The 72,089-nt window shown below is 40.6% G+C and overlaps 2 protein-coding genes across 2 annotated transcripts; one reads left to right on the top strand and one right to left on the bottom strand.

Annotated features, from left to right (window-relative positions):
• Positions 1-20,833: 20,833 nt before the first annotated feature.
• On the top strand, positions 20,834-23,097 carry LOC308697301 (cholecystokinin-like; the record flags this gene model as incomplete). The annotated part of the gene is made up of 2 exons (XM_081376484.1): positions 20,834-21,083; positions 22,970-23,097. The coding sequence occupies 2 exons, from the start codon at positions 20,834-20,836 to the stop codon at positions 23,095-23,097; spliced, it is 378 nt and encodes a 125-aa protein (XP_081232610.1).
• A 25,849-nt stretch (positions 23,098-48,946) lies between these two features.
• Positions 48,947-64,923, bottom strand: trak1b (trafficking protein, kinesin binding 1b). Its single transcript, XM_081375757.1, has 14 exons — positions 64,846-64,923; positions 64,357-64,473; positions 63,981-64,078; positions 63,596-63,704; positions 63,302-63,380; positions 63,085-63,215; positions 62,898-62,972; positions 62,660-62,797; positions 61,695-61,771; positions 61,363-61,572; positions 59,708-59,961; positions 58,528-58,815; positions 51,153-51,255; positions 48,947-51,078 (listed from the first exon to the last, which is right to left on the bottom strand). Exons 1-14 carry the CDS (start codon positions 64,894-64,896, stop codon positions 50,301-50,303), a joined length of 2,508 nt encoding a protein of 835 aa, XP_081231883.1. The 5' UTR covers positions 64,897-64,923; the 3' UTR covers positions 48,947-50,300.
• Between the last annotated feature and the right edge of the window lie 7,166 nt (positions 64,924-72,089).

Below are 72,089 nucleotides of genomic sequence, written 5' to 3'. Positions count from 1 at the left end.
AATTTGTCCAAACTTATGTACTGTGTAAGTAAAAATATACTAAATTTAAAATTAAATGTTTTATAAATAAAAAGGTTAGGAATCATATTTGTTTCAAGTGTGTTTTATTGGGGGTGGGGGGGCCTCCAACATGAATTTTGCCTAGGGCCTCCAAATGTCTAGATCCGGCCCTGATTACAAGTAACATGCATTACATAAGATTACTTTTTGATGTTATGAGTAAAGAAACATTACAATAACGCGCATTACATAATCAGATTAATTTTTGATGTTATGAGTAAGGAAACGCATTACAAGTAACATGCATTACACAATCAGATTACTTTTTGATGTTATGAGTAAAAAAAACATTACAATAACGTGCATCACGAAATCAGATTACTTTTTGATCTAACAAGTAAAGTAATGCATTACAAGTGCCATACATTACGTAATCACATGACTTTTTTCGATGTCAATGAAAATTACTCTCTAATAATACAAATACATTTATTTACAGTAAAAAAGTCACTGCAGATTAAGTTTAAGTTTTAAGTTTCAAAAACAATATTCACATTATAATTGTGAATTGTAGCTGAAATATAGCAATTGATGCATGACGTCCACTACAGTGGACATGTGATTAAGCAGAGTTTTCTCTCAATCTAAAATCAAAACCTGGAAAATTTTACTGTGATATGACTCATTAGATATGGCTTGATGCTGCAATATTTTTTTTACCTACAAGAGTCTCCTAGGATAGTAGGAATGGGTGGATATTCCGGAGCAACTTGGCATGTCTGACTGACCCTTGGCCATCTTGATTTGGAGGGGGAAAAAATCGAAACACAACGGCTTGCCACTTGATTGCAATGTATAGGATGATGCACCAGGGTCCAATGAAGAGGCTGATGTGCAACTTTGCCATAAAAACCCGTGCAAATTCAAGAAAATTATTTTTTGAATAGCTGTCCACTGTAGTGACCACTATGCGTGTAAGGGTTAAAGCTAAGAATGTAAAGAAACCTTAGACATTTTTTTAATAGTTATTTTCCAGCACATTAGGGCCCTAAAAAGCATTATTTATTGTATTCATTCTTTCAATTTTACATCTTACATAGCTTATGGATATACAATTAAAATAGCTGGAGCAATTGCTTTGCGGTCAGGTGCCCTTTAAAAAAAAACAAAAAAAAACTGCTAAAAAACAAGATGGGTTTAGCAGGGGGAGTCGGATTTTTACAGCATTAAAATATGGACTGGTGAAATCACACTCCCCTCTCCAGCACAGGTGTATAAGGTCATAGACTCACCACACTACTGCCCCTGTCACATCTTGGTTTAGTGATTGTGTGGTGACAAAACATTTGATTGTAACTGCATTAAGATGGGTTTTCCAGGGGGAGTCGGATTTTCACAGCATTAAAATACGGACTGGTGAAATCACACTCCCCTCTCCAGCACAGGTGTATAAGGTCATAGACTCACCACACTACTGCCCCTGTCACATCTTGGTTTAGTGATTGTGTGGTGACAAAAGCATTTGATTGTAACTTCATTAAGATGGGTTTTCCAGGGGGAGTCGGATTTTCACAGCATTAAAATACAGACTGGTGAAATCACACTCCCCTCTCCAGCACAGGTGTATAAGGTCATAGACTCACCACACTACTGCCCCTGTCACATCTTGGTTTAGTGATTGTGTGGTGACAAAAGCATTTGATTGTAACTGCATTAAAATGGGTTTTCCAGGGGGAGTCGGATTTTCACAGCATTAAAATACAGACTGGTGAAATCACACTCCCCTCTCCAGCACAGGTGTATAAGGTCATAGACTCACCACACTACTGCCCCTGTCACATCTTGGTTTAGTGATTGTGTGGTGACAAAAGCATTTGATTGTAACTGCATTAAGATGGGTTTTCCAGGGGGAGTCGGATTTTCACAGCATTAAAATACGGACTGGTGAAATCACACTCCCCTCTCCAGCACAGGTGTATAAGGTCATAGACTCACCACACTACTGCCCCTGTCACATCTTGGTTTAGTGATTGTGTGGTGACAAAAGCATTTGATTGTAACTGCATTAAAATGGGTTTTCCAGGGGGAGTCGGATTTTCACAGCATTAAAATACGGACTGGTGAAATCACACTCCCCTCTCCAGCACAGGTGTATAAGGTCATAGACTCACCACACTACTGCCCCTGTCACATCTTGGTTTAGTGATTGTGTGGTGACAAAAGCATTTGATTGTAACTGCATTAAGATGGGTTTTCCAGGGGGAGTCGGATTTTCACAGCATTAAAATACGGACTGGTGAAATCACACTCCCCTCTCCAGCACAGGTGTATAAGGTCATAGACTCACCACACTACTGCCCCTGTCACATCTTGGTTTAGTGATTGTGTGGTGACAAAAGCATTTGATTGTAACTTCATTAAGATGGGTTTTCCACGGGGAGTCGGATTTTCACAGCATTAAAATATGGACTGGTAAAATCACACTCCCCTCTCCAGCACAGGTGGATAAGGTCATAGACTCACCACACTACTGCCCCTGTCACATCTTGGTTTAGTGATTGTGTGGTGACAAAAGCATTTGATTGTAACTTCATTAAGATGGGTTTTCCAGGGGGAGTCGGATTTTCACAGCATTAAAATATGGACTGGTGAAATCACACTCCCCTCTCCAGCACAGGTGTATAAGGTCATAGACTCACCACACTACTGCCCCTGTCACATCTTGGTTTAGTGATTGTGTGGTGACAAAAGCATTTGATTGTAACTTCATTAAGATGGGTTTTCCACGGGGAGTCGGATTTTCACAGCATTAAAATATGGACTGGTAAAATCACACTCCCCTCTCCAGCACAGGTGGATAAGGTCATAGACTCACCACACTACTGCCCCTGTCACATCTTGGTTTAGTGATTGTGTGGTGACAAAAGCATTTGATTGTAACTTCATTAAGATGGGTTTTCCAGGGGGAGTCGGATTTTCACAGCATTAAAATATGGACTGGTGAAATCACACTCCCCTCTCCAGCACAGGTGTATAAGGTCATAGACTCACCACACTACTGCCCCTGTCACATCATGGTTTAGTGATTGTGTGGTGACAAAAGCATTTGATTGTAACTTCATTAAGATGGGTTTTCCACGAGGAGTCGGATTTTCACAGCATTAAAATATGGACTGGTGAAATCACACTCCCCTCTCCAGCACAGGTGTATAAGGTCATAGACTCACCACACTACTGCCCCTGTCACATCTTGGTTTAGTGATTGTGTGGTGACAAAAGCATTTGATTGTAACTTCATTAAGATGGGTTTTCCACGGGGAGTCGGATTTTCACAGCATTAAAATATGGACTGGTGAAATCACACTCCCCTCTCCAGCACAGGTGTATAAGGTCATAGACTCACCACACTACTGCCCCTGTCACATCTTGGTTTAGTGATTGTGTGGTGACAAAAGCATTTGATTGTAACTTCATTAAGATGGGTTTTCCACGGGGAGTCGGATTTTCACAGCATTAAAATATGGACTGGTGAAATCACACTCCCCTCTCCAGCACAGGTGGACAAGATCATAGACTCACCACACTACTGCCCCTGTCACATCTTGGTTTAGTGATTGTGTGGTGACAAAAGCATTTGATTGTAACTGCATTAAGATGGGTTTTCCAGGGGGAGTCGGATTTTCACAGCATTAAAATACGGACTGGTGAAATCACACTCCCCTCTCCAGCACAGGTGTATAAGGTCATAGACTCACCACACTACTGCCCCTGTCACATCTTGGTTTAGTGATTGTGTGGTGACAAAAGCATTTGATTGTAACTTCATTAAGGCGAGACACTACAGGTGAATAGGGTAAAATTTTAAAATAATAGATATCACCATGAAATTTGGTGGTTTGGTGCCAACACGATTTCGTGAGAGGGTCGTTTCCCTGCGCCTTCAGGTCGGGGATAGGTCTCTCACTGTCGTGTGTGCCTACGGGCCAAACGGCAGTGCAGAGTACCCAGCCTTCTTGGAGTCTCTGGGAGGGGCGCTGGAAAGTGCTCCAACTGGGGACTCCATCGTTCTACTGGGGGACTTCAATGCCCACGTGGGCAGGGACAGTGACACCTGGAGGGGCGTGATTGGGAGGAACGGCCCCCCTGATCTGAACCCGAGCGGTGTTCAGTTATTGGACTTCTGTGCTAGTTACAGTTTGTTCAGAGGTGGACTCGTCCATCACCCAAGCTGAAGTTACCGAGGTAGTCAAGAAACTCCTCAGTGGCAAGGCACCGGGGGTGGATGAGATCCGTCCCTGAGTACCTCAAGTCTCTGGATGTTGTGGGACTGTCTTGGCTGACACGCCTCTGCAGCATCGCATGGCGGTCGGGGACAGTGCCTCTGGGATGGCAGATCGGGGTGGTGGTCCCTCTTTTTAAGAAGGGGGACCGGAGGGTGTGTTCCAACTACAGGGGGATCACACTTCTCAGCCTCCATGAGAAAGTCTATGCCAGGGTACTGGAGAGGAGAATACGGCCGATAGTAGAACCTCAGATCCAGGAGGAACAGTGTGGTTTTCGTCCAGGCCATGGAACACTGGACCAGCTCTATACCCTCTCCAGGGTGCTGGAGGGTTCATGGGAGTTTGCCCAACCAGTCCACATGTGCTTTGTGGATTTGGAGAAGGCATTCGACTGTGTCCCTTGCGGCGGCCTGTGGAGGGTGCTCCGGGAGTATGGGGTCCGGGGTCCTTTGCTAAGGGCTGTCTGGTCCCTGTACGACCGAAGCAAGAGCTTGGTTCGCATTGCCGGCAGTAAGTCAGACTTGTTCCCAGTCCATGTTGGACTCCCGCAGGGCTGCCCTTTGTCGCTGGTTCTGTTCATAATTTTTATGGACAGAATTTCTAGGCGCAGCCAGGGGCCAGAGGGTGTCAGGTTTGGTGCCAACACGATTTCGTCTCTGCTCTTTGCGGATGATGTTGTTGTGTTGGCCTCATCAATCCAGGACCTTCAGCATGCACTGGGATGGTTTGCAGCTGAGTGTGAAGCGGCTGGGATGAGAATCAGCACCTCCAAATCCGAGGCCATGGTCCTCAGTCGGAAAAGGGTGGCTTTCCCACTTCAGGTTGGTGGAGAGTTCCTGCCTCAAGTGGAGGAGTTTAAGTATCTTGGGGTTTTGTTCACGAGTGAGGGAAGGATGGAACGGGAGATTGACAGACGGATCGGTGCAGCTTCTGCAGTAATGCGGTCGCTGTACCGGTCTGTCTTGGTGAAGAGCTGAGCCACAAGGCGAAGCTCTCGATTTACCGGTCAATCTACGTTCCTACTCTCACCTATGGTCATGAGCTGTGGGTCATGAAAGGACAAGATCCCGGATACAGGCGGCCGAAGTGAGCTTTCTCCGCAGGGTGGCTGGGCGATCCCTTAGAGATAGGGTGAGAATCTCGGTCACTCGGGAGGAGCTCAGAGTAGAGCCGCTGCTCCTCCACATCGAGAGGGGTCAGCTGAGGTGGCTCGGGCATCTGTTCCGGATGCCTCCTGGACGCCTTCCCGGGAAGGTGTTCCGGGCGCGTCCCACTGGGAGGAGACACCGGGGAAGACCTAGGACACACTGGAGATGTCTCCCGGCTAGCCTGGGAACGCCTCGGTGTTCCCCCGGAAGAGCTGGAGGAAGTGTCTAGGGAGAGGGAAGTCTGGGCATCTCTGCTTAGACTGCTGCCTCCGCGACCCAGCCCCAGATAAGCGAAAGAAGATGGATGGATGGATGGATGGATGGATGGATGGATGGATGGATGGATGCACTATGGCATGGTGTTGCCCTCAGGCAACAAACCACATGTTTGGACCTCACACCGCCCCTTTAATATTTAATATTTTTTTTATATATAATATCACCTGACATGTCTGTTCAATGAAATGAGGGGCTGAAGTAGGTGTGACCTTTTTTGGGGGGGTGGAGCTGTGCTTTAATGCAGCAAAACCACATGCTACAGAGTGCCACCAATTAGTAAGATAAATATCCCTTTTTAACATGTTTAAGTTAAAATATTGTTTTATTAAAAAAATATATGCATGTGCATCAGTATGTAAAGAAGTATGTTTGATTGTTTAAATATTTATTTTGTTTTTATTTATATACTAAAACTGTGTTTTTTTGTCCGTTGCCTCAGGGCAACACTGTGCTATGAGGGTACTAAAACTCACAAGGTTTCCACATAGGTGGAATAGGGAAAACAAGCATTAGAAGGTTTATTTTGACAAACATCAATCACAAATGGTTTCAACCTATCACAAACATCAAATAATCAACAAAAACAACTATTACTACTAATTACAACTAACACCCCCCATAACACTTTATGTATAAATGTTCATATTCATATGAACATTTACACCAAACACTACACATACACATACATATGGGGGGTGTTAGTTGTAATTAGTAGTAATAGTTGTTTTTGCTGATTATTTGATGTTTGTGATTGGTTAAAACCATTTGTGATTGATATTTGTCAAAATAAATCATTTGCTAATGCATATATTGCTTGTTTTCCCTATTCCACTTATGTAGAAAACCTTTGAGTTTTAGTACCCTCGTAGCACAGTGTTGCCCTGAGGCAACAAACCCATATGTGGTTCAGGGGTGGAGGGGGGGCACATTTTATGATGGATATGTTATCAAGGACCCCCAAGCTCCCAAAAAATGGGGTGAAAGATTTTTTTTCCCAAAAAACAAAAAGTCATGCCATAGAGGGTTAAGATAGGTTTTCCAGGGGGAGTCGGATTTTCTCAGCATTAAAATACAGACTGGTGAAATCAGTTGATTGTAACTCATTTTGTGTGAGTGTATACTGTACATGTTACTACATCCAAATAAAATGTATTTAATAATTTTATGATTATATTTTTTAATATCCAATGTATTTTTTATTTTAAAATATTTTAATAATTCATATAATATAATAATTTAATAAAAATTACAATATATGTATATAGTTTTACTTAGAAATTAGTTTTATGATCTGTTATATTAATATATTAATATAATAAACATAACTTAATAATAATTAAAAAATACGGTTTTACTTGGAAATTGGTTTTATGATAAATATTATATTTATTATATTAGTATTATGATAGATATTTTTTGGGTTGAGCAAGACGGGAAAAAACACACTGCGCAAAAAAGCAGTTACAATCAAATGCTTTTGTCACAACACAATCACTAAACCAAGATGTGACAGGGGCAGTAGTGTGGTGAGTCTATGGGCCCTATCTTGCACCCAGCGCAATTGACTTTGTACACCGACGCATGTATCATTCCTATTTTGCACCCGCGCAAAGCGCGCTTTTCCCTCCACAGAAGCACGTCGCTAAACTGGGGAATGAACTTGCGCTCCCTGGGCGGTTCAGCGCAAAAAAGGAGGCGTGTTCTGGCGCAAACGTTCCTTCATGCTATTTTGCAGGTTTAGAAAACAATTGCGCTACTAACCAGGAAAAAATAGTTTAAAGTCAGTGGCGCATTGCGCATGTTATTCATAAGCTATTTTAAGGGCGCATGCTTGGCCATAATCAATGTAGCGTGTGCACAACGCGAATGCACTTTGATTCTCTCATCTACACAGAAGCAGGAGTTTTCATTTTTGCAAATCATACATTAAAATACATTATTACGATAGATAGATAGATAGATAGATAGATAGATAGATAGATAGATAGATAGATAGATAGATAGATAGATAGATAGATAGATAGATAGATAGATAGATAGATAGATAGATAGATAGATAGACAATTTATTATAAAAGCATCCATCTAGCTTACACATTTAGCCAAATTATCATACGCCTTTTTAACCGAAGTTAATTTGGGTGGGTTTCTCCATCCCCAACGTCCCTGACGAGAGTGTTGCTCTCCTTGGCTGTGAACCGCTCCTCGCGCGCGCCTGGCAAATCCGCCGTTATAATAGGAATCCGCTTTAGAACAAGTGCGCCTGCTCTTAAAGGGAATGTGAGATGACGCTCTGATTGGTTTATTTCACGTTACGCCCAAACCACACCTATGAATAATGAAGCTACTTCAGACCAACCCATTTTAGATTTGCGCCTGGCGCAAGAGTCATTTATCCCGCCGGGAAAATAGCAACAGCGCCAAGACCCGCCCACAAAGTTACTTGCGCTTTTACACTTGCGTTTCAGATCGTTAAAATAGGGCCCTATGACCTTATACACCTGTGCTGGAGAGGGGAGTGTGATTTCACCAGTCCGTATTTTAATGCTGTAAAAATCCGACTCCCCCTGCTAAACACATCTTGTTTTTTAGCAGTTTTTTTTTATTTTAAAAAAGGGCACCTGACCGCAAAGCAATTGCTCCAGCTATTTTAATTGTATATCCATAAGCTATATGTAAGATGTAAAATTGAAAGAATGAATAAAATAAATAATGCTTTTTGGGGCCCTAATGTGCTGGAAAATAACTATTAAAAAATGTTTAAGGTTTCTTTACATTCTTAGCTTTAAGTGTCAATTATCACTAATAATTTGTTTTATTTCTATTTTAAGACGCTATTAAGCAAAAAACAAACAAACAAAAAGACAGGTATTTGCCTCATATATCTACAATATGTATTTGATGAACTCTTAAAGCCTATCTTTGTGAAAAAAAGGTTAAATATTATTATTTTTAATGACATTCATGTGCAATGGGGAGAGTAATACAATATTTTACTATGAACCACAGCATGTTTAACACACAAACGATAAGTTCAGTTAAATTAAGTGAAATTAACAGTTTTGTTTTGATAGCTGGAGCTTTATTCCTTACCCGTCGAAGTTTATAGTTTGAATCGATCTGCCATGTTTTTTTTGTTTTTTTTTTTGTGTTTGTTTTTTTGCATCTTTCACTTTCTGTTAATTTATTTAAGTGTAGACAAAGCTTCCATGCAGGATCTGGGTGCTTGTTGTGTGAAAAATCGATAAACGGATATATGGCAAGGAAGTGCATTTAAACTCGCTTGCGCGTGCACGCGAAGGGGAGTGCGATTTGTCCGGGGAGTCGGATTTCGGTACAACACCGGCAAACACAAACTAATCTGGGCCACAGCTCAGCTGTTTATCTGGCCCACATCTGTGCCAAAGGTAATTTGCTGACTTTAATCTTGAGTACCTATAGAGTAGTATTGCATCCTTCATATCTCAAAGTCTTTAGTTTTATTATATTTATAAAAGAAAGATAGGCTGTACCGAGTCTTTCCGGAAAAAAACGAGCGTCTGGAGGCGGGCCGTGTGGGCGAAGCTAAAGCTATGCTAACCGAGCTAACAACACACAGACATGAAGCAGTTTTACTCACCACCTGCGACCGCGAACCTTTATCATTGTGACTGCTCCATCCTTAAGCATTAGACGATCTGCAAATCCGTCGATCTGGGCTTTGTTTATAAAATAATCATCGTCGAAATGCAGGGAACAAACAGTCTTGCACAAAAACAAACAGTCTCTGAAAAAAACAAACTCCATCCACTGGTCCCTTAGCGCTGGGTTCTTTAGGAATCTGTGCAGGGTTGTCTTGCCCTGGCAACCAAAAACCCACTTTTTTGGTGACATTGACTTCCAGAAGCTGAGCAGAGCGCTTTGATGAGGTAACATACTGCTTTCGCTCTCTTCTCTCTCTGTCTGGTCTACGAGTGCGCTACGAGTGAGAAGTGCCCTTAGGACCCATATAAGGACCCCCCCCCCCCCCCCCCCTTTAAATTGTTTATAAATATTGATTAGAATATTGATATAAAACAGATATGTTTCTAATTCTGCGTATCTGAATTTTTGTGTAGGCTAGTCCACTGGTAGTTTATAGAAATTTACTCTGATTCTACTTTACTCTTTACCATTGATTGACTGAATTTTCCAGCTATCCATGGTTTCATTTTTAGGGCACTATATGACACTTATTCTAGTACAGAATCTCCGGATCAAAACACAAGAGAAGCTGAAACAAGTGATAGAAGATTGCTCACGCAAATGTAATACCATGCTTTTGATTGATAGCTTCGTGACCTGGAAGTGAAGACGTCAGTGGTGTGTTTATGTGTGGATGTGAGCGTCTGTAATCGCAGCTTTCTATTTCATTTCAGTGATAAGTTATGTTTGTTTTTTAATTTTATCTGTATTTACCTGCTGCTACTACTTAGTTACTACTACTTACTACTACTCACAAGAGATCTATTCAGTCTATTCAGGTGTAATTGCACATTAAAGTACTGTCTGTATATAATACTTAAAATATTGTACTGTCCAATGTTTTCGGAGAATATTTGTTTATTTCTGATGATTATTTTGCATGTTAGGCTCTGATTAGGTTCAGCTGTTACAATTTAAAGAGAATATTAGCAAACGTGTGTGATATATTCAGCCGTCAAGAAAGTCAAACTTCAACCAGGTAATCAAGGTTGGCAACCATGGCCATCACCACTACTCATTGTTAGCATGATATACGTTTACACCATCAAAATTAATGATCACTTAAATAAGAGGAATTTAAACTATATGAAAATTACAGTCGTGGCCTGCTGTCAGATACAGACCTCAAAGGGCATTTCATTACATGTCACACAAAGAATGTTCTTATTGCCATTTTTTTTAAATTGATAATTATATTTAGTTATTTCATTTAATTAACATTTTCATTTAATTTAAATATATTTTAACAATCATCAACCGTTTCAATCGTGACTTATACAACCAGTTAAATTCATGTAATTGAAAATATGAATTCAAATAAATGTACATTCTTTATTGTCACTAAAGCATATACACAAGTATCAGAGTGAAGGTCTTGAATGCAATTATGTTGTGACCGGAAAGACCAGAATCCACAAAACATTAACTGCATAATATACATGTAATGCACAGTATTCTCATGATATACATTACTATACAAAATGCACAATTACAAATACAGAATACATTTTAAAAATTCATATACATTTTAAATGTTGCAATGATTCTTTGAGCAGTTCCTGTTGCAGTACAAGTAACAAAGCAGTGACTGGACACAAGCAGTAAGAGGATAGTCCACCCAAAACATGAGCATTCTCTCATTTACTCTCCTTCATGCCATCCCAGATGTAAATGACTTTCTTCTTCATATAAACATAGACAAAGAGTTTTAAGGAAATAATCCATCTCTGTGAGTCCATATAATACAAGTGGATTGTAACCCATGTACGTAAGATTTTTAATAGTTAAAACAGTTTACATTATTATTATTTTATCTAGCCTATTGTTTGACTTCAGAAGGCATTGATTCATCCACTGAGGTCGCATGGATTACCGTCACGCTCACTGTGTGCGGTTTTTAAAGCGTCTTTAGGACTCGCAGAGATGGATTACTTTCCTTACAATCTTAATTCGTGTTTATCTGTAGAAAGAAAGTCAAATGCATCTGGGACAGCTTGAGGGTGAGTAAAATAAGAGAGAATTGTATTTTTGGGTGAACTATCCCCTCAACATTCATATGCTATTGGTATGCTAATCCAAGATAAGCATAGTTTAATAAGAATAAAGTGAAACCTCTTGTGTACTTGTGAACTATGTTTGTTTTAATCTAGAGGAAATTGAAATATTTTTATATTAAAATAAATCAGGTGTCTGAAGATCAAGATCCCAGTCATTCAAAGGCGATGTGTCTGAGCAAAGTAAGATTATTGTCTGAAAGGGACAGTGGATCTCTGGTACTATCACTCCATCCTCTGTGTCAGCATCACAATTTTGTTTATGGAAAAGCTGCTCCACTCCCTGGAAAATGAGAGAAGAAATGTATTATAATCTAACAATACAAACTGCTTTGAACTCCCCATACAGTAACAATTTGCAGACTTAAAATATTTATTATATATTTAAGGGATTTTACAGTACTAAATATTTACCTCGGAGTCAAGCAGCATTTATCATCTGTAATACTGTTGTGTAACCAGTAGATGGCTGTATTGCCCTATATATAAACATATGGATGTGTATTCCCTAGTTGCTGGATGTTTTCAGTCATAATTACTTGCATGTATTAAGTTTTTAATGTGGACATATATTTATTATTAAAGACTATTAAAGATTTAACATTTGTCAAAGAAATGTTCATTTGAAGTGCACTTTTTTTCATTATTATTAGTCAAATATGGACACAGAAAAAGCAATTTGTTACTCATACTAGATACATATAATAGCTTTATCAGTCATCTTTATCACACAAAAGTAATCAGAATAAATACTGCAACCAGGGCGACACTTCAAAATAATTGAGTGTTTACATATTACGAACAGAGACGTGGTCTGTGGTCAAGTCGTGTCTCTCCTCTTTCAAAAACTCTGCATCGCAAATTAATCAGCAATTGAGAAATTCAGGTTTAAATAGCTTCATTGGCATGGTAAAAAAAAAAGGCTTTACATTGCCAAAGTTGAATCAGGCAGTGATTGACAGCGCTCCGGTCCTATGGCATCAGCTATTGACTGATACGGTACAGATACTGTACAGTACTCTAGCTCAATGTTGTTTGGGGTGGCTGGGGGGAAATATGATCTAATCGAAGCAAATATGATCTAATCGAAGACTGTAACCGAATGTAGATAAACAAGTCATGTAATGATTGGGCTAACAGTTAAATCAAGACAACACAGCTCAGCTGTATAATGTTATGGGCTCTCACTGCAGCTCTTAAATGCCTCTCCACCTGAAAAAAGCCAGTACTGTATTATAAATAGTATTAGTATAGTATATAAAAAAAAAAAAAAAAAAATCAGACTTACCACGAGTAGGCTAACGTTATCCAGTATCCTCCTGATATAGCGACGATGACTAATGATAAATATCATTCGTCTGTACTATTCCTTCTGTAAGAGATCATCTCAACAATATAGTGTAGCAGCAAATAAATACAGATATAAACTTAATATCACTAAAATGAAATAGAAAGCTGCGATTACAGACGCTCACATCCACACATAAACACACCACTGCCGTCTTTACTTCCAGGTCACGAAGCTATCAATCAAAAGCTCAGTAACCAATGAGAACACACTGCTACTAGCCCCGCCCCCACGAGAGAAATGTGTCAGAACGGCGAATGAAAACTCTGGGAGCGCAAACGAAAACTTCAGAAGTGTAAATGAAAACTCTGGAAGCGCATTTGTAAGTTCAGATCAGCGATTGAAATATGAGAAATAGTTAGCAAAACATGCAATGTATTACAAACGAAGTCAAACAATTTGCCTGCGATTTATTCTTTTTCAGTTTTAGAGATAATTTATTTAGTTTCAATTTATATTTTCATTAGTTTCTTGAAAAGCTACGTTCATTTTTATTGGCACAAGAATAGCTCCATACTTGCCATGGTCCATAATGTTTGAACGAAACAACAACAACAGCGTGCAAATAGACATTGCAAACTACACAATTGTCCATGTCTGTCGCTTTGGTTACTATCAGACGGCTCTGGTTGCTATGGTAGCACGAGCGGAAACCAGGGACAACGCGGATATGACGCCACTGACGGCGACAAAACAGAAATAAAGAAACGGGACGTGTCTTTGAATTAAATTACAAATTTCTCCTGGTTTGAAAGTTTTTGGAAACAGTCGGGATAATGTAAGTACACAACTAAAAAAATATATATATAACATAGATATAGTGATTTTTGCTATTTTTAAAGCAAAAAAGTTACATATTGTGCCTTTAAGGGTTTTCCTGTTAGAACGGTGTTGTGTTAGCAGCCCCTAAGTTAATAATTAATGATCTTCGCAACGGAAGTGAATCAATCAATCAAAACTAACTTTAGCTGGACAATAACTTTATCCTAGAGCTGTATATATGACCTGTTTCATATGGAGTATGGGATATGGAATAGAAAGACAATGTTTGTTTTTTGTTTTTTCAGTGTTATGAGAACATTACAAGAACATTCTTCAAGGACAAATTACATTGTAAGGACGTTCCATGAACGTTGTACTCAGAACATTTTATGATAACTTTATGATAACATTCAGCAAATAACAACATTATAAGAATAACATTACGAGAATGTTATTCAATGAACATTTTCTCTCAACATTACAAAAACATTCATCAAGTGCAAATCACATCTTAATGACCTTCCATGAACATTAACTTTTAAAGAACATTAGTAAAAACTATGGAAATGTTCCCAGTTTGCTGGGATGAAGTATCATTATGATCAAGGAATCTGCAGGGTCCCTTGAATAAAATTATAATTTTTTTCATTCAAATCACAGTGGTATAAAGGTGACAGAGACTTGCATAAAAACATGCATTCATTAGTTGTGAATTATTTAGTGTTTACCAAAGGACATATGGTTTATCACTGTGACATCTGGCAGTGTGTGTTTTTTATTGTCACACTGTTCTATTTTTTACCTTGATTCTTCAGCTACTTGACAGTTGCTGTAGATGAATGTGGCACATCCCTAAGTAAAGGGATCAATTCCCAGCGATCACACAAATTTATCTATACCACAAATGCAATGTACAGTTTTGGATAAAAGCATCTGCAAAATGAATATCTTTCTTTTTGTTTATTGATATCTCCAGAGTCCTTTGCATTCACTTAAAATCATAAAGTGCCAATCAATAGCTTGAGGAGCATTTCTTTCCTGGGATATCAAAGGGCTTGTCATAAACTAAAGCCAAAAACCTTTTCATTTGACATTATGGTCCTTTTCATTTTCATTATGACATTATTTGCTAATTGCTAATGCTAGTCAGAAGTAGATGGTATTGATGGAGGGACTTTCCCTACAGAGTATTTGAGTGGACAGATTTATTGAGAGTGCAGTAGTCACCAATATTTTGGTCAATTTCTGTAAGGAATGACTGTACATGTTAAATCTGATCAGCTAGAAGTTAATTTAACATTTAAGAGTGCACTCCACTACACTATCCATGTTCTTAAAGTTAACAGATATGAGCTACAATTATTTATTTATTTATTTTCTCATAAAGTCTTGCACAAGACACAAGTCTGCCAGTTTTGCTTGGTCTCCTCTAATTCCAGCTAACATCTGGAAGTAACATGGACATTTTACTGGACTGTCTTTTCTGGACTGAAATGTTGTAATTAAGTCTCATTAACTGACATGCCCCCAGCATGTAATTATAGACAGAGAGATGGGCAGCAGCAAAAAGAGAAACAGCTTTAAATTACTCATTCATGTGTGCAGAGAAAAGTTTAACCGTCTTGTAAGAAGCATAGATTTACATAGGTCATCCTCAATTACTCTGGAATGATTTTTGGTAATGGCGCTGGGTTCATTTCTTTCCAGAAGAATGTGAGGTGAGCACAATTATATCTGCCATTTAACCTCCTAGCCCTCGATTTAGATTTGACCCTGTCATGACAGACACCAATCAGAATAAAACATGATGAGCATCAGAGACAGGATTTCTGCAAGGACTGCGAGTAATTGTTTCAACCAAGACCATTTGGAGTGAGATTGAAGTAATGAGTTGCAGAGCAGTTGATTCGACATGACTGATCATGGCAAAACTTTTTGCCAAGTTTTTTTTTTTTTTTTGACATTTATTTATTTGTTCAAATATACAGTAAAAACTGTAATATTAGGAAATATTATTACAATTTGAAATAACTTTTCTATTTTAATATTTTTGTAATGTTATATGTAATTCAGTGATTTTTTTTTATCAACTATTACTCTAATTTTCAGTGTCTTGGGTCTTTCAGAAATCATTCTAATATGCTGATTTGGTACTCAATAAACTTTCCTTATTGTTATGTTGAAAAAAGTTTTGCTGCTTAACATTTTTGTGATACTGTAATACTTTTTTGGGAATCTTTGATGAATAGAAAGTTCAGAATTTATTTTAAACAGAAATAATTTGTTAATTATAAATGTGTCATTTAGATTAGTTTCAAAACATTTGATCTTGATATTTGGTAAATAAAATTAACTTTTTAAAAACTTTTTAATGGTATGCTTGCAGTCAAATTGGATGACTACATCTCAAGATCACTCTTGTAAAGTCTTTAAAAGTAGTTCACTTTAAAATGAAAATTATCCCATGATTTACTCACTCTCAAGCTATCCTAAATGTATTTGACTTGCAATAGTTAATAAAAATATCCTGGCTCTTCCAAGCTTGATAATGGCAGTGAATTGCAACCAACAGTTTAAAGCTCAAAAAAGTGAATCCATCCATCATAAACGAACTCCACAAGGCTCCGGGGGGTTAATAAAGGCCTTTTGAAGCAAAGCAATGAGTTTGTGTAAGAAAAATATTCAGTTAGTTCATTATACTTATTTTAAAGGATAACGTTTATTTTGTGGCTTAAATTTCATGTTACTCAGACTGACATGTTTGGATCGTCAGCTTTTGCAAATTCGTAGACTTTTGAAAATCAAGTTATTTTTTACCAGGAAAGGAATGGTTTTGATTGCACAAGTTCTTTTATTGTCTCAAATAACAAACAATATTTTATTTAAACCCATGAAAATGCAGATCCTGTTGAAAATAATAGTGAAAAGTCACTTTTTAAAAAGTGATTTTTTTTTTTTTTAACCCTTAGCAGATTTCAACTCATATATATGTAAGGTGATGAAAGTTTAAAGTGCACTGTGGACTAAAGGTCAGTAGTCTTGATGCACATAGATTGCTATAATAATCGTCTCATGAAACACAGGTTGCGAGTGTTGCTCATGTGTGCACAGGTTGCTTCACACCTGGAGTAAAGAAGTCAAGCAAATTGAAGTGCAGGTTGCCTTCACACTACAACGGGCTAAAATCACACAAACACCTCCCACACGCAAGCCAATCAATTCTCATGCTTCACAGCACCTCCCACACAAGTGTTCCCACACCAACCACGCAAATGTTGCACCCTGATAACCATGAGAGGGAGAGATTAATGGAGAGAAAGCGAAAGAATGAAGGAGAGACAGGTGGACAGACACAGTTATATTTATTCACAGCTGTTTTCTGTGAAAAACAAATTAAAGTACCCCATGTGAACTTAAATTGTCACTTAAAGGTGCTATATGTAGTTTTTCTACTAAAATGAATCCTTTTTTTATTGTCTGTGTGTGAAGGGGTTGTAATCTCATATTAAAATGATCCACTTTGCGGGTTTTGCTATTACCTCGGAAAGCAAGTATTCTTATTTTTATGTGAAGGTGTCGGGTCGGATTTACCGCAAAATCCAGTGACGTGACCTGCATGTGACAAGTTGACGAGCCTCTCGCCTCGTCAACTGACTTTGCACTCAACAGCAACGACACTGCAACTTAACATGTCTGATAACACTAAGAAACGACCTGCTCCCAGCAACAACACAGTCTCCAACACAAACTCCACATACTGATAAAAAACAAAAACAAAAGTTTTTTTCTGCTGAAGCTCGTAAGCAAGGCCAGACGTGAATCGGATCAACTTCAGACGAAAACACGGATCAACATCGGCAGGGCATTTGAATCATGGAGAAACCTTATCTACAAACCTAGAATGTACATTTCCTGAAGAAAATGTGAAGTGGTGCTTGCAGTGGCAAAATTCGGCACGGTTGCTAGGGTTCCATACTTATCATGGTACGAGCATGATAAAAGCTGATAAAAGTAGCCTATTATTGTAACGTTGCAGTGGGAGTTTACCTGAGTTTCCAGCATGTTGTGTGATGCTTTCTCTGGTGTGTTGCGTCTCAGTCTGGCCGGTACCCAGAGTGCTCGCGAGTCGCTCATGAGTTCGAGCACGCGCATGAGCACTCGCTTGTAAACTTATTGGTTGCAATCTGAAACATCACCGTCAGAGGCCGCTGAAAACTACTTATAGCCCATTTAAAAAAAGATGTCAAATATAAAAAAGATACACAAAGTTCAGGGCTCAACCATAAGGACTGCCCAATGGCCCAGGGCAAGCTTAAACGTCGCTCATGCAGGACAGTTCAGTCAATGTCACTTGCCTGATCGGGCCAATGCTGCATCACGAAAGCTTATCATTTGCATTGATTTACTGACAATGCACAAATTAATAAACACAGACGTAGCCAGATCACTTCTATAATGACCAACGCAATCTTCCAAGAATAGTGCAAATTAGCATCTGATTTAAGAAAAGGTTTTTTTGGGGGGTAAATAATGGTGCAAATACTAGTAAATTGACTAGCGCAAACCTAAGTAAATCACCTTGCATGATTCATTTAAATACTCTCCTCCCATAAATTTTGCATCTGAAAGGGAAACTCCTACAAATGCATAAGATCAGCCGCAAAAATAACCCTGTCCACGCCTTTTCACTGTGTCTTAAATCCAGTAAATCCAGACAATAGATTTGTAGCGCCAAAAGAGGGTTTGCACTGGCGGAAGCTGTTAGAAAATCTGGCTCATAGTCTGTTATATCTTGAGTGAACATATGTTTATCAATGTTAATCAAAAAACAAAGGACAAAGAAAAAAACTGCTCTTGACTGAATAACTTTTATAACTTTAATAATGATTAATCTATATTTAATTTATATAGTGAAGACTATGCAGTGCTATTTTACATTTGATTAATAATTTTCTCGACCTGAAAATTACTGTTAGACTTACCTGAAAAACATGGTGTCACAACCATATTTATTAAGGTTATGGGTCAAAATAAAAAACAATGAAGTTAATAACTAGGCCAATTTTATTCATTACTTTTTTGTGGTGGCGTCAGTGAAAACTTTGGCAGGGCAAGTAAAAAAATTTAACCACTGGCCTGAAGAAAAAAATCCTCAGTGTTGAGCTCTGCACAACAAAAGGTTAGGCAAGAATAAGATGAATGACAGGTGAGATGTATTGCGCAAGGTTTTTTTTTATTTTCAGGCTATTTGGCCACACTTCTTTTTAATGTAAGTATATTACTGGGGCTATCAAGGTCCAAAATTACAAAAATATAGCAAAGTATCATAAAAGTGTAATTTCATGGTGTTGGTTTTGTCATTTTGGAACTCGACAGCTTGATTCGTATAAATCCTGAAACCAGGATATTCTATAGAAAGGAACAACATGAGGATGAGTAAATAATTATACCATTTTTATTTTTAGGTGAACTATACCTTTAAGTTCACATAGGAAATACTGCTAGAGCTTATACAGACCATGATAACTTCTCTACCTTGTGTCTTATCTTCCCATTACTATGCAAATGAAGGAATCAACTGTGATCGATTATGGTCGATTGACCAGGTTATCTCAAAATGAATCTGCTTGATTTTCTTGTCAAACACCACAGTCTCCATTCTATGCAGAAAGGTTTATAAAAAGCAGTGTGACGGCAGAAGATAAAGAAAGAAGTCATAGAAGAATGACTTTGATGAAAGGAGAAAGGGAAACAGATACAGCAAACTAAAAAGAAAATGGCCTTGAGACAGGTATGGCACATAGTTTTTGCTATATAATCCTTGTAAAAAGTACTGATGCTGAAACACTTCCAGAAAGTTATATATACATAAAGCTGTAAGTTATATAAAGAGTTATATAAAGTCTGTCTAAAGACACCAGCAGCAGTTTTTATCAATGACTCACAAAATGTTCTATCAACAATTACATTCAGACTCACACTTGTGTGTCTACTTTGGCTCACACCTGGACATCCAGAGAGTACAGGTGCATGGACTGGTGGCATAATGGTTTCCACTCACTTACACATGAAAGGACTGAAATGGGCAGCATATCTAACACCTAAATAAATATGGCTTACAAATTGCATATTTGTTTTTTTCCACCCAGATCACCAAATAGCCAGACATCTCTCAATTAAAGTATGACCAAATTCAGAATGAATGACAATTTAAAAAGTTTAAATAGAATAATTTAATAATGACAGCAGGTTTTATCAGCAGGTCATTTGAATCATGGAGAAACCTTATCTACAAACCTACAATGTATAAAATTTCTTAATGCATAAAATTTCTAAGAAAAATCAGACTCAGAATAGCATGTAGTAAATATGTATATGCTTAAACACTTTCTGTGTGCATGCACGTCTGTGTAAGTGTGTGTGAATGCATTTGTGTGCGTGTGTGTGCACGTCACAGCTGGGTATATAAGTGCCTCTCTCCCTCCTTCCCGAGAATACACTTTCATTCTCCTCCAAGCTCACAAAACAGAATAAGGTAAGAGATCCTATCTCTATCTATCTATCTATCTATCTATCTATCTATCTATCTATCTATCTATCTATCTATCTATCTATCTATCTATCTATCTATCTATCTATCTATCTATCTATCTATCTATCTATTTCTTTAACCTCACACAAGGATTTAATTATTTCTTGATGAAAATCTTAAAAATATTATAAATATTTATAGAAAAATTAAATATTAGAATAACAGATGGCAACTATCGTAAAACAGTGCTTGATAACTTTTGTCCTTAAAAACCGTCTTTTTTCCCCTTTGCATTAATAATAGCTCTAATAGCAATTTGTTACATCAAATAACTGTATTTTCCCTACTATTTTCTCTTGCAGCCTAATTAATTTGATAATTGATTACTGAATCAAATTTAAGGTTAAATTAGATTTTCTTTTAGAAAAACAAAAAACACATAAAATAAACAACTGAAATTAAATACGAATGTAATTTAATAATTGTAATTAGAAAAAAAAAAACAATAATATTAGAAAAGAAATGTATATAAAATTAAAGCAGTAAGAACAAAAAAATAAACACATACAGTTAATATTAACAATAATAAATGAATAAAACATTTAAAAAAAATTATAGTAATATGAACAGAATTACAAAGTCTTACTAAAGGGATTTCTTTTAACATGTTCACCTCTCTCTCCTCCTCTCATTCACATTTGCAGGATGAACAGCGGGGTGTGCGTGTGTGTGATCCTGGCTGCGCTTTCCGCCTCCTGTTTGGGTCGGCCCCGCTCCTCTTCCCCTGACACTGATGATAGCCCTCTCCCCTCGCAGGTGGAAACCAGTTTAAGTGGGCACCACCGGGTCGTCCGCTCCACCAGCCTCACCCTCAAACAGCAGCCAGCAGTCGACACAGACCCAGACACCCGTGCCAACCTCAGCGAACTGCTGGCCAAACTCATCACTAAAAAAGGTGAGAGACACTTCAACGGCCAAACACATGACATTTTGGAAGAATACACAATGATCCTCAATGACAGGAAGAACACAATTGTCTTAAAGACCAAAAAATAGCTTCAACAAATGCTTAATGTTCTGCAGTGACAGACTAGGACATTTTCTGCTCAATGTATGTCCTTGTGTATGAACACAGTTTTTTTTGTGTTTTTTTTACGTTTTTGTTTTTATTCGCCTTCATTCAATTTTCATTGAAAACTGGCCATGAGTTTATTTTTTGTTTAGTCCTTTTACAATATACAAGTGTTTAAAAACGTAAAAATACAAATTGGATTCTTCTTCAACACGTAACATACACACTATACAACTTGATTAAAAAAAAAAAAGGTTGAAACACATTTAGAGCAAGTCATGTTCAATTTAAAAATGTGTCATGTTCAACAACAAGCAAAAGGAAAAATAACAAACAAGCAGATAAAATCATTACATGAAATTACAGGTTTCCACATTATGAAAGAAAAACCTTTGTCACGCACTATACAGTAGCTCCAGGTTAGCGTTGCTTGGCATTGATAAACATAAACACAGCCGAGTGAAGCATGTTTATGCCCGAGGTGTACAAGGGGTGGATGTTTTTGGGTCAGGTGTGCACCATTAAATTGCATAACCACTCTTTAGGGTGTAACCTCTTCAAAGGGTATAACTATTATCATTCCTAAATGCAGGAACAGGGAATTGTAACATGTGCAGTCTGGCATTTTTTATTTTTAATTAAACATTTATTGTTAACAGTGCCTGTTATGTGTGTTTGTATGTAAATCAGATTTTTCATACAGTAAAGTGACCAAAAGTTTAACGATCTCCAGGAGGAATACAGCTTAATAAACTGTATTTTTAAAAAATGCAGAAGGTTTTTACTGTAAGGGTTAGATTTAATATCATTCATTTAGATTCAATATCAGATTATTACCATTAGCTGAGTATATAAAAAATGGAAAGTCTAAATCACAAGTGTGTGTGTGTGTGTGTGTGTGTGTGTGTGTGTGTGTGTGTGTGTGTGTGTGTGTGTGTTTTGTTTTTTTAAAAGAATGGCATTCAGTGCTTAGTGGAAACTAATTGATCCCATTATAACAGCCCTAGTTTCTCAGTGCGCTTAGTTTCTCAATAAGGTCAGCTGTCTCTCTCTTTCTCTCTTTTTTAAATAATTGTGAGTAGGAGGTGCAAGTTTCACACATGTCAGCATGTCAAAACAAGTCTACAACTTGTACAAATTTCAACAAAATGATAGTATGTTGTGTGTTAAAAGTCTCCCATCTGTTGCAAACCTTATCACACCCCTAAACAACAGATTGATTGACATGTATGTAGCTGAAACATTGCCACACACAGCACACAGCATGCCACTCTGGAAAACAATGTTCTTTTCCAATTACTATTCAAATTAATTGTTGCTCTGCAAGTACTACAGTTCATAGCAGGCCAAGAGAATATCGACTCTTTAAATTCCACTTTGACACATTCACAAAAAGGTTCCCATCTTTTTGAAAAAGCACTGAACTGTTTGTTCACCATTAACATTATTAATCACTCACTTAAATAAGAATTATGTTCAAATGGGTGTCAGAAATCTGGGCACAGTACAACTTTTTTGATAGTTTGCCATTTAGAAAATGGTTCTTCTTAGTGTTATGTTAGAAAGCAGTGTCTATACTAGATAGATGGGCAGAAAGATTATTGTTTAGTATAGGTATTTGAGTGGAACTAGGTGGAATATATACATATACATATACCACCTTTTCTATTCTTTAACTTTAACTCTTTAACTCGCTTGATATATCATGTCACTTTACTAGTTATATATTTAAGATGTTAAGAGACATAATTTCTTTCTTTCTCTCCTAGGCTCTGTTCGTCGCAACTCCTCCATGAACAACAGAGCAAACAGTAACCACCGGATAAAAGATCGGGATTATGTGGGCTGGATGGATTTTGGCCGCCGGAGTGCTGAGGAATATGAATACTCATCATAAAATCCATAAATATCATCTGGTTCCTCATCTACAAATAAAGAGTATATTTATTACTATTATTGTTATTATTATTCTAATGTACATTTGTTAAGAAACCAGTATAATGCAGAATAGACATATGCCAAAATTTACTAAAAAAGAAAAAAAAAGTCTCAAAGTATTGTTTTTAAATCTTGTCATTTTATTTGATTTTATTTGTCACAGTGGTTTTGCATAAATGAGAACCATTAAGCTAATGTGTTTGTCAGATTCATGGAACCACAGTTTTCAATAAATCAGGTCAGCATTCAACTTTGGCCTTAAATCCTACAGACTCTGGCATTTTGTCCATCAAAACAACTCACAACCAAAAGAACTTGCTTTTAATGGAAGAAAGTGCACGACAAATGGCTTAACAAGTATTTGCGGCTCAAACTGCAGTCTCACGATGCCTCTTTGCTTGAAAAGAAAGTGAAAAATCAATAAATGACGTGAATTAATGGAGGAAATGCTTTAAAGGGACATTAAGATGAGAGAGTGGTAAAAATTCTGGTTAGAAAAGACTTTTGAATTATTCAGATGGTCTAAGTCAAAGACAAAGAAAATGGAAAGAGAGAGTAGAAAGTTCCTTATATACTTCAAGGCAGACTCAAGGGACTTATTGAGCTTGATACGCTGTCCAAGGGTAAAGATTTCCATTTGACAGGCACATGGAGACAGAAATAGATTGGAAGACAGACAGATGCAATGGATCTCTCTGTATAATAACAGACCAACCATCGAGATGCAGTCGATATGGCATATGTCTTCAGACTGCTCAGCCGCCACACACACACACACACATACCCACACACACACAAACGTGTCACTGTCTACTATAATTAGGCAATATTTAAATGCTTGAGAGCAGGACAAAACTGTCATATTCAAAACATCATAATTTCCCTCCATTGACTCTTAATAAAAGCAAAATCCTAACCTGGGCTGTAATCAAGTACAGGCCAATAAGAACAAAAAATAATCGCATCAAACCCCCAATCCGTCACTGAGTGAATTGTTTTTAGCAGTGACAGAAAAATCTGAAGGCCGTCCATAATTTTGTCAGATTACAATGAGGGTAATCGATTTTAAATTGTAGCACCCCTGCCCAATTGGTGGCGAGCGTGCATGTTAATTAGCTATAGATCATTTGGGAGCAAATGTCAGTTACATCACTTGCAGCTGAGAGTGCATTATGGTGGCAAGAAAACTGGAAAACAGCCAAAATCCATGGATTAAGAGAAACAAGTAATAAAAACTCAGTGAGTGTTTTAGCGCAATTTTCTCACGTCATGGGATCACAACACTAAGAGATAGTAAATCTTTTCCTGGATTTTTTTTGTGCGTTCCCGAGATTAGACATTAACATAATGCCGAAAACCCGAAGTCTCTAGGTGGTCTGGTTGAGGAATAGATAGAAGTGCAAGATTGGTGCGCACAGACAGAACAGAAATCATGAGTTAACAATCGCAATTTTGTCCGGTGGAAAATTGCGCTAAAAAATGTCTTGTTGTGCCTTTGGCCATCAGAATCCGAATGCAAAAAAAGATGGTCTTCATTTTATAGGACACCGTCGTTGAAGACTCCCTTCAAAGCTAGACGCAGACGTTTATGGTTGCAAGCCATTAAACGGATAGACTGGACTGTGAAACCTTCAATGGTTACAATTATGAGGGAAAAAAGTCAGAATTGCGGGATATAAACTCGTACTTCAGAGGAAAAAGACAGAATAATGAGTTTATACATTACGATTCAGATTTTTTTTCTCTCAGAATTGTCAGATATAAACTCGGAATTGCCAGCTAGGCTCCACACACAAAACACATATTCGCTGTTTGCCATCACCCAAATGGTCTATTATATTTTTGTCTCGTCTTTGATCTCAGTGCATGACCTGTGGCTTTAGTCACCGCTACAAACAATTGCAAAAATGTCATGGCAGCTGATTGTGAAAAGTTTCTTCAAACGGCCAAAATAATTTTGATGTTGATGATAAAAGTGGTGTAAAAACAGGGACTGATACGGGTGCGGTGGAGGATGAAGGCCAAACAGCAGAAAGCGTTTATCAGTCCCCGGCACAGGCGAGCACCCAGGAGGAAGGTTTGAGTTCAGGCAGATACAGAAAGTTGATTGCGCAGAGGTGTAAAGAGTACCTGAAAACCATACTTGAGTAAAAGTACAGCAAAAATGGCTCCATTACAAGTTAAGTCACCAATTCCAATATGATCTAAATAAGATTCTTAAGTGTATCTGATTTTGACAGGACTTAAGTATTTTACTTATACTGAATGTAAGCTCAAAGATGCACTAGTCCTCAACACCTAAAGCCTGGGACATACCAAGCCGACTTCAAAAAACTAGCCGGTGTTGTCGCCTCGCGTCGGCCGCGTCTGGACCAAAAAGCTGCGCTTGAACACACAGCACAGACTACAGCCAATTGCAAATTAGCGCGTGCATTCTGCGCCTGCGTGTAAGGAACTTATCTATTAGTAACTTTCTATATCAGCAGGTATAAGGAGAAACCGAAACAAGGACAAACGAGATAACCCTAACCCTAACGAAACGTAAAAGGAAGACTTGCTTATAATTTTGAATATCAGTTATGTTGATAACTTTCTTCATTTTAAGTGGCTCATGTTGTTATGAAAATATTTGCGTTTTTGGAATGCTCAGGTAGGATAACATAACATTAGATCAGTCTTCTGTCTGTGCCGTCTTGACTTACTTGCTCTCTTTCATCACTTTCACTTTAATTCTCGTGCACTCGTTCGCTAAACTGAACATCCAATCAAAGTTCCCAATCTCTCACCGACGGCATATGTCGACGTGAGAAACACACTGCAAAAACTAGCCCGACACAGATGCTCGCCAACGGCCAACCATCAGCTAGGTGTGTCCCGGCCTTAAGAGACATGCCAGTGAAAAACAATAAACAGTTGATTTGTGAGGAGAGCAATGTTTATAAAAAAAAAAAAAAAAAAAACTGAACACCTCAAAATGGCAATAAATCTTGTCACGGTTCATGGATCCGTATGCTCATTTCTGTGTGTGTGTATGTCTGTGTGTAGGTCCACTCGTTGGGCTTGTCAGGGTTAATTAATCACTGCGCACCTGGCGTTCTGTGTGTGTGTTATTGGATTGTTGTTGCTCATGTCTTGTCTTGCTCTCCGTGAGCTCTTCTAGTGGCTCGAGTCTTTATTCAACTGCTTGCTGTTCTCTCATTCTCTGGATGGTGAGGACTGGATGGACTTATTCCTTGTCTTTGCTGAAGACTTTGCACGGCCGGATTATTCTGCACTTCTACTGAGACTGTGTGTTTGGAGTTGTCAAATAAAAACTATTAATTTGACTCGCAATTGGATCTTGAGTTTCTGTTTCGTGACAACGATCCGATCATAATGGATCCAGCGAGTGCATCAGATTTTAGAGACTTTCTGTCGCATAGTAACTCACGTATCGATCGCCAAGAGGAGCAGATGGCAGCTTCTAATCGTGCTGTTCAAGCCCTGGTCTCTCAAGTTTCGGAGCTGACCACCCAGTTACAGCGTCTCCAGCCTGAGTCTATCCAGCAACTCATTGCGTCTAATCCACCTGTGTCTTCTAACCCAGATCGGACTGTTCGTTTCACCGAACCCCGCCTTCCGCCGCCAGCCTTTTACTCTGGTGAGCCCCAGAAATGCCGCTCTTTCCTTGCCAAGTGTTCTCTACACATTTCTCTGCAACCATCGTCGTTTCCTACTGAGGAATCGAAGGTAGCCTTTGTCATAACGCTACTCGTGGGACGGGCAGCTCTCTGGGGTACTACAGTTTGGGAGCAGAAGCTTCCTTGCTGCACTACGTTCCAATCATTTTCAGAAGAGATCAAAAAGGTTTTTGATCGGGCGGTTTCGGGCAGAGAGGCGGCTCGTTTTCTGATGGAGTTACGTCAGGGTGATAAGAGCGTCGCAGATTACTCCATCGAATTCCGCACCCTGGTGGCGGAGTGCCGTTGGAACTCAGAAGCACAGTGGGATTTGTTTTTACATGGACTTGCTGATTATATCAAGGATGAGATTTACTCACTGGAGCTACCTACAGCGCTGGATGATTTGGTCAGTCTGGCTATACGGGTGGATAACAGATTGCAGCAGAGAGGTCAGCGTGTGTGCCGAGCCCCAACACCCAATCTGCTGAACCATCTTCCCGTCACCTCCTGCGATGCAGATGTCGTTTTCTCAGAACCGGAACCCATGCAGATGGGCAGGTCCCGTCTGTCCCTGGAGGAGAAGCGTAGATGGCGAAATGAGGGTCTCTGCCTGTATTGTGGAGCTGCTGGACACATCGCAGCGCAGTGTCCCGTAAAAGCCAGAACCCGTCAGTAGGTAAGAGGTTACTGACGGGTGGGGTCACATTGACTAAATCCTCTCTTGCTGCTACCCTTCTTCCTGTTAATTTGCAAGGGTCCTCATCCACTTACGACTGTCAGGCTTTAATTGACTCTGGTGCTGAGGGTAATTTTGTTGACTCTGATCTGGCTCATAAACTCAAACTTCCTGTGGTTGCTCTCTCCCAGCCTATTGCTGTTCATGCTCTTAATGGTCTATCTCTTTCTTCCATCACTCACACCACAGGTCCAGTAAGACTCATCACTTCTGGTAATCACATTGAAACCATACTTTTTTTTTTTTAACTGACACTCCCATTACACCAGTAGTCCTTGGGCATATCTGGCTTGTGCCTCATAACCCTCACTTTAATTGGAGTCAGAATTCTATTCTCTCTTGGAGTGAGAGTTGCCATGCTGCTTGTTTGTTGTCTGCCTGTCCTTCTGTGTCTCGTTCTGTGTTTCAGGATGAGCATATGGATCTGTCAAACGTGCCCAGCGAGTATCTCGACCTGAAGAGAGTGTTCAGTAAGTCTCAAGCTGCTTCTCTACCTCCGCATCGTCCCTATGACTGTGCAATAGATTTATTACCAGGTACGTCTCCGCCTGAGGGCAAACTTTATTCACTTTCTGTCCCGGAGAGGGAGGCCATGGAGAAATATATTTCTGATTCTCTAGCAGCCAAGATCATCCATCCTTCTTCTTCGCCAGCGGGGGCGGGGGCTTTTTTCGTGAAAAAGAAAGACGGGTCTCTTCGTCCCTGTATTGACTATTGAGGGCTGAACAACATCACGGTGAAGAATACATATCCTTTACCGTTGATGTCTTCTGCCTTCGAGCGTCTGGAGGGGGCGTCCTTTTTCACGAAATTGGACCTTCGCATGCTTATCATTTGGGTTGCATAAGGGAGGGGGATGAATGGAAGACTGGTTTTAATACCCCCAGGGGGCACTTTGAATATCGCGTTCTTCCTTTTGGGCTTTCCAACGCTCCCGCAGTCTTCCAGGCACTCATTAATGACGTGTTGAGAGATATGATAGATCAGTTCATTTATGTCTACCTGCACGACATACTGATATTTTCTCACTCTCTCCAGGAACAGCACGTCAGATGAGTACTTCAGAGGCTGTTAGAGAATGGTCTTTATGTCAAGGCGGAGAAATGCGCTTTCCATGCACAGTCTGTTCCCTTTTTGGGTTATATCGTGTCGGTCCAGGGGATGCGCATGGATCCGGACAAGAGTCAGGCTGTGGTTGATTGGCCAACTCCAGATTCCCGCAAGGCCCTGCAGAGGTTTCTGGGCTTTGCCAATTTTTACCGGCGTTTTATTCGCAATTTCAGCCAGCTAGCCACCCCTTTGACTGCCTTAACCTCCACCAAAATTCCGTTCATGTGGTCCAGCGCAGCGGAGGCTGCGTTTGCCAAACTGAAAGGCTGCTTTGTTTCAGCTCCCATCCTTGTTGCCCCTGATCCCTCCCGGCAGTTTGTGGTGGAGGTTGACGCGTCAGAGGTGGGGGTTGGTGCCATTCTATCCCAGCGTTCTTCCTCGGTTGGTGCCATTCTATCCCAGCGTTCTTCCTCGGAAGACAAGATAACGTATTTTTCTCACCGTTTGTCTTCCGCTGAAAGTAACTATGATATTGGTAATAGAGAGCTGCTGGCAGTCAAACTTGCCTTGGAGGAATGGCGTCATTGGTTAGAAGGTTCGGGGGTTCCTTTTATCATCTGGACTGATCATAAGAATCTTGAGTACATCAAGTCCGCTAAAAGATTGAACTTTAGGCAGGCCCGGTGGGCTTTATTTTTCGATCGTTTTGATTTTTCTATTTCTTATCAGCCGAGTTCCAAGAACATCAAACCCGATGCGTTATCCCGTCTTTTCGACCATTCTGAGCGCCCAAGATTTTTGTTTCTGTAGTCACATGGGAGATCGAATCGAAGGTCCGCACGGCCTCACAAGGGGTAACGCCTCCGCCCGGATGCCCACCAGGTCGTTTATTTGTGCCAGAGACATTACGGTCTGATGTCATTCGATGGGGTCATTTTTCCAAGGTAGCTTGTCATCCTGGGGTGAGTCGTACTATGTTTATTTTTTTTTATCAATATATTTATTATTTTTCACATGAACAATTCACAGATTCAATTCAGTATACAAGTGAACAATGTTTTCTAAACACCCTCCCACCCCCAAATAGACAGAACACTCAAATGGACAGTATTACAAGGCACTCAGCTGATATGTAAGAGAGAGGTTTTCATAAGTTAAAGTAGAGAAGGGTTACATTATCACATCAGTATTTTCAATCGATGTGACATCTAAATTTTTATATTCGATAAATCTGCCCCATATCTTTTCAAACATCAATGTTTTTTTTTTTTATATATTAAACATTATCTTTTCAACAGGCACATAGGATGAAAGTTGTCTAAGCCATACAACATGACTGGGTGGTTCTTCTGATTTCCATTGTGTAGCTATACATTTCTTTGCTGCTATAAGAGCCATCTTAACAAAACGTAAATTTTTCCTTTGATCAAGTTGGAGGGCCAATTCATCCCCCAGTAACATAAATCTCGGGTCATATGGAAGCTTAACCTTAATAATCTTGTCGATAGTTTGTATTATGTTTCTCCAATAGTTTTCAAGTTCCGAACAAGTCCAAAACATATGCAATAATGTACCAACCTCTGTTTTACATCTAGGACAACATTCTGAATATGACTCACTGATCTTGTGTAATCTTTCAGGAGTATAATATACCCTATGTATAATATTAAACTGTATTAATCTATGTCTACTGTTATATGAAAATGTTAAAGCATTTTTACATACAAATTCCCAGGTATCTTGTTCAAAAGTACATTCTAGATCTTCTTCCCATTTAAGTCTAAAAGATGATACTGTACATCTTCCCCATATAAGTCACTGAAGTTGGTATACATATAAGACACAAAACTTTTGGACCCTTTTTTCTCTCTTATAATATTGTCTAATACAAGTGAGGAGAGGGGCCTCAAATGACCTCCTTGTAATGTAGTTATATAATGTCTCACCTGGAAATATTTAAAAAAATGTTTTACAGGAAGAAAGAACTTTGCTCTCAGTTGTTCAAATGTCATAAGTGTGTTCTCCTCATATAGATCTCCAAACACTTGAATGCCCTTTTTGTACCAATATTGCGTTACCCCATCTCTTAGTGCCTCAGGAAGAGCTGGGTTGCAATGAAATGGAGTATTATTGTAAACTGGTAATAGCCATTTACATTTTTTCTTAATCTCAAACCCCAATTTACAAGTGTGTCTAATAAATGGGTTATTGACCTCCTTCTTAACACAAGTCAGGGGCATGAATAAAGCCTTGTCGGTATTTCCCCTGCATGATATTTTTCAATTTGCATCCATGCAGGCGGAGATGTGCTATTCATCTGCCAAAACCATACCGCTCTCATTTGTGCTGCCCAGAAATAAAGCAAAAAATCTGGGAGTTGTAATCCACCTTTTTTAAATGCCATATGTAATGTCTTAAGTTTAACCCTCGGAGTTTTATTATTCCAAATAAATTTTCTAATCGAGCTATTAAGAGTATTAAAAAACTTTAGTGGGATAGACACCGGAAGAGTTTGAAATAAATATAAAAATTTAGGAAGAACGTTCATTTTTATGCAATTTATTCTGCCAATTAACGATAATGGTAGTGAGTTCCATCTTTCCAGGTCTCTCGTTACCTTTTAATTCAAGTAATTCAAATATGCTTCTTCCAACTTTGAAGGAATATCTAATCCTAAGTAAATCTTATCTGGATTCCATGAAAAAGGGATGTTATTTAAGGGCATTTTCTCCACAGCCAAATTCAGTGGCATCATAACACTTTTATTTAAATTAATTTTATATCCAGATATTTTTCTAAAGTCTTCTAATAATTGAGATAAGGTAGGTAGTGATGATTCAGGGTTAGTAAGATATAATATTACATCATCCGCGTACAATGATATTTTGTGTACATAGCCTCCTATCTCTAGCCCAGAGATTGATTCGTGTGCCCGTATGGCAATGGCCAGGGGCTCCACCGCCAGTGCAAAAAGTAGTGGAGACAGAGGACATCCCTGTCTCGAGTCGTACTATGTTTCTTGTTAAACAACAGTTCTGGTGGCCGTCTATGGCTCGTGACATACAATGTTTTGTTTTGGCTTGCTCTGTTTGTGCCGTTTCTAAGACTTCTAATCGACCTCCTGCTGGACTCCTTCAGCCGCTGTCAGTTCCTTCGAGACCCTGTTCCCATATTTCGCTAGATTTCGTCTCAGGTCTCCCGCCCTCAAGTGGGAACATGGTGGTTTTGACCGTGGTGGACCGGTTCTCGAAGGCTACTCATTTTAACTCATTTTATTGATTGAAACCACTGAATCGCTGATCGATTGCTCCTGTCTGCCTCGCTGCCTGCTGTGAGTGTGTTTGTTTGCTTCGGTGCTGTAAGCTCCGTCTTAGCCTTGTATTTCTTTGTTTTGAACCATCATTTACTACCATTTCTAGTTGTTTACACTACTACATTTTACCCAACATCTCAGATTAACCTGACATCGCTAGCTTCTGTTATTAGTACTACTAGCACAAAACGCTAGTAATTCGCTAGCCTGTTAACGCGCCACCCGTGCGCTCAGCTATTTTTATTTTTTTATTTTTCTCTCGCGCGTCCGCGCCTTTGAGTTCATAAAAAGCTCAGGTGAGTAAGAATCAGTCAACAAACACAGTGAGTAATGTCTTGTCCTGTTATTGTCACCTGCACTTCATGTCACATGTTTAGCATAGACTTCTCTGTTGGCAATATAGGATTTATATGTGATAAATGTAAGGAGACAGTTAGGCTGACAGAGAAGATTTCAGAATTAGAAACACGCATCCAAACTTTAATTGAGGATAGTAAGAGTGCTAGTGCTTTAGATGTTTTGGATGCGCATAGCATAGTGAACACTTTACATGAGTCGGTTCCGGCTGATGTAGAGCCTGTGCAGCCCGGCAAATGGGTGACAGTGAGGGATCGCTCTAGTCGCGGATCTAAAAACCACTCTTCCGTTCCGATTACCATAACAAATCGATTTGCCCCGCTCAGTGAAACACCCACTGAGAATGATTGTGCCCTAGTTATTGGCGATTCTATTACACGGAACGTGAAAATAGAGACACCAACCACCATAGTCACATGTTTGCCGGGAGCCAGAGCGCCTGACATCAAAGCAAATTTAAAAGTGCTGGCTAATGCTAATCGTAAATTCTCTAAGATCATTATTCACGTCGGCACAAATGATGTTCGACTCCGCCAGTCGGAGATCACCAAAATTAATATTAAAGAGATGTGTGAACTTGCAAGTACGATGTCAAGGACTGTAATTTGCTCTGGCCCCCTTCCTGTTCGCAGGAGTGATGAGATCAAAGTTAGTAGATTGTGTTCGCTTAACGGTTGGCTGTCTAAGTGGTGTCCGCTTAATAATATAGAATTCATAGACAATTGGAAAAGTTTTTGGGGCAAACCTGACCTGTTGAAAAGAGATGGTATTCATCCCTCCTGGGATGGTGCTGCTCTTCTCTCTAGTAATATGGCACATAGTCTTAGAGCTCAAACATGACAATCTGGGGCTCAGGTCAGGAAGCAGACAGACTGGCTAAACCGATCGTCTGCTAGCGGCCTCGCGTCACCAAGGTCAGATAAATCCCATCACATAGAGCCTCTTTCACCTAGCTATCATCATATAGAGACTGTGTCTGTTCCCCGAACTTGGAAATCCAAAAAACGTTTAAACCCATCTAAGGTTAAAAATTTAATTGATGTTCAACAAATAAAAAACAGCTATAATACAGATGAGCAAATGCTAAAGCTTGGGGTGCTGAATATTTGATCGCTTACTTCAAAAGCACTCGTTGTTAATGATATGATTTCAGATAATAACCTAGATGTGCTGTGTTTGACAGAAACCTGGCTAAAACCAAACGATTACATTACTTTAAATGAATCAACCCCGCAAGATTACTGTTATAAACATGAGCCTCGTCTGAAACGCAAAGGGGGTGGTGTTGCTGTAATTTATAGTAATAGTTTCAAAACCACTAAGAAATCAAGTTTTAAATATAATTCTTTTGAAGCATTGGTTCTTAAATGTAAAAATATATGGTGTAATATATAGTTCTGTCAAAACTGCATTGGCTCCCTATTAAATATCGCATAAATTTGAAAATATTGCTGATTACTTACAAAGCACTAAATGGTTTAGCTCCGCAGTTCTTGAGCGAGCTCTTAACACATTATAGTCCGTCACGTCTATTGCGATCTCAAAATTCCGGCCAGTTGATAATACCTAGAATATCTAAATCGACTGCTGGCGGTAGATCCTTTTCCTATTTAGCACCAAAACTCTGGAACAGTCTTCCTACCATTGTCCGGGAAGCAGACACACTCTGTCAGTTCAAAGCCAGATTAAAGACACATCTCTTTGACCTAGCATTCACATAATACATTATAGACTTCTATAATTTAATGTTAGGCTGCATAGATTAGGTCAGCCGGAACCGGGAGCACTTCCCATAAATCCTGATGTACTTGTTACATCATGAGATGAATGGCATCTACGCTAATTTTAGTGTCTGTGTTTATCCCGAGGTTTTCCTGCAGCCTGCCGGATCCAGGCCGTATCCAGATCTGACGAAGGACCTTCGCCTGGACCGATGACAACGCAGTGGTGAAGTGCCAACTAGTCTCTCCCTATGGAGGATCCCTCTACCACTATACAGATAAGGCGTTGTCGGGAAAATTCGTTTCGCGTTCCTACCCCAAAGCAACAAAATAAAATAAAATTCTTTATCAAAATTTATAAGGAAAGACAAGTACTTTGTTTAGGCTTGGCTTGTAGGGAATTCCAAACCTGCGTATTTTCAAACGCACATAACTATAGAACCCATTCTAAATGCGCATGTGAGCGCCATCAGCGTTTCTCACAGGTTCGCGTTTAAAGTCTGTGTAGAGGGAATGGTGTCGTCTTAGCGGCCCCTAATTTAATAACAAATGATCGTTGCGACGGAAGCGAATCAATCAAAACTAACTTTAGATGGCAAATAACTTAACTCTGCTATAAAGCCAAAACAATCTCTGTTACCTTAAATTATACGCTTATCTCTGTAAAGCTGCTTTGAAACAATCTACATTGTTAAAAGCGCTATATAAATGAAGATGACTTGATTTGACTTTATCGCTCTACCTAAATTACCTTCTGCTAGAGAGGCGGCGGTTGCTGTCATTGACCACGTTTTTCGTATTCATGGCCTCCCGAGGGATGTGGTCTCTAACAGGGGGCCTCAGTTCGTCTCTAAATTTTGGAGAGAGTTTTGTCATTTGTTGGGGGCGACTGTTAGTCTTTCTTCTGGGTTTCATCCCCAGAGTAACGGTCATACAGAGAGAGCCAACCAGGATTTAGAACGTATGTTGCGATGTTTGGTCTCTCAGAATCCGTCCTCTTGGAGTCGTTACCAGTGTCATCTACGGGTCTCTCTCCTTTTGAATGTAGCTTAGGTTACCAGCCACCAATCTTTCCTAGTCTGGAATCCGAAGTCGCGGTCCCCTCCGCTCACGCCTTTGTCCAGAGGTGCCGCCGCACATGGAACAGAGCCGTGAGACTCTGCTCCAGGTGGGAGCGCGCACCAAGGCTCAGGCCGATCGCCACCGGTTGAAGCCTCCTGTCTACGTCGTTGGTCAAAAAGTGTGGCTTTCTTCCAAGAACATTCCTCTCCGCTCCGTTTGTAACAAGCTTGCTCCCAAATTCATTGGCCCGTTCCCTGTCACCAAGATCCTTAGTCCAGTGGCAGTCTGCCTCAAACTGCCTCCTGCGTACAGGAGGATTCATTCCGTTTTTCATGTGTCCAAATTGAAACCCGTATTTCATTGTTATTAATCCGCCTGTCCCGGTTCCCCCACCGCCACGATTCGTAGATGGGGAACCAACTTATTCGGTAAATCGTATTCTGGATTCAAAACAGAGGGGACGAGGATTCCAGTACTTGGTGGACTGGGAGGGTTACAGTCCGGAGGAGAAGAGTTGGGTGCCTGCAAAGGACATATTGGATCATTCTCTTATCGATGATTACAATCGTCAGGTAAGTTCCTCTTGAAGCGCCAGGTGGCGCTCCTGAGGGAAGGGGTACTGTCACGGTTCATGGATCCGTATGCTTATTTCTGTGTGTGTGTGTGTGTGTGTGTGTGTGTGTGTGTATGTCTGTGTGTAGGTCCACTCGTTGGGCTTGTCAGGGTTAATTAATCACTGCGCACCTGATGAGTTAATCAGAGTGGGCATAGGTGTAACTCATCTGCACTGTCTTTATCTGGCTGGCGTTCTGTGTGTGTGTTATCGGATCGTTGTTGCTCATGTCTTGTCTTGCTCTCCATCAACTCTTCTAGTGGCTCGAGTCTGTATTCAACTGCTTGCTGTTCTCTCATTCTCTGGGTGGTGAGGACTGGATGGAGTTATTCCTTGTCTTTGCACGGCCGGATTATTCTGCACTTCTACTGAGACTGTGTGTTTGGAGTTGTCTAATAAAAACTATTAATTTGACTCGCAATTGGATCTAGAGTTTCTGTTTCGTGACATCTCTAGGATAAAAAGGTCTCTTTAATGGATAAATAAATAATGTTAAGTAAAATTAATTAAAACCTACTTGCACTAAACGGGCTGGTTCCTGTTGCAGCCATGTCCTCATCTCATATAAACACCTGCGATTCAGTAACCACCTGCTAATCCACTTGCATTTGCATAAAGTAGCCTCGTTGTTAAGTTTGGGTAAAGGCAAAAAGCCCAAGATATAGTACCTTCAATGCTCTGTAGATGGCAATATCACTTTTTTTGTAGCTGAAATAAACTGTGGCAGGAAAAGTTAAGTGCCATGTGAAATGTAATGCTGACAGAGATTGTCTTATTATTAGGAGATACAAGGGTCTGTGGCTCTACCATTGGAAAAAACGTAATGGCTAACTTGGATCACATGTGCCCTGATAGCTAATCACATTACAGCCTTGACGTCATTGAATTTCGTTCAGAGTTGTGCGACAGTCAAGCACTGTTTGCAGATACCATAGAAATGAATGAGAAGTGTTGTAAATTGAATCATACTTGTCACACAGCTGATTTCCGGGATATTGTATATAATTTGCGGGTGACATGGAGCTACTATCAATATGCGGGAGACTCCCAGACCTTCTGGGAGAGGTGGGATGTCTGGTAATGTGTAATTGCTCGTTACAAATGTAAATAAGTAAAGAGTACATACTTAATCAAAAATGTAGTCAAGAAGTTGCTAATATTTTTGATACCTACAAAGTAGCCAAAAACATACTTAAGTACAGTAACAAATTACATTTACTCAAATACTTTTCACCTCTGCGATTGCGTTTAGTTTATTTTTTACGCGTTTTGTTCATAACTGTATTTTGCAGGCACAAAGTTCACGTTTGAGTGGCCTCAAACATTCATCTGCTTTGTGGTGCTGAACATGAAAAGTGACGCACAGTCTCTGTTCATCTGTTCTCTTCATAATAAATATATTTATTATGCATAAATGCATAATCTTTAATCTAGCCTATGCTCCTCCTCCTGCAAGTTCATGATTACAAAAAATAAATGTGAATGAAAACAAAAGCTATTAAATGTCATATTAAAATGTGAACATTTAAATGATTCGTAATAATAGATAATGACGTAATTGTTACTACCTTAAGAACACAACCACTGCTGGGGACATTAAGGTATAAACTGGACCTATCGGTCACATTCCTCTTGTTGTGTTGTTCTCGGTCCTGGAGGGCCACTGTCCTGCACAGTTTAGCTCCAACCCTGATCAAACACACCTGAGCAAGCTAATCAATGTCTTCAGGATGACTAGAAACTCACAGCAAGGTGTGTTTGATCAGGGTTGGAGCTAAACTGTGCAAACTGTTAGCTCAACTTTAAAAGATGTGTTACCTCATTTTAAAAGATGAGCAATTGCTTGCCTGACTGGATGACGCAAATGGATGAACCAAAACATGGCTACTTATTTGTGACCAGAGATTAACATTCTCTGATGGATAACTTATAGTTAAGGGTTTTTAGATTTCTAAAACATCAGTTATATGTCAGACATTAATGGATTTGCCTCCAAGACAACAGAAAAGTCATTGTAATGAAATAGTAATATGTCTGTGAGTCTGCCCTATGAAACATCTTCAAATGATGTCCCACGTGCATCAGGGTCACATTAAATGCTGTTTGTGCTCATTGCTGGACATTTTTTTGACTCACAAGAAATACTTGAGTGCAGATAGTTCCCGTCCTGTTCCCATGGCAATTACTATACCACAGCCTTTACTTTTTTCAATCTGAATAAGGTAGTTTGAGCATGGAGGCTTAATTTGGTGAGCATGTCTGAAGTAGGCAAGAACTGAAATTAGGTTAGTCACCATCCTGTCTGGGATAACAAATTGCTTCCTATCACTTCTGTCTTGTACTCCTTCAAACACACTATAGGCTACATAAAAAAAGCTGTGTTATAGGAGAAATGCAAACCCATTCACAGTCGAAATGACGAGTAACCAAAATGGTCCTTGTACCTTCAGATAATTTTTCTCGTTTTTGTCTTCAAAATGGGTAAACGGAGAAACCGTTCATTTACCACAAATTGGCAAATCATATTTTTATTTTCGTTTTCATCACACTTTGTTCTAATTCACTAAATGAAAACAAAAACCAATATGGATAAACAGCTTGAATATTCGATCTCTACATGGGCGGGAATTAAACGCCCCTTTCCACTGATTGGTCAACCAAACATCAAACCGTGCTGTCATAGGCTGTTACAATTGTACTGATTCTTAAATCGTTTATTGCAACTACATTTTATCTCTTTATCATTAAGCAACCAGACTAACTAATGGCTTGACACAAACTATAACAGGGCAGAGCCTAGACAGGGCTCTCTACTATGTAGACATAACTTCACCTATACGGGTGTCGTGAATTATTAGTTTATCTCATAATTATTCATTTACTTCGCATCTGCCCACAACTACCCCTAGCCTACATATTTGGTACACTGACTGTTTTATTTAACTGACCAACTATAAAAATCTGTGTGATGCACTACGAAAATTAACCATATGGTTTTACTACAAATAATGAAAATAAAAACATGGTTAATATTTAAACCATGGTAACCACAAATGAATCATGGTTTTTCTACATTAAACATAGTTTAATCATGTTATTTGTAGTAAAACTGTGGTTGTACAGATGGTAATCAATCCGCCAACAAAAAAACATCATTACACTTTTACTATAAGAAAGCTGCATGGTTAATTTTCATATGGGCTTGACAGCACGGAGTGAATGCATTTAGGCTACATTGATGTGTAGGCTACATTGACTGCTGCTTTGGTTCGTCGGGAGGTCTGGGTCAGGACCTTCTCAGCCTTCTTTCAGGTGCAACGACAGCACTGAACAAAAGCTAAGGAAGACAGGACCGCAGCATCGGGTTCCTGTGAGGGAAACAGAGGAGGTTGGTAACCAATAGAACATTGAAATGGTGTCAAACCTATAGATGCTACTGGAATTTTGGGCATATTCCACCGACGTCAACTGTTGACACCAAGAACTAGGATTCTGTGAGGCCAAGCAGCGGAGGGTTCTTTCGAGATCCTGGTTGTCTCACTAACACTGCCTCATAAAGACTCATAAAGGCTCTGATCTGTCAACAGAACTCCTTCCAAAACCGGGGTCCCTTGTCGGAGACCACATCAACCAGAAGGTCATGAACCTGAAAGACGTAGTAGACCACCACCTGAGCTGTTTCCTTGGCTGAGGGAAGCTTTGGCAAAAGAATGTAATGGGCTGCCTTAGATAAGCGGTGTTACCTCTCAAGGGTGGAAGGTCAGTGACAAGCCAACACAAACTGCCTGATGTCCGGGCCCATGGAGGGCCAGCAACAGGTCTCAGAATTCCTGGGTTATAGGTCAGCTTGGATGTGTCCCCCCAAGTCAAGTCAAGTCACCTTTATTGATAAAGCGCTTTTAAAAATACAGATTGTATCAAAGCAGCTTCACAGTGATAACATGAAAATAATACAACAAAGTTTGTTTCTAGAAGAAAATTGCGTCATTGTCCACCTTAAGTAAGGCAGCTCAATAATATTGTTGAATATTAAATGTCCCCAAATAAGCAAGCCAAAAGCCAAAGCAACAGTGGCAAGGAACCAAAACTCCATCAGGTGACAGAATGGAGAAAAAAACCTTTGGAGAACCCAGGCTCAGTCAGGGGCAAGTTTTCCTCTGGCCAACAAGAGAACATTGTATGATTATGATTCAGGCAGCATTACAGGTCAGAAGTCAGATTGGATCAGAACATTCAGAATTTTTATCCAGTTCCATCAGGATGGAAGTCGGAGTCATCACGCCGGTATTGAGACGGGTTTGTTGAGGATCAGTGCTAATGGCTGTCGTGTCGAGGCCTTCACAGGGCTGATGAGGCTGGCACTTCAGGGATGCGTCATGGATGGGTCCAGGCGCAGGTCCACCATCTGATCTGGATACGGCCCGGATCTGGCTGACTTCAGTAAACCTCGGAATAAACAGAAAGACTAACATTAGCGTAGATGCCATTCTTCTTATGATGTAACGAGTACATCAGGTGTTATAGGAAGTGTCTAGGGAGGATAGTCTTGGTCTGTGTTTCCCCTCCGGGGGCCCCAAACAGCAGAGAGGGCATCGGGTTTGACATTCTTAGATCCTGGCCGGTACGAAAGTGTGAAGCTAAACCAGCCAAAAAAGAGTGCCCAATGGGCCTGACGAGAATTTACCTTCTTGGCCGAGCGAATATATTCAAGGTTTTCATGGTCAGTCCAAACCAAAAAGGGTTGTGCCGACCCCTCCAACAGCTCCCTGTTACCAATGTCGTAGTTACGCTTTGCTGGGCTCAGTCGATGGGAGTAGTAATAATTTGTTACACTTATATAGATCCTTATATATACACATTTTCTCTGCACTCAAAGCGCTTTACATAGAAGAGAGAATCTCCTCAACTACCACCAGTAGTAGGCACAGGGATGTACCCTCTCATCCTTAGGAGACCGCTAAGACAGGACCGCACATACCCCGACAGCAAAAGCATCCACCTTGCCAATAAACTGCTGTTCGGGGTCTGAAATAGAGAGAACAGGAACAGAGATGAAACAGGACTTTAATTCATCAAAGGCCCTCTGAGCCTGATGATTCCAGCTGAACGGTACCTTGGTGGAGGTGAGAGCTGATAAAGTAGCAGAAATCTGATTAAAGTTCCTGATAAATCTCATCAGCTGAGATGACATCCCCAGGAACGTGACCGACTTGGAGTGGAACTCCACTTCTCCACCATTCTCCAGCTGTTGTAGGACCTGGCGGACATGCTGAGTGTGTACCTGTAATGATGGAGAGAACATAAGAATATCATCCAGGTACACAAAGACAAACCTATTATTCATGTCTCTCAACACATCGTTAGCTAGAGCCTGGAAGACAGCTGGTGCATTGGTCAGAACGAAAGGTAGGACCAAGTACTCATAGTGTCCTGTAGGTGTGTTGAACGTTGTCTTCAACTCATCCCCCTCACAAATCCGTACCAAGTGATACGCGTTGCTGAGGTCTAGCTTAGTGAAGCCATCCTTATTCTTGACAAAGAAGAACCTCGCACCAGCAGGCGATGAAGAGGGACGGATGAGACCAGGCATTGAGAAACTCAAACTCCCTGGAGGTGGTAGCCAGTTGATTGGCATGCTGACCCAAGAGGGCCCCCTGCTGGGCAATTGCTGTTCTTACTTGCTCTGTGCCTGCTGATTTCATCCTCGCCAGATCGTTCTATAAGGAATCAAGACGGGATTCAGTTGCAGGCTCAAACAACAGCTTATTGACTGAATAACAGCCCCAAAATGTGCAGTGAAGATAAAGCAAACAGACGAACAGATCCAGCAGAAAGCAACAGGCAAACTGATCTAAAAAACGCAGGAAGCCCGTTTCCTTATATGGCTAAGTGGAGCACAAAGCTCAGGCAGAGGGAGAACAGCAGGGTGCCAGGCAGAGGGGGAGGGGCGGTGGTGAGATTGCACGCTAATGAGAGGCGAGAGACTGGTGCGGAAAGACGGGACCATTGAGTCAAATACCAGCCGTCAGAAGAGAGAAAGCCTGGCTAGATCGACAGAAGAAGATGCACAAAAGAAAACAAACAGGGAAAACAAATGTCACTGGAGCCTCAAAACAGGACTGAACAAGACACAACTAGAGTTAAATATTAACTGGCTGGGTTGAAGCATAGTGTGTAGCAACCTCAACGATCTGGCAAAAGACAGAAGTAGGTATGGGTACCGAAACCCGGTATTAAACGGGCCCCGGTGCTGAATTTTGAAATACTGCTGGATCGATAAGCTCGGACGTTATCGGTTCTGCTGTCGGTACTGGAGAAATTAAGAAAGTGCTATTGCTATTAAGAAATGATTATCTTGCCAATTTAATCTCGCCAGCCACTTCTATATATAATAATATTTAACCATTTGACTGTGATGCATTTTTGCTAAAGAGAGAGAGAGAGAGAGAGAGAGAGAGAGAGAGAGAGAGAGAGAGAGAGAGAGAGAGATCTTTAACGGCGCGCACATCACAACAGCCCTGCTTAATGAGTGACGATGAGGACAGAACTAAACATTCAAATGGTTAGGCTACACTTTAGATCTTTGATATTAAACTAATTTTATTTTAGATTTAGATTGTGGCTTCCAATGATTAAAAAAAAGATATTTGAGGTATAACCATTAAAAACTAAAGCCGCATTCATTCTGTTTAGCGCAACTTCCCCTCACAGCGGTGCGCTGTCATTTCTCCCTAAAACCCAAACGTAATGTCAGAATCTGCACGATCGGTGATTGTTGTAAAATGTGGTCTATACTGTTGCTAAACTGCCGGACGCGTTTGATAATAAAAGGCAAGTACCAAAATTGAGCAAGAGACGCTGTTTCAAATGCGGCGCGCGCTCCGAAACACACCGCAACGAGACAAGCAACGTATATTTTGGGCTTTGTGCGGATCTAAACGATCAAATATACACAAAAATATATCAAAATGGCCGTCTTGGAGATTCACTTAAACAGTTTATTCACTTAAATACAGTTTATGTCTTAAATGGGCGTAAATAGTTTGAAAAAAATAAATATAAAAAATATGAGGCGTAATAATGATTAGATCTGCATTTGGTCTTAAAGAGGCAGCAGTCTAATAATTCTGCTGACGATTGCTCCATTAATGTGAATCAAACAACAAAAGGCAAAGAGAAAATCAGTCGCAGCTCTTGAATGAATAATTTTGGCTTTCATAAGCTTTAATCTATCTATGATAAACTATGCAGTGTTATTTTAAATCTGACTTTATTAGATGTCTTTTTAGCCCATATTACTCTTGAACAGTAATGTCAGACATTACTGAAATTAAAGCACTGGGTATATAATTTGTATATTTGTTTTATTGTATACTTTTTTGTTTGACCATGTGTTTGTACTTTGTTTTTGGTGTCCTATGTCTTAATATAAATATACTGTATAAAACACAAAAGCCTGCACCCTTCTGCATAACATAGCCTACATGTTTTATTTGTTTTGTTAAAGCATTGTTTTTTCTTTTGCTATAGATATTTATTTTACATTTCAAAATATAAAGCAATATTAATTATGTTCTAAATAATTTTTTTCCTTTTTTTAATATAACAAAAAGAACCGATAAGAATACCGTTAAAGTACCGGATCGATAAGGAGTATCGGTAAGAGTAGTAATACCGTTAAAACGATACCCATCCCTAGACAGAAGACACAAGGAGAATAAATAGGGAAATGGAAGGTTAGGTAATTGATAACAGGTGCAGGGAATGAGCAGTAATGATGAACGCGAGGGTGGGGAAAATCATGCCACAATGACAGCGGCTCACATGGCTAACTGTCAAAACACAGCCATGTGCTCCAAGACAACAAACCACACAGACAACGAACACAAGGACAAGAAAACAGGCAAATCAGACTGGAGACATGACACTGTGAGAGTCGTACGGCAAATGAATTTCTGCGTCTCGGCAGAAGATGGTGGACGCAGCTGAATCCATCCACTTTCCAAACCGCTGGTCCAATGGTTACAGTGTAATATCATACAGGTATATAATATAATAATGGTTTAAATTCCTTTTTAATTGATTATTAAATTGTTTAATTAAGGGTTATACATGATAGCTTCCATGACAGAGTTCACATTAAATATTTTCATTTCTACTGGAGCTGGTAGTTTGCTAAGTTCCAAATGATTACTAAACAGCAAGCACAAACTACAGTATGCAACAGCGGCAGCCCTTCTGGCACACTCAGTATCCGAATTCACTCACTCGTTTTCATTCACTCACTCAAGTGGACTATATTAGTGGAGAAATGTAGGGAATAATGAATGAGGGTACGAACGTGCTAATCCACAAGAAACTGTGTGTAACATAAACTGTAACCGACTGTCATAAAACTATGAATGCTGGCCACTGACGTCACTGCCGTTATATGATAGGATGATGTGCCTCAATTGATCCAAGTTAGCTGTTATGCTTTTTCCAATGGTAAGAGCCACAGACTATCTCATCTCCCAATTATGTTGACCAATCACGAATGGGGTGGAGGAGGAGCTAGATGTAAGCTCCACCCATTTGCTCTGCAGTGAGCAGCCTCTCAAAAATGAATGAGAGGCTGCTGAAATGAGGAGTATTTCAAGTTCTTTAATGGCGCTTTTCCACTGCATGGTACGGCTTGGTTCGGTACAGCTCACTTATGGCGCATTTCCACTGCATGGTACGGTACGGTATGGCTCGCTTTAAATGGTACCACCTCTGTTGAGGTTCCAAGCGTACCGTACCGATACTAAAATGTGACGTGAAAACACTGCAGATCACTGATTGGTCAGACAGAATCATCACTACCAGCGTCATTGTATTTACGACACGAGACACTAGACCCGCTAGATTTAAATAGCCAGTAGACAACAGGCAACACTGTAGCGCCTGTTTTAAAAGTATTTACTTAAAAAAAAAAAAAGAGTAGGCTATAAACTTCAAAAAAAGAAATGGCTGAATCGTGGTCAGTGGACGAGGTGCAGATGTTCCTCTCGTTGGTTGCCGAGGAGTGGATGGGGAAACACGGAATGAAAAATTCGCATTTAATATGATGATGTCATAGAGACGGCAACTATAACGATCAGTCCCACCCACTTGAAGCGGTACTAACTGCAGTGGAAAAGCAACCGAGCTAAAGTGAACCGAGTGAGTCGAGTCGTACCACGCAGTGGAAAAGCGAGCCGTTCCGCGCCGAGTCGAACCGTACCGAGTCGTACCATGCAGTGGAAAAGCGCCATAAGTACTTTCCACTGTTTTCAGGTGTAGCAAATTAACTTATGATTAATTATGAATATTTGGATCAGTCAATCTGATTGACTTGATGTAGCTAGATTGATATTAAAATCAATTAATCAGTTCGTCCAGCAAACACTTTTGATTATTCATTAATTTTTCAGGGCCACCGAAAAATAATTATTTCTTAGCATTTACTGTGATTAGAGCGTGTAACAAGACCAGATATCACTAAATTGACTTTGCTGCAAGCAGAGAATCAGAACCAAATGTGTATTGTGCACAAGTTTTATTAACTAAATCACAAAAACAACTAATCTAAACAAACACATACACACAATCACACATACATGGGTAAAATAGTAAGTGACAGAATGAAACCGGTAACGGAAACAGGGAATGAAGCTATGGAAAAGATTCATTTAACTATGAAAAGAACCATCGGGTTATTATTTTCAAAGCCTTGTAGAAGGGTTCACAGCTTATTACTAAACCTCCTGTATGGTCAGTTAATTGTAATACTTGCATTGCCGTTGCAGTTGAAGCAGTTTCGTAAAGTTCCTGATTTGATGGTTCCGTGAGTTGATGGCGTTGAATTTGCAATTGATTTCTTCTGCATTGAATGAATATATGATGAATTTTTGCAGTTAGTTTGACTCCGTCATGGTCGAGGAAGTTGCACATGGCTTGATGTGTTGGGACTGCCGGCCCGTGACCACGTAGTCGGACCGGGTTTCCAGTCCCACACACCCACAGCAACCAGCAGAAACAGGAAGAGAGGGAGGAACTTGTGTGGATGCACTATAAAGCCTGGGAAAATCACACCTCTCAGGGTTGACTTGACCAATGAGAAAGGTGAAATTTCCAAGTGGGAAAATTCCTCTGTTGGAAGGTTTTATGGCCATTATAGAGCATGGTTAAAATGGGTCTAGCAGTTTGTGTCCATTTATACTTAATATAACAAACACACACTGCAATCTATGGGGTTATGTCCACTAAAGTGTGAGTCGCTAAATAAGCATTAACTGAATAGCAGACACAATATGATTGGGGTTACATTAACTGTTGGTTCTATTATAAAACATGCATAAAACAAGATACTATACAAGAGACACTACACAAGACAGTAATAATCATACACACAATGTCCTGGGATACATGTTAATTTATAGATCAGTTTGTCTATAAATCAATGCAGGAAAGTCTGTTTTAGGGGCTATGGGTCTTCCCTATGGCCTGATTTAAATGACTTTGCTCTGCATTCTTTTATGCCATAAAACCATGGCAACCAGAGGCCTGTTCTATTACATTGGGGGTTGTCATGGACACACTGTTTTGTGGTTGGTGAGGGGTTTTAAAGATTATTTGTTAAATAAATACTTGTATCTGATTTGTCTCAGTCGTTACACAGAAAACAATGTAAGGGATCGCGCAAGGGATGCAGGGGATGTTCTTCCGCCGACCCGTCGTTGTCCTCTAAACAAAATGTATATTGACTGCAGAGCAAATGGGTGGAGTTTACAAATCCCTCTCATTAGACATCCAGCGAGGAGGAGCGAATGTAATTTGGGCCTAATGGCTGAAGCTAGAATATCCAATCACACCCTAACCCTACCCACAACTCTATCCCTCCACCCCATTAAAAGTCCAGAGAGGTGGAGCTGGACATCATTTGATTCTGCAGTAAACACCACAATATTGACAGGAAATATATGCAACAGCCAAACATTATGAAGAAACATTATTGTAACTAATTTGCAGAGCATCAGATACACTTTTATTCTGTGTGATGGGACAGACAGTATACAGAAGACAGGATGAGTTAAAAAGGGGCATTGCAGGGCTGCCCACGCATGTGAAACAAATATTAAGGCATAATCTCCTTTTTTACCCCTGAACAACAAATAAGAAAAATTCTAGCTTAATTCAAATTTTTTCGTTTCTTAAACAAAACGAAAAACACAAAAGATCAAACCGTTTCTCATTTCTTTTTAAGTAGAGAATCAAATTACCAGAAGGTACATGGACCCACAACCATGAAACCAAGTCCAAATCATCCAAAATATGAAATGACACAAATAGGATAATAAACACTCTGCATGTGGGCGGGAATGAAATGCCCCTGTCCTATGATTGGACAGCGGAAGATCAAATCTTGTCATCATCAGTTGTTCCTCAGTTCCGCACAGCAGAATAGCTTCTTAACATGGTTATTGCAACTACAATTCATCTTTTTCTCTGGGGATGGCGCAGTTACCAAAATGTTAAACAAATCAAAACTATTTTAAAGTACCCCTATTATGGATTTTTGAAAATGACCTTTCATGTAGTGTGTAAGATAGCTCTAAGTGAATTAAAACATGCTGCAAAGATTTAAATCTGAAAGTGCACCGTATATAGTTATATAAAATTGTCTTTCAAAAGTAAGAGTCGACTCTGAGTCAATAAAATGAATCGTTTTTCAAACGAGTCATGTGCCGTTTCGTTGTAACGTCAAGATGAAACATTAGCATATTGTCCATCCTCTTATTGCGTGCGCAGACACCAGGGAAAACTTGAACCTCAAACACTGCAGCAGGTTCCTGTGGATACTGGATAGCATCATGTCGAGAAGCATGTGAAGAATCAGTGACTAGCCTAATATTCATCTTTACCACGATACCACAGCAGTATAATCCTAAACTTTTGCTGTGTTCCCTTTATTTTACTGACGACTGCTTCTTAAATATCGGAGTTCAATCACAAACCGCTTGCTTTTGAAAGATGGTGTTCAAAATACTTAGTTTTGATTTCATATTGTGTAGGTCTCCAGCTTCTACAGTAGCTAACTCACATTATTACTGAAATACTTCTGCTAATCAGTTGTGGGCCACTATTAGATACAACTGTGTCTATTAATGCAGATTGTCTGTCGTTCTCACTTCTTTGAGGAAAGATTAAGCATGGAGCAAGATTTGTTTTACCAACATTTGTTACATCAGTCATTCACGCTAGAGCTCGGTTAATGCACTGTTATTGATAGTTTCCACATGTTCACCGCAATAAATTAGAAAAATACTTGGTAAACAAATAAGTAAAATAATTGGTTTGTTGATGGACATGCACTTGTTAATGCTGATGGTGAGGAATTACAGTTGCAACATCTCATAATGTACCTCAAACTGAGTAGTGTATCACTGAGAAACGTCCTGCTTGAGTCGTCCTTGCGATGGAGGTTCGGGTTGACTAGTTCTTCCAATGATTCATTATTGGCTCGCGCTAGGATTGATATGGTAAAATCGACGTCATCGTTCGTTACTGTTTTTAGTTTACTGTGTAGAAAGCCTCAGGACAGCTGACGTTGTTATGGCAATGGGCGTTTTTGTTTTCGACACCCGCACTGTACGCGGTAGACCAATCACAACAGACTGAGCTGTCTGGCCAATCAGAGCAGAGCAGCTCGCGGAAAGGAGGGATTTAGAGAGATTAATTCATCTGACGAGTTGTTTGAGAATCACTGAAAAATGTGGTTATGTGCAAATGTATATAATGAGAAAATGAAACCGTTTTTGATGCATTTGATGCATGTAAACCTGTTGTAGGAGACTCCAAAACAACATTAGGAAACTATAAATAGCACATTAGGGGCACTTTAATGTAAGCTTTTTCAAAGTCAAATTGTTAAGAAATTTATATTTGTACTGAATAATAAAAACTCATTTCAAACAATTATGTATGAGCTTTTAGATTTTTTTATCATGAGAAAAACACAACTGGTAGGCTACTTCTCTTGTAATGGCTATCAGTGGGAGGACAAGGAAAGGAATATAAATGTGTGAGGACACAGTGCCCTCTAGGTGACAGTTATGGACATCGACGACCAGAAGCGTAATTTCTTTTTTCCTCTGCATTTATTTTAATTAGAAAATAAAATAATAATAAAAAAAACCTTAAAGCTTATTCACTAATCTAAAAGCTTTTGCCCTTGTAAGACCACATGATAAGCTCAACTAAATCTCAAAAACTTAAAGAAACAGGTGGTGTTAAACAGCACATTAGAACGTCAAAGTGCACATTTTAATAACATGAAAAACAAGGTAAATGAATAAAGACAATAAAATTGCAATTAAACACAAGTGCTCAGTGCTCATTCTAGTTTACAGTGCTCTCCAGCTTTTCAAATGTTTCCTAATCGTTCAGTAAAGACATGACAGATGACTAAAATACAGGCACTCGCTTTTTTATCATAGAAAACGTCTCGGTTACTAATGTAACCCTCGTTCCCTGAAGGAGGGAGCGGGAGACGTAACGGAGACGTAATTGGGATCACTAATTAAGCCGTCACGTCGAATGTGAGCAACTGAAAGGGAACCATATGTAGAATTTCATATGTATACAGCAGCACTTCCTGAAATCAGTCTATCCATGTAGCCATCCCTCAATTTATTCTTCCCCTTATCGAATCAAAAGCTACAATGTTCACTACTTTATTAAATATTTATCTTCGAAAAAAGATATAAACTGATAAATGGACGAAAAGAGAGTTGGTCAGGTGAGTAGTTAAACCTGTCCTACACATTCTCTCTGCCAGCATGAATACATCAGCCTCAAATGCCACCCTTCAAAACCAGCAGGCATCCAGGGAGAACACATCTCTATAGTTGCCCAAAGCAGGGGCAGAACACCACTGATCCCGAATCAATACATTTTATTATATCCTGGAAATACCATCAGCTCCAAAAACTACACGTCAAATGTGATAACTTAGTTCTAATTCATAGTGATCGAATCATACATGTGACTATAGATTTTCTGGTTCAATTGTTTTTTTGATGGTTTATTCCTTCCTTTGATGGTTTATTCCTGGGAAGTGAAAGTGAGGTCAAAGGTTATGTACAATCAGCACCATAGGTACAGGAACATATTGCATTCGATTTTACAGAGCAATTCAGGGAGTTAAGTGTGGAGAAACTTCAAACTTATGTGTGTACTTATGTGTTTTTAAAGGGATAGTTCATCTAAAAATGAAAATTATGTCTTTATTTTTTCACCCTCATGTCCTTCCAAATGTTGGAAATGATGTGACTGTGACAGAGCAAATGACTGTGTAATGATGTTTATGAAAAATGTCTTGGCTTTTGTCCATACAATAAAAGTCAATGAAGTCCAATAGTTTTGGATCCCACTGACTTTCAGTGTATGAACAGCTAAAATATTCTTCAAAATAATATATCTTGTAAAGTTATACATGTTTGGAATGAGGGTGAGCAAATGAATACAGATTAAAAAATAAATTGGATTAATTATTTAAGTTAGTGTGTCTTTGTACAAGTTATGACTTCTGTGTTAGTAATTTAGTGTCCTATCTATTGATTGTGTGATTCATTATTATGCATAACTTATTTGAGACTTGTTTGCTTAGGTAGTTTAGAAGTCAGTAACATTTCATCCCCTTGAGGGCCGGGCCCCTTCATCGCCATACTGGCCCCAACCATAGCAGGATAGCTCCGATTCCTCCTCATCCCTTCGTTTAGTGGACTAAAGGGGGACCCTGCCCTTCGTAGCGCACCAAGATGACTTATAAGTGGGCCTGGCCTTGGAATCCCACCCCCTGTTGCCCCAGAAGCCCCGGGGCTTGCCAAACCCAACCTTTTCAGCTTATCAACCAAATTGAGATTATACATACTGACATCAGTTTGGCTCTCACAGTCTTTAGCCTGAGCTCCGGACACCCCTGCTACCTCTTTCAAAATGGACCGTGCCGGTTTGGAAGCCAAAAAGTTTTCATAGGATGGGCTTTTGAAAGAGAAAGGCATAGAGGTTTCTGAATCAGAAACAACCGATCCCGGGCTAGGAGTGAGGCGGGTGGGGGAATTGGGTGGGGTATTGGGGCGGTGGGGGTCATGAGGTGGCGGAGGAAGAACTGAGGTGGAAAAGAGGACTCCTCCACTGCCTCTGTCCCAGCTCTGAGGCTGGTACACGGCAGCAGAGATGCCCCTCTCCTGCAGGAGGCGCACCAGCCCCAATGACGTGCTGAAGGTTTTTGTGGGGTCCCGCAAGTTGGTGAAGGATTGTGACTGGGACAGGCTCATTCGGCGAGGAGTACAGGGCGTGACAGCAGGCGTCGACCGCAGACTGCTTGAAATCACGCAGGACGAGGTTGGGACGGGGTTTAAACTGGACAGAGAAGCAGAACATTATGTGCTGATTGGCTTGACAATTATTGTCTCAGTTACAGGACAGTACATTACCTGGGGGTCACCCTTGTGAGCTCATCAGAAGGATGGAGGATTTTGCAGGTGGTGAAGGTGTAGGTTGAACTTGTATGAGCCATGCATTTGCCTGGGAAATACACTGAAAAAGGTACAAAAGCTGAGAACAAAGCAACGTTTTCATTTATTTTTATCTAAATAAACAAGTTTTTTTAAATATTTTTTTTAATTTACATGGCTACTTACCAAATACACAGATTTGAAATATTGATTTGAGAAATTTGTATGAAACCTGAAATGTGTTAGCTTAATTTATAGGAAATTGGTTGCCTGGGACAATGGGCAAATCGTCTCGGTTACTAACGTAACCTCGGTTCCCTGAGATGAGGGAACGAGTATTGCGTAAGGCTAGCTTACGCTATGGGAAAACTCCTTTTCTCGAGAATATTGAAGCCAAATTTTTTAAAACGCAGTGCAGCTGCACAGCAGACACAGATGAGCAACTAGCGCAGTCATTGGCTGTGCTGCGGCAACTGCACGAACCTATGGCGAGGCGGCTCAGGCGCGCGAACCAATCAGGCCGCTTCACGCCCTGGCACGTCAGAGCCCGCCAGAATGGGCGTGGCTTATGTCTTTATAAGCATCCATTCTTAGCCAAGGAATTCAGGTTTAATTGACTGAAGCGATCCCCTGCCAGTGTGGCCATGCCCGGCCACAAGAGCGTGAGATGTTGTTATGGCCGTCACATACACTTTGAGCGTGGAGGGGGTGCGACCCGTGTCCAAGAGCTCTTGCAAGAAGGCGAGTACACTTGATACTTCGCACGAGTAGGGGTCCAGGCTCCGTGCTGCGCACCGGCCAGAGAATACCACCCCTTTCATTGTCATTGGCTGTGCTGCGGCAACTGCACGAACCTATGGCGAGGCGGCTCAGGCGCGCGAACCAATCAGGCCGCTTCACGCCCTGGCACGTCAGAGCCCGCCAGAATGGGCGTGGCTTATGTCTTTATAAGCATCCATTCTTAGCCAAGGAATTCAGGTTTAATCGACTGAAGCGATCCCCTGATCAAAGCACAGTAGCACGGCGGGTTACGCAATATTTGTTAGGTATTCCACTTGACCAGGCCCATGACGAGGCCATACCTCTCATGGAATGAGCTCTGACGCCTAAGGGCAATGAAGGCCCTTAGACTCATAAGCCAGTGCGATAGCATCTACTATCCAGCGCGATAATCTCTGCTTTGTGACAGCGAGCCCCTTGATTCGGCCGCTAAAGCATACAAAGAGCTGTTCCGACTGTCTGAATGAGGCAGAATGCTCCAGATAAACTCTAAGAGCCCTGACGAGACAGAGAAAATTTGCGTCTCTTTCGTCCTCTGGCGAGGAAAGAGCTGCTAGCGAAATAACCTGTGCTCTGAACGGAGTCGAGAGCACTTTAGGAACATAACCATGCCTTGGCTTAAGGACGACTCTGGAGTCGTTAGGCCCAAACTAAAAAAAAACCTCTACTGATAGCACTTGCAAATCGCCCACTCTCTTGACTGAAGCGAGCGCCAGTAAGAGAGCGGTTTTGAGCGAAAGATGTTTCAGGTCCGCAGACCGAAGCGACTCGAATGGGGCACCCTTCATTGCTTCCAGGACTGTGGAGAGGTCCCAGATAGGCAAAGAGGGGGGGGGTCGCAGAGGGTTTAGCCTCCTTGCCACTTTAGGGAAACGCACGACAAGGTAATTTCTTCCTAGTGATTGTCCGGCCACAAGAGCGTGAGATGCTGTTATGGCCGTCACATACACTTTGAGCGTGGAGGGGGTGCGACCCGCGTCCGAGAGCTCTTGCAAGAAGGCGAGTACACTTGATACTTTGCACGAGTAGGGGTCCAGGCTCCGTGCTGCGCACCGGCCAGAGAATACCACCCCTTTCTGAGAGTAGAGGCGCCTTGTGGAAGGTGCTCTTGCTTCAGTGATGGTTTTTAGCACCCTTTCCGGGGAACACCCGGGTACCCGTTAAGGGGCCATACCATAGACTGTAAAAAAATATGGACAACGCCCCTTCGCTCTCTTCCATTGGTGAGAAGTGAAGCCGACAGTGTCCCGATATGGCGCTGACATCTTGGGGCTTGAGTCTGTGCATTAGCGATTTCGGGACCAGACCTGCGCAGTAGTGAGCAGGAAGTAAAGCCGCAAAATCAAGGCCCCGCCCTCACTCTAGGTGTGAAATAATTAATTATAGAAATTTAGATATTAAATTTAAAGCTCCAATCTCCTCAGTCCTCCGAAGATCCCGAAAAAAAAGTCTGTTGGTGCTTCAGTGACTACTTCGCTCAGATAACCTGTCAATCACAGCTGTCAATCATGACGTCACACTACCATTTTTATAGCATCAAATAACTAACTAAAAACAAACTTATTTTAAAAACAAACACTTGAATTTACATCAGCATGATAAAAACTACAGTAAATGACAGAAACCACCATCGGAAAAAATATATTTGAAGTGTAATTAAATTGTTTAGTTGGTCTCAAGTCCCGTTGAATAACACAGGGAGGCGGGGTTTATGACCTATACTAGGACCAGTCACCGGGGGGCGATCGAGACATTTTGGCTTCACTTTTCAGAGCTTGTGCGGCACGCTTGGGCCATACATGAAGGGCCTACAAGGCGGGACGGGGATGCCAGATTTTCCCATTCGTCAGCATAAAGGGGGATCTCTCCTCAGAAACATCTCCATGGGGCTCCCTCAGCGAGTGCAGGCTGTGCTGAGCCCATAGAATGAGATTCTTGGCCATGGTGTACAGGTTGTTTGACCTGAGACCGCCCTGGCGATTTATGTAGAACACCACTGCCACGTTGTCCGTCTGGACCAGGACATGGTGGCCTTTCAGATACGGGAGAAAAGCTTTCAGTGATAGAGCAACCACTCTCATCTCTAGACAGTTTATATGTAGGCGCCTCTCTGTGCTTGACCATAGGCCAGAGATGGGCCTGCCCTCGTAAAGGGCCCCCCAACCTAGGTTGGAGGCGTCTGTCGAGATCACTTTTGTCTTTGAAACCACACCCATACTCATTCCCGACTGATACCAGTCGGCTGCTTTCCAGGGAGCCAGTGCTTTGATACAGTCTTGGCTCGCTCTGACTTGTAAGTGGCCAGATTGCCACGCGTGAGTTCATACACGGGGTTTTAGCCAGCGCTGGAGAGGACGCATGTGCAGTAGTCCAAGCTGCAGTACTGATGATGCTGAGGCCATAAGACCCAACATCCCCTGAAATCTCGCTGAAAGATGGCGCTAGGCGTTGAATGGAGAGGGCGAACTCTGACGTAAGGTGCGCTTTTATTTGTATAGAGTAGGGCTGTCACTTTTATGAAAAAATCTTGTTCGATTTTTGAGACATAAGTGTTCATTGAATCGATTGTAAAATCGAAAATTGAAAAATAAAACGCCATATATGGGCAAATCCACGGACAACTAACAGGCATTAGGACGAACGTAAAGAGGGCGCGCCGCGCCTGACGCGCACAAGTCAGCAATATTTCTGATGATTTATTGGCGTGAAGTTTCGCGCACAATGACTAGTGCAACATTCTCGAAAAGCAATAAGCATAGTGGACAGCCATAGCACGCAGCATATGAAAAACATTACCTCATTCTTCAACATGGCTGTGTTTACGATTAGAAATGCCAAACAAATTTCGCCTATGTAGGCGATAGACCGTTGCCCGAATCTGTATCTGAATGCATGAGACTGTCTGAATACCGGGAAAATTCACAGTTTTGTAGTAAAAATAGACACATTATGCAGAAGGATCATTGCTGTTATGCGTGTTTGTCAGAGCCTGCAGTTGCAAATGACGCGCGTTCGCTGCGGGCATATATGCGGGCATAACATGACGAGCTGGACGCGCTCCGAGAAAAGACCGTTAAAATCGATTCCCTATTTTCGTTTTCGAAACTTGCGTTGGTTGGTCCGATCGATTGTGCAATCGATTTTCGAACGTAAAGTGACAGCCCTAGTATAGAGTCTATTACTGTTCCCAGGAAAGAAATACTCTGGCTGGGAGACAGTGTGCTCTTGGAAGCATTGATCCTTAGACCCAGGCATTCTAGATGGCAGAGGAGCCAGGATCTGTGAGTTATCAATTGTGTCTCAGATTGGGCTATAATCAGCCAATCAGGCCATCCTTAAAAATATTCTTGTTTGCCGTAACCCGACCGACCCTGTAAATTTAGTACCGACCCAATTATTTATTTATTTTCCCTTTTAGTCCGACCGACTTGCCGGTTGTAAACTTGCGTTAAGACCGACCGATTTTTTTTTTTAACTCTTCAAACAACTAATACAAATGCAATAAAATAATATTAGTTATTAAGTATTGTAAATATAAATTGCCTAGACCTACATACAAACATAAGCTACGTTTTTTCTTTTAAATAAAAACCCGTGGCGCGTCATCTATGATTATGTTTACACCATTGGTTAACGGATGTCACACTACGGCCTGTAGGCTAAGTTCGCTTCGTTTCATTCACTGTCAATGATTCGCGCTTGGTAATGATGGCTGCGGCTTTACTCTAAAGATTATTTCATTTTTATATGTTGTTGAATATAGTTTATTAAAAAATAAACATGTGAGAGCGTGTTATAGGCTATATGTCATGTTTTAGTCAGATATGACGACGCTACTGCAACACGCATCGCCGCAGATGAGAAGCTGAGCATCAACGTACTATAGCAAATCAAAGTGAAAGTAAGTCGCAGACGCTTAACACACAATCATCTTCATTAAATGTAAAGAAACGAAATGATCTTACCAGGGCTGTTTCCACTTTCTCTTGTTGCGGGCTTTGATTCAGAAATTTTAGCTGATGATCAATAAAATAATGTATCTCATAACTGTTGCTTTCAGTGATGTGCACTCCAATAAATCTGCATATAGCGGGAATTGAAGATCGGATTTATATCCGCAAAAAAACCCCACACATTTAGCCTATGTAAACAGGTGTAAATGGAATCGTTTTGATCAATCAGATTGCAATCCGATCTGAGAAAACGCATGAAGTGGCCTGGTGTAAACAGTATAAAAAAAAAAATATATATTATAAAAATATATATACCTATATATATAAAAATTTTTTACTTTTTTATATATTTTTTTTTAATATATAAAAAAATATAGACCTACCTACGACCCTTTTTTTCTTTTTTTTTGCTGTAACTGCAAACCAAAATATTTTTAAGGATGGCCTCATCGAGGTAATTTAAAGGCCCGTTCACACCAAGCACGATAACTATAAAGATAACGATAAAGATAACTATATATGCGTCCACACCAACGACCGATAACGGTCTTTTTATTCTAAGCACGCGCGCGCCCGGATGATCCAGATCCATTTTAAATGCGCGAGATCTTTAAATTAGAATGGATTCTGATTGGCTGTCAGTGTTTTATCGTTCGACAGCTGGAAAAAAATCGTTCTGAAAGTGATCCCAACGATATCGTTCCTCATATCTTTATCGTTATAGTTGTGGTGTGAACTCTGTTATTCTTTAATATGGAGAACGATTTTTAGAATTATATCTTTATCGTTATCTTTATAGTTATCGTCCTTGGTGTGAACGGGCCTTAACACTTGCACTCCCCGCTGTTTCAGGGGGGTGAGTGCTGCGTCCATGCACTTCGTAAAAGTATGAGGTGCTAGTGATAGGCCGAACGGTAGTACTGTGTACTGGTAAGCCTGCCCCTTGAAGGCGAATCTCAGGAATGGCCTGTGATGCGAGCTGGAGGGAGAACTGATACTGTGGGAACAGTGCTTATGTGCAGGGGTGCGTACTTTATAGTGAGCACACAACCTACATTTATTACACCTCCAGCGGCGTGGCTAGGAAGGTTTTCGAGGCTCGGGGTCCAACACAATCTTGGGTCGGGGTCCCCGTTTCATATGCAGGGGTGCACACTTTGTAGTGGGCACACCGCCTATATTTAGAACACCTCCAGCGTGGACTGAATGAAATCTGGGGCCGGACAGCTTCATGACAGGGACCCGGCTGCCCAGCTGTTTTCTTGCTTGTGTGCTATTGGCACAGTGCTTGTGTGCAGGGGTGCATTCTTTATAGTGGGCAAACACACAGCCTACATTTAGGCCCCGTCCACACTACTGCGTTTTCGTTTAAAAACGGAGACCTTTTGCTACGTTTGCACCTCCCGTCCACACTAAAACGGCAAAAACGGAGACCCAAAACGGAGAAGTTTAGAAACGCTGCCGACCCGTTTTTCGTTTTGAATCTCCGGAGGGCGGAGTACTTTAGAAACGATGACGCAGAGGCTCACGCTCGGCTCTATGATTGGGTGTCATCAGTTATGGAGTATACACAGGTAATATTCAGTACCAGTAAACTCCACCCGCTGGGACAGTTTCTTACAGTAAACTGCCGCGTCTCAGGCGCGGCTCGCGAGGTAAACGTGTGCATGCTAGAAATAGACCTATTTTTCATGCGACACGCAAGTTGTTGGAAGCGTTTCCAGGCAAAATAGAATAGGAAAAGATGTTTATATGTCATTTTGACACAAATAATACATATTAATAAATGACATTTTGATGTTTGAAAGCATTTTTTTACAGTCTATGTTTGAAAGTCTCTAGGTTTACACCGGCACGCGCATGCCCAGTGTTGGTGAATGGTCACGTGATCCGCGTTTTCAGTCGTTTTAAAGTGGACAGAGATCAATTCTAATAGGCAGCTAAAACGCTGGTGTGGACGGAGATCGTATTCGTTTTAATTCTCCGTTTCTAAACTAAAACGCAGTAGTGTGGATGGGGCCTTAGAATACCTCCAGCGTGAGCCAAAGGGGGAAAATGGTAAAAACGCTATTTCTTCATTAGAGTTGCTGTTGGAACAGCGTATGTTTGCAGGGGAGCGTACAGTGTCACGCGGGGGCAGGGCCGGCGTGGGTTCGTCCGTTTGGTGAATAAGCACAGGAGAAAAAAGTCTCTCTCTGTAGAATGTGAGTCACGCGGGGTGGGGCCGGCGTGGGCTCACCTGTTTTTGAACCCTCATTAATACTCTAACCCTGCCGTTATGAACGGGAGGGCACGAGTGGCGGGGTCGCTTTCTGTATCGTAAGGAAGCTGGCTGCGAGCGCAGTGAAAAGAGCAGCTGTTATATAATTTTGACCTGCTGCCAGAGCTGGGATTCAAACACGGATCTATGGCGCGAAAGCCTTAGATTTTCACCACTGAGCCACAGGGGGGAATGACGTAAGACAGTTAGCGCGAGAAGAGAAGAGAGCAGCATGTTTTGTGTCGCCTGTAAAAACAGCATTTGTTTGCAGGTGTGCATGTTTTTTATAACAGGCTCGTTAGCTGCAATATTGACATTTGTCAATCAACTGTCTGAAGCACACAAAAACATGTTGACTTACTTGAGAACTCTATGGACGCGTGACCTGTGCTGAGACATGGTGACGGGGAGGCTGAGGGAGCAATGCTATGGGCAGGAGGGACACTGGGATTAGATGTGGTTGTGGTGGGAAGGTTCTGGAAGTACTGATCTCCAGGCTCATCCTCCTCGTAGTCGGCATAGTGATAAACTTCCTCCAGATCCAGCTCCAGAGGACGGTAGCCTTTCGGGACCACACCAGGTCGAGCATCCAGGATACCTCCCAGATTAGGCTGAGCTAACTGCTGCCAGTGCTGAAGGGTAGCTGAGCCTAGGAAAAAAAGACACGAGGGATATTGAGACGGAGAGCTGTGTGATTTCATAACCTAATTTACACAGTGGCTACATCAACTTAGTGTGAAAACAAACACATTAACAATGCTACAATGAAGTGATAATGAAAAACAAAAAATGAAGGAAAGAAAGAAAGTGAGAATAAGATGTCTTTATTGAAGATATACTAAATAAAAGTGCAAAACACAGAATAAGAGATGAGGGAAAAATACAAGTACAAGAAATACAGAAACAGAATAAAAATGGATGAAGAATAACACAAACAAAAGTTCTATTTTTCACTTATTGTCCATTAGGTGGCGGTAATAAAATAGAAAACAGAAATCCCCCCCAAGAACTTTCACAACAAACTTGACAAATCAATATTTAAATCACTACTTCATACACTATATTAGACACTAGAATATATAGAAATGACTAATGGGACTCTTTTACATCTCACATACATAGAATAGCATAGATAAAACACAAATAAAGTCCTGCCTCTTTGATTGCCTCATAGTAGAGCTTTTATAGAATATATGAATATGCATAACAGTAATTGCAAATGCAAAATAAATTGCATTTGCCAAGTGATACAGTGGAGGGTGTGTTTCATTCAAAATTAGCTTTTTTTTAAATTAAAAGGCTAGATGACAGAATTTTTATTTTTTGGTGAACTATTCCTTTACATTTATCCATTTTCAAAACTTCATAAAAACCGGATCACTAGTGTAAATTTACCCAGGAGCGGGACTCTCTAAAGTAGGAGTGTTTGCGGGGATGCATTAGCGTCCACAGTGAATTGAAAAGCATCATAGTGGGTGGGCGTGGTCTTGAACGGTAATGCAGGAATGTCTTAGGATAGACATTTTGGGTATTTCGGTCACCTTCCAGAGGTTTGACAATCTGGAGCTTGTCGGGAAGATAAGGCCGACTGGACCAAGCGCCCAGGGACATGATGCTCTCACTGTGGACAAGCCGGTTTGAAAAATCTCCACTGTCCGCCGGCTCCCGATTACGCCTCCCCCGCTCCCCCTCAAAGAAGAGACGCTCGCTCAGACAGTTCTGTCGACGTAGAGACAGTCGCCGCAGAGCGAGCTTGAGCTCCTCGGAGCCAGATCGCTTCTCAGAGGCGTCCACTCTGCAGTCAGAGAACAAGGAAAGTCGTATGATTGAAAACAAGGGTCATACTCATTTTACACTGTAAAAAGTAATCAGTTGACTTAACTTAAAAAAATTGAGGAAACCCGTTGCCGTAAAAATAAGTAGGCCTAAAAAAAACTTCATGTGTAATTGAAAAAATTAAGTTATGTGAAGTTGACAATTCCACATAACTTAATTTTTTCAAATACGCATGACGTATATTTACTTAATTTTAAGGCAACGGGATTCCTCACTTTTTTTTAAGTTAAGTCAACTGATCACTTGTTACAGTGTAGTTAAAAGGATGCTGAACTAGTCACAGTATTTGATAGCTTCAACTTTTCCATCAGGAATATCAGGCCATTTGCATGTCCCCCTTCATGAGTTATATTTTAAATGTGTTATTTTGATGTAAAACTCAAATGTTTGATTTTCCTGAGAATGACCCACAAACTCATTCAAGTGGGCCAGAACCAGTGACCTTTCAGACCCATGACTATTTTAAAGGGGTGGTTCGGGATTTTTGACATCGGACCTCATTTTTAAGTCAGCCTGGTTGTTATTCATCAGTGGAGACATTTTTTTTTTTAAATTATCCAGTCCTTATATTTGGATAGTTAGCCGATGCTAGGGTAGCGCGAGTCAAGGGTAGATGTTAGCCAGCCATTAAAAACCGTTTTACCTACTCCACAGTGCACCAAACGCAAATCAATTATAACACTAGACTATCGATGCAAATGTCCGTTGAGAGAATAATGTTAGAAATCAAACTTACCTTTCATCACATTGCATTAGTTATAATTTGTTCCCTGTAATCATAAGCCTTGTCTACAGCAGCAGCGGAGTGATATTGATTACCTAGGCAACCGAGTGAGCCGGTACACAGATGTACTGCACACACTGTAGTGCGCTTCTTTTCTGTGTTTACTTTTTGCCGCATTACTAACTGGAGCAAAGTAAAATTCCGCAGCTGCTGAGAAACTAGTTCCTTTGGGATCATTGAGATGAAAGGTAAGTTTGATTTCTAACATTATTCTCTCAACGTACATTTGCATCGATAGTCTAGTGTTATAATTGATTTGCGTTTGGTGCACTGTAGAGTGGGTAAAACGGTTTTTAATGGCTGGCTAACATCTACCCTTGACTCGCGCTAGCCTAGCATCGGCTAACTATCCAAATATAAGGACTGGATAATTTTTTTTTAAAAAATGTCTCCACTGATGAATAACAACCAGGCTGACTTAAAAATGAGGTCCGATGTCAAAAATCCCGAACCACCCCTTTAACATGCATTTATTGTTTCCCCAGTAAAGCAGTGACTACATTATGATTTGGCTAAAGGTCAATTGAAAGTTATTTGCTTACAGCCTCTGTAAGTATAGCCTCATAATAGACTCACGCAGCATCTGAGGAGCCGGTCTCCTGGAGCATGCTCTGTGTACGGTTATCAGGTGCTGCATTGTTGCTATCACTGTCGGATAGGGCGGAGCTAAGGGAGGACAGCGTCTGATTGGACCCAGGGATGTTAGTAGCAGAATTAGCCGAAGATTGCTGTCTGACGGACTGGTTGATGTTCTTCACAGTCTCAAACACACGCTTATGACGGACCCTTGAGACAAAAGCATATTTTGTGATTGAATGCAAAGATTCATTGAGAGTAAAAGTAAAAAAAGATAATGACCAATGAAAGAAAATGTGCTGTGTGATGGGAAGGGGAAAAAAGGTTCAAACCTCTGTTCTTCATTGTCAGGATTCTCGAGACTCAATTCCTTCCTCATGGTTCCCTCAATTTCAGCAGCCAGGGAGTCCTAACACACACACACACACACTTTTACAAATGAGGACATCCCCAAAAGAATGTTCTTTTAGATTTAGCTAACTTTTGGATACAATTCAGTCCTCAAAATATGTTTAAATAAACACAAAGAAAAACAATTATTTATAATAAATAACATTATAATAATATTATAACAGTAATTAGTTATAATAAACAATACCATATTTTTTTCTGTTTGGGGCTTGTTCTCCTCTCAGACTTTTTAAATTCCCATTTCAATGCATAAAATGTACTATTAGATTTTCAATTCATTTGGCATTTTTGTACAATTTGTAATTTTTAGAACAAAAAAAAAAAATTGCAGTCCCGCACCCTGCTGGGTGCTGGTATAACATTTTAGCATTTTACAGAACAAAGTCTTCCAAAAAGGTTTCATTGATTATGATGGAAATGAGAATTTACCGAGAAACACATCTCTAGCAGAACAGAAATGTCATTAATTTAAAAATTAATACATTTTTAATATTAGTAGCTTTCATAAATGTCATCACCAAATCAGTCAGAAATTGAGAATAACTTAAGTAAAATGTCATGTTTTTTAAGATTCTCTAATGAATAGAAAGTTCAAGTTTCAAATTGATTTTTTTGAAACAACATACGTCTTTACTGTAATTTTTAATCAATTGAATGCGTCCTTTCTGATTTTTTTTTTTATCTTACTGACCCAAACATTTTAACAGTAGTGTAAATTGACTGCTAGCTAACTTGCAGTATCAGCAAGTCCAAGTCTTATCCAGCTTTTGTCATTCCCACCAGCAAATCCACACCAGCAGACATTAAACCAAAATATACACATGTTTGTGATCTCCTAGAGCACTGGCCTTGCATGAGTTATATAACTGCGTGTTTGTTTGTGTACCATGGGAAAAAGTCCCAGAGGGTGATAGCGTCGAGGAGTTCCTGCAGACACACTGCGGTTCCGTAGGTTCTTGAGCTCCTCTTGAGCCTCATGGAGCATTTCAATGCACTCAGAGTATTTCTCCTCCAGCTCCTGCAGCTGTGTGTGCGAGGAACCAACAATAGTCAATAACATTCACATTTGCTTTTGTAAGATTAAATACGTGGAATACTGATTTATTATGTTTGAAATAAAGTGCCTCGGTTGTGAGCTGTCTCTGAGCGTCTTTAGCTGCCGAAAGGTGCTGAGAAAGTTCTTCGTTTTCAATGGCAAACTGACAAAAACATACACAAACACACATACACATGTAAATCTCAGCACAAATTTATCTCATATATATTTTTAATTAGTTCTCCGCTAGAGTGAAAGATGCAAACGACTCTCACAGTTTTGGCTTTTTTCTGGAGGTCCACTATCTGAGAGAGTAAGTGTGTGATTTCCTCCTGTTGGCGAGAGGCATCTTCTGTCTTTTTGGCCAGCTCTTCTGCTATACTGGAGATCTGGATGCTGGACTGCCCTGTATGAGGAGAAAGGGTGGACTTATTTTAGTTTTGTTAAAATATAGAGCTCTACATCTCCACTTCATGCCAACATTTCACTCACTTAGCTCTCTGACGCAGTCATTCACCAGCTGCTGTTCTTTCTCCTCATATGACTCTGTCTCAGACTTCAGATGACTCGCCTAAGGACAAGAAAGAGAGACAAGTACTCAGTCAAGTTAAAATATAAATAAGTATTATTTATAAACTGTTTCATAATGTTCTTTGTAATTTTGTAAAGTACCTTTAACCAAATATTTCATAATGTTCTTTGTAATTTTGTAAAGTACCTTTAACCAAATAAAGTACCTTTAACCAAATATTAATATATATATAGTTTCTCTGCATGTGCATGTACCTCTGCTCTGAGAGAAAGGTTTTCCTCCTCAAGGTCTCGAAGTTTGTGTTGCAGAATATCCAGAGATGAACCGCAAGGGGCAGAAACTCCAGCCCTTCCCTGTTGACCCCTGAACCCAAAACAAAAAAACTATAAATATAAAAATATTACAATTCTGATTTCTTTACTTTTATTGAAGATCTTTGGGCTGTCTAATTCAGCAGAAATAACAAGTGTTATAACAAAATAATTGTTTAGTTACACATTCTAAATTAAAATATAGCTAAAAAGCCCTGAAGAAAAACACCTGAGCTAAAAATATCCTAACTGAAGCCAACAGAACTTGCTACACTGGCCTTGAGCGAGAGACAAATGAGAACAGTGTTATAAAACACAGTGGACTTACGTGGGTGATCCAGACCCCTCTTCACTCTCCTCCGCTGCATTAGTGTAGAACTGCAGGAGCTCGTCTTTTAAATTCAACTCATGGTGCAGCTGAGCCACCTGCGGTACAATCAAATCAACAAAATTGATTATCATTAATGATGTCATTACTCATGACTTCATCTTTACTAACTGGTTGAACCTAGCCTATGTAGGCTAATTGTCATTACTCATTTCATTACTAATATTTTATCAAACTTAACTGAGCTGAAACTTCAAAAAAGCTACTGAATACACTAAGTTGCCGTACTTCTGTGCACAGTATATCAGCAGGGGCAACTCATTTTTAGCACCAGAGACACTTTTACCTACACATTGTAATGAATCTGTTCTTGTACCTCTTCCCTGATGGTGCCCACTTGTTCCTCCAGGTATTCATTCTGCTCCGACAGTATGCGATTCTTCTTCAGGAGGGACTGACCAATGCGGGCAGAGAGCTCCAGATCCCGCTCTTTCTGTAGAAAGAGTCGAAGAAAAGATTCTCAAATACACTACCATTCAAAAGTCTGGAGTCTGTAAGATTTTTATGTTGTTGTTGAAAGTGCTCTTGAAAGGCTGCATTTATTTGATCAAAAATAAAGTATAACAGTAATATTGTTCATTATTATTACAATTCAATTTGAAATAATTGTTTTCTATTTTAATGTATTTTAACAGCATTTAATTGAAATAGAATTTTTTTGTAACATTATAAATCTTTACTGTCACTTTTGATCAATTTTATTCATCCTTGCTGAATAAAAGTATTAATTTCTTTTTTTTTAAGTCTTACTGACCCCAAAGTCTAGCATCATAATAAATGCACATAATTTCTTTTTCATTTTCACCTCCTCCAGAAGTCTTGTGACAGCGTCAATGTCATTGTAGGTCTTAGTCATCTGGCCCACTCGCTCAGCACATAGCACTGAAACAGACCGAAAGAGTGTAGAAAAACTTGTTAGCAAAGCACTTGAGCACATCAGACCTGAGTTCAATACAGTGAGAATCTTACATTGACTTAACCTAAAAAAAGATCCAAACATAATAACTCTTAAGCGTACAGACATCTAATGTGAATTTAAGTAGATAAAGAGGAAGGAAAACAGCTATGGCTTGCTGACCTCGCACCATCACGCTCTTACAATAACATCAGACAAATCATGCATGATTGTCCCGGCGACTGTTTCCATGGTGCTGTTACCCAGCAACCCCATCCACAGTCACCCAGAATCAGATCATCCATAATTACTGTTACATCACACTCTTACAGTAACACAGACACACATGCACAAATGTATGCACAAAAATAAAAATGTAATAAGAGATATATATATATATATATATATATATCCATATAAAGTTGTATACTATATATATATATAAAATATACTATAGCCTATATATATATATATATATATATATATATATATATATATATATATATACACTTTAAAACATCTTGTTAATTAAACATTTTATACTAAATTCAATGTATAGGATGTGGACATGCAGAAGGAACTTTTTTGTCACAAGAAATACTACATCTTGGAGCTGTATATTATAAAATATACAATAGAAGCTTAATTACAATATGCAAAACTGAATATGGATTAATGTTTTCAATGATAAAGACTGAACTTTATACTGCTTTAATGAATTTTAATAACAAATCACATATTTTCATGCATCTGAGTTCCTAAAGGCTTAAATGAGGGTTATATATCTAAATTCAGAGCTCAGCCTCAGGACATTGACTGTAAAACATTAAACACTTCCAGAGATGAGAACGAGAAAGAGAAGTTTTATAAGGACATCCTGCCAGAAAATTAAATGACTCTTGACAGAGCAAACACTAAAACAACTATGCCATCTTTCTCTCTCTCACACACACACACACACACACACACACACACACACACACACACACACACACAAAGAGAGAGAGAGACAGAAATCCAGAGGCCTCAGGCTATACTCAAAAAGGAAAGAGTAAAAAGGAGAACCCGATTAGCTTTAAAGCACTTTCGAACCTCCCAAAACCTTTATAGATAAAAGTAGCCCACAACAAACAATCTAAACCTCAAAATTAACAAAAACACACATGATAAATTAGAAATGAAAACTAAAACTAATCAGAGATTATAAAAGTGCATAAAACACAAAACCCACACATACACACAGTGGCTTTACCAGATGCTTTACCATTGGCATTCTGCTCACAGCACCTCTCCAGCTCAAAGTCTTCTGCTCCCATGATCTTGTGCATCCTTCCACTCCCTCTCAACTCAGCAGAGAGGAGAGGACCAGACCAAACCAAACATGAGCGCTACACTTCCTTACCACCGTAATGGTAATGCTGAGAGTCTGGTCAGTTACAGCAACAAGAGTAAAATAACGATATTTAAACACTATGGTGAGAGAGATACAGTGGGAGGGAGGGAATGAAACAGAGAGAGAGAGAGAGAGAGAGAGAGAGAGAGACAGAGAGGTTGTGATGGTGTGGGATGAGCGACATGACAGTGGGGTTGATATCACAAGGTCAAATGTAAAGGTTACACACTAGACTATAATCTATTGTGTAAACTAGTGCGCCATTAACACTATGTAGTATATTTTCATGCCCAAATATGATCCACGATTATCTTATCATAACATCCAATAAAATATAATGCTGATCATTCACTCTCTCGTCCTTTACAATCGTCGCTCCTACTTTTATGCTTCCGCTTCTCTGTGAGAGATACGAGACCGGTGCGTCATGCAGGTGGCACTCATCAGCAATCACGCCACCAGCCTCATGGCGTTCTCCCAAGGCCCTCGTCCTGCTCGCCACAATGATGTACTTCAGTTCAATCAAATTAAAGGGAAAAAAAATTTCTCCCATTTCCAGCATGTCCTGTTATATTATAAGAATCTAAAGTAACAATATATAAACTTATATAGATCAAGACTGATACATACAGAAAAAAGAAAATACACTTATTTTTTTATTCTATGGTTTTACATGTCAGGAAAAAAAAAATCATCTGGTCTTAGCAGGTCTTAAAAGTAGGTAAATACAACCTCTGATGAACAACAACACATGACATATTACACTGAGTAATTTATTATTATTAACAAAATAAAGCCAAAATGGAGAAGCCATGTGTGACAAACTACATGGCACCTACACCCTATGATTTAATTACTTGTAGAACCACCTTTAGCAGCAATAACTTGAAGTTATAATTTTCTATATGACTTTATAAGTCTCTCACATCATCGTGGAGGAATTTTGGCACATTGTTCTTTACAACATTGCTTCATTTCTTGGAGGTTTGTGAGCATCTATTTATGCACAGCTCTCTTAAGGCCCTGCCACAGCATTTCAATCGGGTTGAGGCCTGGACTTTGACTGGGCCAATGCAACACATTGATTATTTTCTTTTTTCAGCCATTCTGTTGTAGATTTGCTAGTGTGCTTGGAATCATTGCCCTGTTACATGACCCAATTTCGGCCAAGCTTTAGCTGTCGGACAGATGGCCTCACATTTGACTCTAGAATACTTCAGTATGCAAAGAGTTCATGGTTGACTCAATGACTGCAAGGTAGAGGTCTTCACGGTTCCAAAAACCCGAACCCGAAGATACCCGTAAATGTTCTACACGGAACCGACCTGGACCCGTCTTTTATTTGAAAGTTGGACCCGGACCCAGACCTGTGCAGAACCAAGAAATGCCATACCCTGAACCGACGCGGAGGTGAAAGTTGAACCCAACCTGACAGGACAGAATTGGAACATATTCTACAGCAAATTGCTATGAACAAGTCAAAAAACAAGTTGTCTTACTTAAAGGAGCATTTCACCCATTGGAACATTAATCTTTAAGTGTGTCATATATGTAGTCGAAATGTAACATAAATTTCGAATTTGGTGCCTTCTTGACCGAGGAAAAACAGAAAGTAACTTTAGGGCGCATTTGTATGGAAGACAACAACTCCCACAATGCACCACATTGCACAGCTCCGCAAGCCACTCCCACTAATCTAGGATGGTTCACAACACAAACGTCCGTGTCCGCATCTGATTCAGAGATTTTGTCCAGGAGAAATTGGATTGAAATTCTGCTTAGAATGACACAAAATTATGATTTTTACAACATTATAAGCAGGAACTGCAACACTGAAATCCGTAATTATCCCGTCTCAGGGGAAAATGAGGGAATAATGCACGACCATTTAAAAATATGACTGGGTTTCTAATGATACAAAGCTTAATGCAAATGGGTGAAGTGTCCCTTTAATGTTAGTAGCCTTCTCCCTTGTACCTGTACCTGTGATAAGAAACAGTCCTGACAGAAAATTCCATCCATGTTATTCCTCTCTTGCCTATTGAAAGAAGCATGATTAATCCACTCATTATTCCAGCTTCAAAAGTCCATTTGCTGTCATGGTGACGGATGACAAATGCGACTTCCGTTTTGCATCTTTTTATATCTTTTTTTATTTCTCGATTCAACTCACATAATAAGATAACTTCAACTGTTTACCCTTTTGAACTATAATAAAGATTTTTCGTTCAGAGACATGGCCGCTGACGTTAGATTTACTTTAGTCTCAGCCTCAGACGTCACGCCCACGGAACGTTGGCTAAACGTCTGATGCATATTGTTAGGCTCAACTGGGAATCGAACCCGGGTCTCCTGCGTAGCAGGTGGGAGCTCTACCTCGGTGCCACAAGGTGGTGTGTTGAGACTCAAAATGCAGAGACACGTTAACTCAGTTCAAGGTATTTATTTGAAAAGCAGGGCTAAGGTATCCAACAGGGAACAGGCAAAAATCCAAAGTCACAATCCAGGCAAAGTCCAAAATCCAAAAATCAGTCAGAACAGAGAACAATCCAAAAGCAGCAGGCAAACTCGTAAATCCAAGAAACAGGCAGGCAAGGTCAGTAACAAGAAAACAATCACAGGGAGAACACTCACAGAAGGTTTAGACTATAGGACTGCACCAGTGTTAACTCAAGACTGAGCAAAGAACTCAGGACAACAGGGGGTTTAAATAGGCAACTTAACAAGGCTCAGGTGAAACTAACAAATCAATAATGAGAACATGTGATCTGAATCATGTGACAGGCATCAAACAACAACACTGAGGACCTCACATGGGCAAAAAAAGGAACAACAGTCACATAATTCATGACAGGACCCTCCCCCTATGAACGTCTCCTGACGTTCCTTCTGGGGCGATCAGGATGTTTCTGATGGAAGTCTTTAATGAGGTCTGGGTCCAGAATATCTCGAGCTGGGACCCAGGTTCGTTCTTCTGGGCCATACCCCTCCCAGTCCACCAGATATTGAAGACCTCGTTGAACTCGACGGCAATCCAAGAGGCGGTTAATCGTGAAAACCAGCTCACCATCGATGATTCTAGGGGGCGGTGGTGGTCTTGTTGCAGGCGCTAGTGGGCTGGTGACAACAGGTCGAAGACGGGAGACATGGAACGTAGGGTTAATCCGCATGGCCCGGGGAAGTTGAAGACGGTAGGAGACTGGATTAATTCTCCTCATGACCTTGAAGGGTCCCACAAACCGAGGCGCCAGCTTGCGGGACTCCACCCGCAGGGGAAGATCTCGTGTCGACAGCCAGACTCTTTGCCCAGGGCGTAGTGGTGGAGCAAGTCTGCGACGGCGGTTGGACTGAAGCTGGTATTGTCTTGTAGACCTTTGAAGAGCCGACCGGACCTTACGCCAGACAGATCTGCACCGCCGGACGAAGTTCTGGGCTGAAGGAACCCCAACATCTGCCTCTTGGTCTGGGAACAGTGGAGGTCGAAACCCAAACTGGCACTCAAAGGGCGAGAGACCTGTAGAAGAGCAACACAGGGTGTTATGAGCATATTCTGCCCAAATAACATACCTGCTCCAAGATGAGGGGTTGGTGGAGGCCAGGCATCGGAGGGTGGTCTCGAGGTCTTGGTTGAGCCTCTCCGTTTGACCATTTGATTCTGGATGAAAGCCAGAAGAGAGACTGACATCAGCCCCAATTAGTTTACAAAAGGCTCTCCAGAACCGAGAAGTCAATTGGGGCCCACGATCCGAGACAATGTCAAGAGGGAGGCCAAATGTTCTGAAAACCTGCTGGCACACAAGCTCAGCAGTCTCTTGAGCAGAGGGGAGTTTGGGTAAGGGGATAAAACGGCAGGCTTTGGAAAAACGGTCCACTACAACTAAAATGACCGTGTGACCCTGGGAGGGGGGAAGTCCCGTAATAAAGTCCATGGAGATATGGGACCAGGGCCGTTTGGGTATGGGCAGGGGGTGAAGCAGGCCATGTGGGCGGGTGTGGGGGCTCTTGTTTTGGGCACAAACAGGACAAGCAGCAACAAAGGACTTGACGTCAGTATTCATCCTGGGCCACCAGAACCGCCTCTTCAAAAACTCCAACGTCCTGCCTGTGCCTGGATGGTTAGTCAACTGGGAGGAATGTCCCCATTGTAGAACTTGTGTGCGTACAGAGTTTGGAACAAAAAGTCGTCCCGAAGGACCATTACCAGGATCTGGCTCCATCCTCTGGGCTTGTCGTACCAGCGTCTCAATTCCCCATTGCACAGGAGCCACAATCTTGGAATCTGGAAGGATTGTTACCAGGGTGTTTTCATGTTCAGTGTTCTGGAAGAGTCTGGACAGAGCATCTGGCTTCTGATTTTTAGAGCCAGGACGATAAGAGAGCACAAAATCGAAACGATTGAAGAAAAGGGCCCACCTTGCCTGTCGAGGGTTGAGACGCCTGGCCTTCTGCATATATTCCAAATTTTTATGGTCCGTCCAAACCAGGAAAGGGTGCTGGGCCCCCTCAAGCCAATGCCGCCACTCTTCCAAGGCCATCTTGATCGCCAGAAGCTCTCTATCACCCACATCATAATTCTTTTCAGCGGGAGAGAGACGAGAGGAGAGGAAGGCGCAAGGGTGGAGTTTGCCATCTGCAAGACGTTGGGAGAGGACCGCACCCACTGCCACATCCGAAGCATCTACTTCAACAACAAAAGGGAGACAAGGGTCAGGTAAGGTAAGTATTGGAGCTGAAGTAAACCTCACCTTCAGAGCTTGAAAGGCCCGCTCAGCTTCTGGAGACCAGACAAAAGGACCCGATCGCTTCTTGGTTAGGTTGGTCAGTGGTGCCACCACTGAACTGAATCCTCTAATGAATTTCCTGTAGAAATTAGCAAATCCAAGAAATCGCTGGACTTCCTTGACAGAGGTGGGTTGAGACCAGTCACGTACAGCTAGAGTCTTCTTGGGATCCATACAAAGATTCCCCTTGGACAGGATGAATCCCAAAAAGGACACCTCAGAAACATGAAATTCACACTTCTCCGGCTTCACAAAAAGGTGATTGTCCAGAAGACGCTGGAGAACGAGTCTGACATGATGTACATGCTCATGTAGGGACTTGGAGAACACGAGGATATCATCCAGATAAACAAAGACAGACCTGTTCAACATATCCCTCAGGACGTCGTTGATGAGTGCCTGGAAGACAGCTGGAGCATTGGTTAATCCAAAGGGCATGACCAGGTACTCATAATGTCCTGTAGGAGTGTTAAAAGCTGTCTTCCACTCATCCCCCTCTCGAATCCGAACCAAATGGTAGGCATTGCGAAGGTCTAGCTTGGTGAAAATTGTTGCCCCCTGAAGCAACTCAAAGGCTGAAGACATTAGTGGTAAAGGATAACGGTTTCTTACAGTCACCTTGTTTAGCCCCCAGTAATCGATGCAGGGTCGGAGACCGCCATCTTTTTTACCAACAAAAAAGAATCCAGCTCCAGCGGGAGAAGATGATGAACGAATGATTCCAGCTTCTAAGGAAGCTGTGATATATTCCTCCATGGATTTGGTCTCAGCAGATGAGAGGGAGAAGATTCTGCCACGTGGAGGGAAGGCCCCTGGAAGGAGATCAATCGCACAATCGTAAGGTCTGTGAGGTGGCAGTGATGTGGCTCTCTTCTTACTGAAAACCTCACTCAGGTCATGGTACTCGGAAGGGACTCGGGACAACTCGAGAGGACCAAGAGACTTAGGAGCACAGGGGGAGACTCTGGAGAGAAGACAGG

This window comes from Scardinius erythrophthalmus (genome assembly GCF_964197995.2).
Source record: "Scardinius erythrophthalmus genome assembly, chromosome: 10".
In the NCBI taxonomy this organism is placed as follows: domain Eukaryota; kingdom Metazoa; phylum Chordata; class Actinopteri; order Cypriniformes; family Leuciscidae; genus Scardinius; species Scardinius erythrophthalmus.
This window is presented reverse-complemented; position numbering and strand designations above follow the sequence as displayed.

Bases quoted from the DNA above. Each gene is read 5' to 3' on its own strand.
- trak1b (XM_081375757.1), bottom strand. From the start codon at position 64,896: ATGACTAAGACCTACAATGACATTGACGCTGTCACAAGACTTCTGGAG. The intron at 64,079-64,356 runs GTACAAGAACAG...ATTGTACCGCAG, and splicing joins TGGGCACCATCAGGGAAGAG to GTGGCTCAGCTGCACCATGA. The intron at 58,816-59,707 runs GTGACCGAAATA...TTTTTTTCCTAG, and splicing joins GATTGTCAAACCTCTGGAAG to GCTCAGCTACCCTTCAGCAC.